Genomic DNA, 72,089 nt, shown 5'->3' with positions numbered 1-72,089 from the left:
AATGGGCTCTTTGATTTTTTCCTTTGATATGGTAATTTGGAGTTTCTTTTTGTCACAAAAAAAAAAATTATGTTATTGTGTGTATTCCGATTGTATAAATTCATGATGCTTATGTTACAAAATCTCCAAAAACAAAAGAAAAGAGGAACTAATAAAATTACAAATTTTTTTTTAAATCTTGGCCTATTGTCTAGAATTAATTAATGTGCAATAAAAAATCAACAACAAAAAAATAAAATATTTAATTGATGTATTGTTTGTTTATTTTTTTTTTTTAAATACGACTGATGAAAGACTTTTATTTTTATTGGAAATTTATGAGAAGTGAAAAGTTTCTCCATAGCTAATTTTAATAATATAGAAATTTATCACAATTCAAGGTCATTAAAGGGGTGATGTTATATAATATGGAAATTTGAGATAATATTGAATTAATTTATTTTTTTTAGATAGGCCTAAATAGATTTTTTAGAAATTTTTTGGGAGAAGGAAAATTCCCCCTATTTTTTTTTAATAATTTTGAAATTTATTTCAAAGTCGTTCTATTATAATGTCCACATTCAATTTTTTATATATAGGGATTATATATAAATCGGACGAAAATATATATAGGAGAGCTATATCTAAATCTGAACCGATTTTCAGGAAACTTTACACACATCATTCTAGACCTAATTTTTGGGAGACGGAAAATTCTCTCTAATTTATGTTTTTTAATAATTTTGAAATGTATTTCAAGGTCAATCTATAATATGGGCCACCTCCAACTTTATCCTCCTCCTTTGTCCATTAATTTTTTCCAAGAAAACCCTCTACCCCTCCCCCAGATTTTGTGACGTCTTGTCTTCCACTTGCCTTCCAATGAAAATCCTCCACATGTGCCGTTTAACTAATCCGGTCATTATTTAAAAACACACACCGACAAAAACCCCCAAACAAAATAGTAGTTTTCAAGGTGAAACCTAACTTGTTCTGTTGTGTTCATGTCTTTCTGGAAAATTAAATACATTTTAAATTTAACTACAGCTGTTTTTGTAATTGTTGCTGTCGTGTTGTTTTAATTCAACTATTATTCTCATGGGGAAAGTTGTCAAGAATTTAGAAAGGGAAATTTTTAAAGTCACCCATTTGACCTATGGTTTTGAAAAGTTCTTTGTGGAATTTAGGGTGAGTACTTTGGGACGGGGGTCATTAAGTTGGGTGGTCAAAACAAGGGAAAGTGGAAATAAAAATATTTTTTTTTTACTTCCACTTAAAGAAAATATTCTTAAAATATCCACACCTTGTGGTAGGCCCCTAAAAAATATTCTTAAGGGCCTTGTGGTAGGCCCTTAAAAATATTCTTAAGGGCCTTGTGGTAGGCCCTTAAAAACTAGTCTTAAAAAATCCACGCCTTGTGGTAGGCCCTTAAAAACTAGTCTTAGAAAATCCACGCCTTGTGGTAGGCCCTTAGGAAAAAATCTTTAAAAATCCACGCCTTGTGGTAGGCCCTTAGGAAAAAATCTTTAAAAATCCACGCCTTGTGGTAGGCCCTTAAAAACTAGTCTTAAAAATTCCACGCTTTGTGGTACTCCCTTAAAAAATATTCTTAAAAAATCCCCGCCTTGTGGTCGGCCTTAAACATTTTTTTCTTAAAAAATCTACGCTTTGTGGTAGGCCCTTAAAAAATATTCTTAAACCAGTAAGGAAAGTAGTATAGTCGGACGGGGCCAACTATATGGATGGAATCCCAACAGACGTCGCATTTTCGAAGGACCAATAAAATGAAATTGGATCCATAAACATGTCATTCTGCAACCTTAGATACAGTTGATCAGATATAGGGTTGCTTCTGACAATGGGAGAAAATTATGTAAAGCATTTTAAAGCAAATATCAAGCAGACACCCGATTAATATTTGATAAACATGAGGTGTGTTTGGTGCACCTATATCTAAATCTGAAGCGATTTCAATGATACTTGCCCGAGATTAATTTATATTAAATGCAGTTCATTGTAAAACATTGTGTGGTTCAAACAGAACAGATATATAGAGACTTTGGTGCACCATTTACCTTAAATCGGACGAAAATATATATGGGAGCTATATCTAAATCTTGGCCGATTTTCACGAAACTTGGCAGACAACACATTAGGCTCAATTCAGCACGTTATGCCAAATTTCGTGAAAATCGAAGGATATATAGGGACTTTGGTGCACCATTTACATTAAATTGCAGGAAAATATATATGGGAGCTATATCGAAATCTGAACCGATTTTCACGAAACTTCACACACCTTATTCTAGACCTAATTTAGTGCACTATACCAAATTTCGTGCAAATCGAAAGCGATAGAGGGACTTGGGTACACCATTAACATTAAATCGGACGAAACTATATATGAGAGCTATATGTAAATCTGAACCGATTTTCAGGAAACCTAACACAAATCGTTCTATACTCAATTCAGGACGCTATGTCAAATTTCGTGCAAATCGAAGGATATATAGGGACTTTGGTGCACCATTTATCTTAAATCGGACGAAAATATATATAGGAGCTATATCTAAATCTGAACCGATTTTCACGAAATTTAACACACATCGTTCTAGACTCAATTCAGTACGCTGTGCAAAATTTCGTGAAAATCGAATGATGTATGGGTACTTTGGTGCACCATTTACCTAAAATCGGCCGAAAATATATATGAAAGCTATATCTAAATCTGAACCGATTTTCACGAAACCTAACACACATCGTTCAATACTCAATTCAGGACGCTATGTCAAATTTCGTGCAAATCGAAAGATATATAGGAACTTTGGTGCACCATTTACCTAAAATCGGACAAAAATATATATAGGAGCTATATCTAAATCTGAACCGATTTTCACGAAACTCACCACTCATCATTCTATACTCAATTCAGGACGCTATGCCAAATTTCGTGAAAATCGAAAGATATATGGGACTTTGGTGCACTATTTACCTAAAATCGGACGAAAATATATATAGGAGCTATATCTTAATTTGAACCGATTTTCATGAAACTTAACACACATCGTTCTCGACTTAATTCAGGACGCTATGTCAAATTTCGTGCAAATCGAAGGATATAGAGGGACTTTGGTGCACTATTTACCTAAAATCGGACGAAAATATATATGGGAGCTGTATCTAAATCTGAACCGATTTTCACGAAACTTAACACACATCCATCTAGACTTAATTCAGTACGCTGTGCCAAATTTCGTGAAAATCGAAATATATATAGGTACTTTGCTGTACCATTTACCTTAAATCGGACGAAAATATATATAGGAGCTATATCTAAATTTGAACCGATTTTCACGAAACTTGCCAGACATCATTCTAGGCTTAATTCAGTACCTCATGCCAAACTTCGCGCATATCGAAAGATATATAGGGACTTTGGAGCCTCATTTACCTTAAATCGAACGAAAATATATATGGGAGCTATATCTAAATCTGAACCGATTTTTCCCAATATCAATAGGGTTCGTCCTTGGGCCAAATAAGGGACCTATGCCAAGTTTTATCCAATTCGAATAAAAAAATGGGACCTGTACTTTGTTTACAATTTAACATGGACAGACACACGGACATGCATAAATCGACTCAGAAGGTGATTCGATGCATATTCTCAAAAGGAACCATGTGCCTATCTCGTTTCCTTTTGCCTGTTACAAACATATACACAAAGACATAATACCCTGTACCACAGTGAAGGGTATAAAAATCCACGCCTTGTATAGGTCCTTTTAAACTGCCTTTTTTAAACTGCCCCTATTGAAAAATAGAAATCTTTAATCTATTTAAAGTCGTGAAATAATTTCCAATATTTTTTTTAATTGTTATCAGATAAATTTCCTGACATATCATTTCCCACCACTTAAGTGGTTACCACGAAAAACAATTCCGATAAGGGCCCTAAATAGCTGATACCTTATCAATGCCCAAGTAGTATTGTTTTTTATATTTGCAAATAATCTTTTAAATATAGATTTTTTTCGTCAGTAAATAATAATGGCCATGTTTATTTAATTTGTTATTAATTTAGATTCGACGTTATAATATTTGCGGTAATTGTTTAAGTAAATATTATTAAAAAAATAAGTGATAAAAATTATTATTTGCCTGATAATTTAATACCACAGTAAAGTAATTTATTATTATTATTAGACTGTAAAATGGTCTTAAAATGGCAAATATTTAAATGACAATCGAATTAAAAGACCGAAATTTAACTTCCTGCAAAAATTCGAAAATCGACCAATTCTACCAAAAAAGACCCAAAAATTTTAATGTGAAAATTTTCGATTTTTTTTAAATTTTCATAAATATTTATATAAAATAATATTTAATGAGGAAAAATTTATAAAAATTTTAATTTGTAACAAAAATTCATATTCGACCAATTTTAGAAAAAATCTCCAAAAAATTAATATGAAAATTTTTAATTTTTTTTTAATTTTTATTTCTAGATTTAAACGAAATTGAATTTAATTGTTAACATTTTACTTCGAAAATCGGCCAATTCTACTAAAAACAGACCCAAAAATTTTAATGAGAAAATTTTATATTTTTTCCATTTTTTATTAATATTTATATGAAATAATCGAATTAATGAAGAAAAAGAAATAAAAATTTGAATTTTCACAAAAAAATCATATTCGACCAATTCTACCAAAAAAATCCCCAAAAAATTATTATGAAAATTTTTAATTTTTTTTTAATTTTCTTTTCTAGATTTAAACGAAAATTGAATTTAATTAGGAACATTTTACTTCGAAAATCGACCAATTCTACCAAAAAAGACCCAAAAATTTAATGGGAAAATTTTAGAATTTTTTTATCCAATTTTTATTCATATTTACGTAAAATAATATAATTAGTGAACAAAAATTAATAAAATTTGAATTTCCACAAAAAATCAAATGCGACCAATTTTACCAAAAATGTCCAAAATTGTATTTTCATTTTTTTTTTCATTTTAATTCACTTTAATTTAAATTAAATCAATTAAATTAGATTTTTGAGCAAAAATTCATATTCGACCAAAATTCTAAAAAAAAAAATGCCCAAAAATTCTAATATGACCATTTTACACATTTTATAAAAAAAAATCATATTCGAAAAATTCTACCAAAAAATGTCCAAAATTGTATTTTGATAATTTTATTTTTTGTTCTTCATTTCAATTAACATTAAAATAAATTAAATTTGATTTTTGAGCAAAAATTCATATTCGACCAATTCTACCAAAAATGCCCAAAAATTCTAATATGACCATTTTACACATTTTATATATGTAAAATAAAAAAGTTTAAAAATGGATTTATTCTCAACGAAATATAAAAAAATATTCATATTTAGCAAAAAATCCTATTCGCCCATTTTTACCAAAAAATCTCCTAATTTTTCCCTATGTATCCCTACGTCTGTGCCTAGTGCACTACCATGCACCATGCACTGCTAATCGCCAAAAATGCTGATGAACTATTTCGTTATTGTTGTCCCCCTCATTTTGTTTTCATTCTGGGATTTTCTGGGGATTTTCGTTTCTATTTTTCCTATTCTTTAATTTAATTTTGTTACAAAGAAAAATCGGCATACATCGTTTTCCTGGTCGCTGACAAAGTCAGCAAAAGGCTTTAGGCAGACAAAAAAAAAAAACATTTTCCTATATTAAATTGTTGTTGTTTTTGTTGTAGTAATGCAATTTTGTTGCCTTTGTTTCAGGTTGTCCACCAAAAAGAACATGGTTTCACCTTCTCTCTCCCCCCCAGCCCATCAATTCTTTGTTAGTCAAGTTCTTTCAGTTTATTGATTTCTTGTGTCTGGCCGTCGTGTGTCACATCCAATGACGTGACTAACATGGCTAATGGCCTTACAACGTCAACACACACGCCACACATTCTCCACACATTGCAGGCCTATGGTAATGTTCTGTTCGGCCCAAAAAAAAAAAAACGCATAAGTTTTTGGCCCAACTGCAAAACTTTGATTTTTAGTTTATGTGTGCGTGAGTGCGTGTGTTTGTTTTTGTCAATTGGGGAAATGCGTCGTTCCATTTTCTTCATATATGGAAATATTCTAAAACAAACAAAAACAATCTGAAAATTGAAGGCGTTTAACGGAAATAGCGGCATATCGTAGTATAGCATAACATATGTTGTTATTTAGAAAGTTTTGACAGGTATGGGTTGGTTCGTTGTTTGTTTTTTTGGCCATTCATAAATTCTTGGTCTATTTAGTTTTCAATAATGAGCGGAACTTTTGCATGCTTGCTTTTGGGGTATTTATGTGTGTGTGTGTGTGGTAACATATGGTAAATTTGGGATTGAAAATATAAAAAATCACAAAATTTCGAAATTTTTTGAATGTGGGGAAAATGAGGAGATTTTTTTGACATTTTAGGGGGAAGTTAAAATTGCGATTTTTATGAACTTTTTGTGTTTATTTGAGCCTAATAACCATAATAATCTCAGAAATAACAAACAATTTAAATCCTTGTCGATTTCTGGGCATATTTGGGGGATTTTTTTTCTACTTTTTTGGGGGGAAATGTAAATTACAGTATTTTTGAGTATTGCTTGGGTAATTATGTGCGTGGCCATATATAGTTAATTGAGATTGTGTTTGAATTAAAAATACATTGGAAATAAAATAAAATTTGAAATTGAATGTGGGGAAAATGAGGGATTTTTTGACATTTTAGGGCAAAATTAAAATTTTATTTTTTATGCATCTTTAGATTATTTGCAACAAATCTCTTCAATTTTTTAGAAATTTAATAAAAACACTTACATTTTGTATTCATTTCTGGGGATATTGATGGGAGTTTTTATAGTTTTTAGGGTAAAATTGAAATGACATTTTTTTGGGAATAGCTTGGCTATTTATGTGAGAAGCTACACGTAGTAAATTGGGATTGTGTTTGAATTAAAACTACTTTGAAAAAAAAAAATAAAGCACAACATTTTGAATTTCTTTTTCCATGTGGGGAAAATGAGGGATTTTTTTTTTTTTTAATTTTGGGTAAAATTTAAATTTCCGTTTTATAAATGTTTTTGGTTATTTGCAATAAATCTTTAAAATTGCGATTTTTATGACATTTTTAGAATATATAAATCAAATCATTTCAGTATTAAAGAAAACAATTTTTTTGGACAATTTCTGGGGATTTTGAGAGGATTTTTTTTAATTTCGGGGAAAAATCAAATTGTGGTTTTAATTTAATTGCGTGCTTATTTGGACCAAATCTACCCAAATATTTCCAGAAATAAAAAAATTACTGGAGTTTTATCGATTTCTATGGATTATGAGGAGATTTTTTTAATTTTTTGAAGATGATTTTTTTCTGTGAAATTTATTTTTTGTGATCATGAAAATTTTTACAATTTCCAAATAAAAAAATTGTTTATTTTTTGGTAGAATTTTTAGGTTTTGGTAGATTCTAATTTTTTGGTCAAATTTTAAATTTAATTTTAGTTATTTGAATTTTGCCTTGTAAGGGCAGTGATCATTTGAAAGTAATTTTAAGTGATTATTTATACTCTTTCGAGTCGAGCTTGATGATCAAAGTTTTGCAATAAAAAGGAAAGCCAGGAGAAGAACCTACGTACCCACCATTATGCGACGCGTTTCGCCGTTGGTTAAGCAAAACTTAGATCATCTAGCTCGACTCGAAAGAGTATAAATAATCACTTAAAAACTTAATTTTATTTAAATTGCATCTATTAGCTTTATAACATGCGCATATAAATTAAAAAAATATATATAAAGTGCATTAATCTCTTGCCCCAGGCATCACCCCTAAACGCCACACATTCATTCCCATTTATTTTGTTATTTGTTTTGGGGCGAAATGTTGTTTTTATTTTTTTTCTTCTTCTTCTGTTGACCATTAAAAATACATCTACCATTAGCTGTTGCAACATAAACATATTAAATGTAGAACAATGAACGAATCCGCCTAAATATAGAACATCTATTTCTGTTTGCCATTAGCTAGTCATGAGCATATAATACAAAAATTATAAAAAAAAACAACTACAACAACGCAAAAAGGGCAACCCACTAATATGAATATGAAAACAATTATTTATAAAAGTGGCGCAGTTTTGTTAACCCAATTACATCGAGAAAGAAAAACAATGCAGAATAAATAATATTAGAAATTATCAACTATTTCGAGTAGGAGGCCTTAAATGAGACGATCAGAAGGAAGATTTTATAGGCGAGGTAAATGAAGTCTTTATAGTCGAGCTGAAACACGAAACCTTTATAGGCGAGTTGAAGTAGGGATCCCCTATAAGCGAGCTGAAGCGGAGAGTTTTTTCAAGGCCTTCTAGCCAGCGGGAATTAGCCTTTATAAGCGTTCTGAGGGGAGCCTTTATAGGTGAGCTGAAGATAGTATGTATAGATCAGTTGCAGGTAACCTTATATATGCTTGCTGAAGACAGTCTCTATATGCAAGCTGAAGGTAACTTTACAGGTTAGCTTAAGAGATACTTTATAAACGAGCTAAATCAGGCATCCTTTAAAGGCTAACTGGTGCAGGGAATCTCTTCAGAAGCACTGAAACAGAGTTCTCTATAGGCAGTCATTACAAAAATGTGCTTACATTTGAAAAAACCTCTAGAAGTGATTAACAAAACATTATATTAAATTAACCAAAGTGCGTATAATTAACGTCACTATTTATACGCACCCATGTTCAAATTCCTTTATTTGACAAAATATCGGCTATTTTTTCACATGTATTTAATAAAAATAAATTTTGGAGGACTTATCATGACGTGCATTTAGTACAAATATATGTTTTCGAAGAGCATTTATAGGAGTGAGCTGAAGCAATTGGATTCAGATCGCATATAAAGACTCAATTCAGCTATTCTTTATAGGCGAGCTGAAGCAACTTTTATTGGATATTTGAGAGAAGCTTTAATGGGTACTTATAGACGAGATGAATGTAGCATTTATAGGAGGGCTCAAGAGAGAATTTATAGGTGTGCTGTATGGAGCTTTTATAGGCGAGCTGAAGGTAGAATAATATTTTTTCCTTTGAGAAATGCCCCCTAGAAGCAGAGAAAAATCACCAATTATGCAAATTAGCAAAAGTGCGTATAAGTAACGTCACTGCTTATACGCACCGAAGAACATACAAATTTATTCAATTAAAAGACGGATATTTATGTCGTGGATTTATCTAAAATAAAATTTTGCAGGACTTATTATGTCTTGTATTTAGTAAAAATATGTTTTCTATGAGTATTTATATAGGAGAGCTGGAGCAGGGAGTCATTATAGGCAAGCTGAATCAGCTGGTTTTTATAGAGAACTCTCACTTCGCCTATAAAACCTCAATTCAGCTAGCCTTTATGTTTGAGATGAAAGGAACCTTTATTTGATATTTGGAGCATTTGTAAGTGTGCTTCGAATCGCCATCCGAAAGGACATCCTTTATAGGCCAGATACTTTTCAAAGAGAGACTTCAATTCACCTATAAAGACGTAATTCAGCAAGCCTATAAAGGCTTCTTTCGGGAGTTTATGTTCCTCTCTATTGGTGCTCCATCTGTTATAGGCGAGCTGAAGGGATCAGCCTTTATAAGCGAAGCGAATTTTCATAAGTGGGTTGAAGGTAGCCTCTAGAGTCGACCTGGAAGTAGCCTTTATAAGTTAAGCATTATAATGCTGAAGCATTAATACAGAATACATATAAGCTGAAGAAGTGATCTTTTCTACACGAGCAGTAGGGTGCCCTTACCTAGGCGATTCCAATCAGGGAGTCTTCATAGACTACCTGAGGAATGCCTTTATAGGGTATTTAAAGCAGGGAACTTTTATATGCGAGCTGAAGGAAGGGTTTTAAGGCGAGCTAAATGGAGCCTTTAGAATAAATTGGATTCCCATTGAGAAATGCCCTCTAGAAAGCGAATTAGGCAAATTAAGCAAAGTGCGTATAAGTAACGTCACAACTTATACGCACCGAAGATCAAATGAATCTATCGGGTATTTCTAAGGTAGATTTAGTAAAAATAAACGTTGAATGACTTTTAAAGCATTTAGCAGAAATATTTCTTCCAAGAGCATTTATAGAGGTGAGCTGAAGGAGAGAGTCTTTATAGGCGAGCTGAAGTAGCAGACCTTTATATAGAGACTTCAGTTCACCTGAAGCAGGGAGGAATGAGCTGAAACAGGTAGCCTTTATTGGAGAGCTGAACGAAGTGAGCTGAATAGGCTAATATTTTTTCCATTTAGAAATGCTCTCTAGAAGAAAATTAGCTACATAAACCAAAGTGCGGATAAGTAACGCCACTACTTATACGCATCGAAAGAGCCTTCAGGTCACATATAAAGATTCAATTCTGCTTTCCCATCAATGGTTCTTTCATGGGTTCTTTTTCCTGTCTATAGAAGCTCCCTTTACCTGTCCTATATAGGCAATTAGCCTATAAATCCTCCTCTCTCTTCATCTATGGGGCTTTCTCTTCAGTTTGTTATTTCTATTTTAGCTTTTCACTTTCCCCCTCATCGAATTCATGACTTGGCATGACCTTGTAAAATTGTTATTATAGGAGGAGGGGGTAATTTGCAATTAAATATTCACACTTCAATTCCATCGCCGAACTCTTTCTGTTTCTTTTTTACTTCGCCATGCCGTTTCTTCACTCCACACTTATCTTGAATCGGTGATTTGGCGATTAGGGCAAACAAACATACACATGCTGTCAGGTTAAATTAGATTCATTTAACCTTAGCTGATAGTACTTTTTCCATCCACCATTAATTACCCCTTGAACGGACGCCACCAACCTCCGGACCCAACCATAAGAAATGCAATATTTATTTACAATACACAAACAAAAACAACGAAACGAAGTGCCTCAAGTTCCGTTTATTTATCATAATAATGACTGAAGACGACGAAGAAGTGTTCGTATCAGGGTATGAGTGTGTGTCATGTTGTTGTTGGAACTGTTTCACTTGAATAAACCAATTGTTGTTGTTATTATTGTTTTATTTCGTTTAATGAGTTATAACCAAATAAGGTAATGTTTTCATTTCTTTTCATTTTTTTCAATTGTTAATGAACGGCGGGACCAGGTTGTTCGACAGCCCTGACAGCCTGCCTACCACCCCTCATATCTTAAAATTGTTGTTATTGTTTCACACAATGTCTGTGAAATATTTGCGTGGGATTTTTTGTCGATTTTTTCACACAGCCAATGAAGTACCAGACCCCCTCCTCCTCCCCCTTCTTTCCTCTCATAACCCCCACCATTTCCCTTTAATAATTGGTTTTGGGTTTGCCTTTCTTTTCCGCGTATAATATATTTTGCAATTTTTCTCAGTACTCCCCCCTCTTCCCCAATCGAATTTCTTGTCTTTCATTTCTGCTGGTGTTGAAGTTTTGGTTTTAACACATTTTCTGATTACTTTCTTATCTGCTAAGTGGAGGTGGAGGAGTAGGAGGCAGAGGGCCCCATTAAGTAGTTCGTCGTCGCGGTGTCAGGTAATTTTGTGATTTTCTTATTGTAAATTTAAACAAATGACGTATTGTTTTCAATACTCGAGCACATTTTTTTCTTCGCTCATAAATGGGTTTCTTTCTTCTGCTTCTTTTTTTTGTCCCCCTTTTTGCAGATACCTATATAGAAATCGAATATTATGGCGATAAATTGAGGTCATTAGGCGGGAGACCGAAAAAAAAATCATGAACAAGAACAATGGGCAACCAAAGTAATCAAATTTTGTGTTGTTGTAGATATGGGTTCAACAGAACTTAAGGAAGATAGAATTTATTTTATTAGGCTGATAAATTGTGCAAACAACAAACATGGCTAAGGAAAGTGATAGGGGTTCGACGAATTTCAATATTATTTTGGAGAAAAAATTAGGCCTAGCGAAAATGAAATTTAAAGAAAGTGAAGATAGGCTCATTTGGCAAATTGGAATAGGTCTTATAGTTATATTCTAAAAACGTGCTAAAAGTAGGCCCTACGGGGTAGCTGGAGGTAGCCTTTAAAGGCAAACCTAAGTATCAAAAACAGAAAATCGGTAAATTGTCGTAATAGGCGAGCTGAAGGAAGCTCTTAGAATTAGTTTCCATTAAGAAATACCCCATAGAATTGAAGAAAAACATCATTAAGCCAAATTAACCATAGGGCGTATAAGTAACGTCACTACTTATACGTACCGATGAGCAAATTCATTTTTTGATAAAATGTCGGGTATTTTTAGACGTGGATTTAGTAAAAATAAATATTGCAGCGCTTATTAAAGTTTCATTTATTATAAGCTAGGCATTTATTATAGCTCAAGGTAGGAAGCATTTATATGTGAGCAATGGGAGCATTTTTAGGTAAACTGAAGTAGGGAGTTCTTATATGGGAAATTTGGAAGCCTTTTTCGTTTACCGGATAAAGTATTTATGGACAATTTGAAAGGTGATCTAAAATTTGTTTTGGCGAACTGAAAGAAGCCTTCATTTTATCCATTGTAACATATCATCTAGCTGTGAAGAAAACCATCAATAAGTTATATTTACCATAGTACGTATAAGTAACGTCACTACTTATACGCACCGAAAAGTAAATTCATTTATTTAATGAAATATCGGGAGTGGATTTAGCTAAAATAAATATTGCAGGACTTATTAAGGCATACATTTAGTACAAGCTAAAATATATCCTCTATTGGCCTGCTGGTCTATTGGAATTTTCTACAGCGTTGCTGAAGGTAGGGAACATATATATGTAGGCTGAAAGTAGTCTATAGGTAAGCTGAAGTAGGAAGTCTATTCGGTAGAAAACCTTTTGCGTCGAGATGAATTAAGTATCTATGAATGATTTAAAAGGTGCCTCAATTGAATATGAAGGGCATCTTTATTGCTGATGTAAATTAAGCTTTCATATGTGACTGCATGTTACGGAAATAGATAATCTGAAGGTAGTCATATAGGGCGAGCTAAAAGAGGAGACATTAGAATATTTTTTCCATTGTAAAATATCATCTAGATGTGAAGAAAAACACCAGTAAGTTATACTTACCATAATACGTATAAGTAACGTCACTACTTATACGCACCGAAGTGTGAATTCATTTATTTAATGAAATATCGGGTATTTTTTGGAGTGGATTTAGCGAAAATAAATATTGCAGGACTTATTAAGGCACGCAATTAGTAAAAGCTGAAGTAAAGGGTCTTCAAAGGCGATCTGGAGATGGATCGTCTGTATGCCTGCTAAAGGGATCCACTTTTTTTGTGAGCTTTTGGTAGGAAGCCGTTTGCGTCGGCCGGCAATAACTATTTATAGTCTTGAAAGGTATCGCAAATTACCAAAATACACAATTTGAAGGTAGTCGTAATTGGCAAGCTGACGTAGAAGTAGGTATTCTCTACAGGCAAGCTGAACGGACGTTTATAGGAGGAAAAATCCACGTCTTATGGGTTCTTGAAATAAAATTAATAAATCAAATAGTTAAAACACTTTTATATAAGTCCTTAACTTTACACCTTTACAGTAAATTAACTTTACGCCTTTACAAGTTCGGAACAAGTAATTTTTATTAAAATCTAGCCACAAATACTCGTCATTTTATCAAATAAGTAAATTTGATCTCCGTTGCGTATGAGTAGTGTCGTTACTTATACGCACAACTATTAATTTAACATATTGAAGCATTTCATCACTTCTATAGGGTATTTCTCAATGGAAAATTATAATTCGAAACCTGGGGCATATACACTTCAAAAGGAAATGTTTGTCTATGATAAATCACCGATAATAATTACAAATTTTTATCAAATTAATCCCACAGTGAATTATTAAAAAAATGTACACTATACGACCTTGAACTCGTTTTCCTTCATTTCACCATTTTATAAATCATTAAGAATTTTTGTATAGAGTTGTCATTTCTTTTTTCTCTACCTTCATTTATTTAGAATAAATATCATGTACACAACATGTAAATAATTTACACTTTCACTTTCCGACAAAAAGAACTCATTACAATCTCTCTCTCTCTCTCTCTCTCTCCTCAACTCCCTCAGTGAGTTTACAAAAAAAATTTAATGGCCCACAAAAACTGTTCATTCATTCCGAAAAAAGAGAAAATATTTATGCCAGTGGGTGATTTACATGTTCTTTTTGAATATTCAACGAAAACAAAACAAAAAAATCTCCATCAAAAGGTTGACAGTTTCGCAGCTATTACTACCACATTAAATATTCTGACACTTTTACATGGTAGTTGATGTTGTTGTTTTTTTTTTTGCAAGTTTTTTGTTTTGTCATCATAATACCCATATTGAGTTTCCATAATAATAACAATAATGACGAAGACAGCGACGACGACAACGTCGATGCCAACGTTAATGAATTTGTCTCTAGACTGGAAAATGATGTCAACATACAATTTAATTGATGTATGTGACTTCTGCTTGTAGGCGCTCATATGTGAGGGTTAGGTGGTGATGGGTGCCTCATTAAAAGAGGGCTATAACCTATTTATAATTTAATAATTTTGCTTATGAATAAGGAAATAAATTGCAAAGCACAGATAACCTAAAAAGGTTTTGCAGAAATAAAATGAGAATTTAGGTCGATATTAGATCTACGGTGTAACAAACGTGGTTTTATTAAAATATATTTTCCAGGCTTTGAACAACGTTTTTCTAGATGATTTTTTAGTAAACTTTTTCAATTGTGTTTTTCTCATAGAGAAAAATTGTCTTTTGAAGTGTAATAATAGTTTTCCATTGAGAAATGCCCTCTAGAAGTGAAGAAAAAACTTCAATAGGTAAGATTTACCAAAGTGCGTATAAGTAACGGCACTACTTATACGTCCCGAAGATCAAATTGATTTTTGTTGATGAAATATATGGTATATTTTTGCGAAGATTTGGTAAAAATAAATGCTGATGATCCTTATAAGGCTTACATTAAAAAAATCGTATGATCCTAGATTTGCTGTGATTTAGAAAAAAAAATTTTTCAGGCCTTACTAAGGCGTGGATTTAATAAACATACATTTACATGACCTACCGGGACGTGCTTTATATTAATAAATATTTTTTGACGAACCTATATAAGGCGAGGGGCTTTTAAAAATATTTTTGTATTTTGGTTTGTTATTTAAATTTGTACAAGGACCTCTATATGAGGCTTGCATTTTTAAAATATATTTTTTAAGGATTATTAAACAGCTGGAATTCTTCTTTTCATTTAAATTATTATTCATCCTGAAAGTATGCTTCGATTTTCGGAATTTTATTGATGTAAACATATTTATTTCAGTACTAGCATATACCCGCTACTTCGTTAGCGAATGTGGGATATATTTATACATGTATTAATATATTATTTTATTTTCACAGAAAACTGCATATGTCAGAAAACCTAAGCTATCCACACATTAATATCGAGAATAAATTAAATTTGAGTACCATTTAATACCAAATTTCATGACCCGAGCTCTACATGTTCACCGAAATTCAAATTTTACCAAATTTAGTTCCATTTAGCACTCATTATTTCCATAAGTACCCTCCTTAACCATCCAACAAAACTTCCTGCGTAGCCCAATCCTACACAATGATTCCAAATTAAAATTTCAGAAGTTCAACTCTATTGGTTCACCCAGAATTCAAATTGTACTAAATATAGTACACAGTATAACGAATTTCCAAAACTTCCTACTTAACCCAAACTTACACGCCCACAGTGATTCTAAATCCCTGTTTCAGGATTCCAACTCTATCGGTTCACTCACATTTCAAATTGTACCAAATTTAGTACACAGTAGTACGAATTTATAAATCCTCCTTCTTACCACAAACCTACACCCCCATAGTGATCCTAAATCAAAATTTCAGGATTCCAACTCTATCGCTTCACGCACAATTTAAATTGTACCAAATTTAGTACACTTAGTACAAATTTCTAAAACTTCCTACCCTACAACCCCACAGTGATCCCAAATCTTAGTTTTAGGATTCCAATTCTATCGGTTCACGCACAAATCAAATTGTACTAAATTTAGTACATAATAGTACCAATTTCCAAACCTTTGTACACACCCTAATCCTACACCTCCACAGTGTTTCAGGATTCCAACTCTATCGCTTCACCCTCAATTTAAATTGTACCAAATTTAGTACACTTAGTAAAAATTTCTAAAACTTCCTAAATATCTTACTCCCCAACATTCAAATTGTACAAAATTTTGTACAATTTAGTACCCATAAGTATTAATTTCTTAAACTGAATCCTGGCCCCAATCCTACACCCGTACAGTGATCCTGACTCCAAATTTCATTGTTCCCGCTCTATCGGTTCACCCAAATCTAAATTGTACCAATTGTAGTACGATTTAGTACTTTTCGTACACATAAGTAACAAATTTCCGACGATAATGTTAATTTCAAATTTCAGGATTCCAGCTCGTTTTGTATCTCCAAATTAAATTTGTACCAAATTTAGTACCATTTAGTACTTTTCGTACACATGAGTACACGCTTTCAAAACCATCTCCTTAAATAGACCCTACATCGTAACCCTAATTCGGTTTTCAAATTTCAACTTTTTAGCTCTATTCATTCACATGCTACGAAATTGTACCAAAATTAGTACATTTTAGTATTTTATAGTTCGAATGTTCAAAAAAGTCTTTGCTATATCAATTCTACACTCCATCAGTGACTCTCATTTAATATTTAAGAGTTCTAGCTCTACCGGTTCGCCAAATACAAATGGTGTCATATTTAGTACTTTTCGTACCGTTCTAGTACGAATTTCCAAAACCCAGCCTTATCTGACACATTTGGACCAAGTGTGACCCTTACCCAAAATTTCAAGATTCTAGCTTCAGCCGTTTCTTCTGGCCGTTGATGAATCGTTAAATCAGTCAGTCAATCACTTTACTCTTTTATTAGTATAGATTAACAACCTTTAGTGAAGCTCTTAAACTCCTAAAAGTATGCACCAGTTTTTAAAATCTTCATCAAAAAATCACGTTTAAACCCAGTACATAATTTAATATAGCAGAATGTGTCTCTTAAATATTTACAAAAATTAATGTATACCACCTAATCCACATAATAACCCACTCTATAGCTCGTTTGCTCACCGGAATTCCCCATTGACCTAACCTCCTACAGATGGATATTATACGTTAGCATTTAAATATATTTGCTTAATGTATTTCAAAATTCCGTGGCAAGCAAGCAAAAAAATTAAATAAAATAAAATGACGCTACTTAGTCCCCAGAGCGTGTGTTGACATCGTTTCGAAGCTTTTTTGTTCATTTCGTGTGTGTGTACAAACAGATGCATACTTTTAGGTGCCCGGTGGCACCTATATTTAATAGGAGCAAATGTTTGCCAGGGGCATGATGGTGTTGCTGTGTGCTAATATTTTTATACGACGACATCGTTGTGACAACACAAAAGGACATGAGATTAAGTTAATAATGACTATTTATTTGCCATGTGCCATGTCATATTAATATCCTGACAGGCGAACAAATTCATACACATATGAATGAGGATTTAAGGATATGTCAGTGTGTGTGCTTAAATTTCAATTTCATTAGAATGAAATTAATACTGCCATACTTGATATATGATATCAAGGATATATTTTACGCAGAGATCCTTTCGCAAAATATCAAGGAGTGGTTGCGTATAATTTCTTTTGTCTATAATCATTTGTTTGGCGGATATATGAAACTGAAGTGGTTTAGAGATGGGGTAAATAGTTGTTAGGAGTGTTCTGCACACAAATTATTTTTCTCATTTTCTTCTTCTTCTGAATGTAGTGGTTTTTGTGGTTAGCGTAACCTAATGGTATTCGACAGCTGACTTGTGGCATAAATTAATTTTCATTCCTTTGAGCGGAATGTAGGAGCTTCATTTTTTTTTTTTTTTGGTTTGGTTTAATGAGCTGACGGTGTTAATGTTGTAACTAATTTTTCCCTCCCATGTCTCACGTTTCATTCTAATTGCTGGAAATTAGAAAAAGATTTCCATGCTCAGTGAAGAACATCACATGTGTGATGCATACTTTTAGGCTACAAGTTGTACAGGGGGAATGTCGTATATTTCAGCATTAAATATTTAAAGCTCAACTTCTAAATAGAAACTTAAGGAATTAAAAAATTAAAAAAAAACATACATTGCGCTTTTTGAAAAAATATGTTTAAAACCAGTAAGCAAAGCAGTAAAGTCGGACTGGGCCGACTATATGATACCTTCACCACACTTAAAAAAATTTTCCATTTTTTTAATTTTCAAAATTTCCTTTAAAACAATGTTCAAATCTCCCTGTGATGAAATTATTTCGTTAATCATTTACGCCTGTCTCGAAGTGAAACAGAAAATAATGCCAAATTTTTCGCAATCTTTTTGGTCTTTTGTAGAACAACAAAAACGTCGACGATTTCATCCGTTACGTAATCTGAGGCGTATTTTTCGACGACGTACCATTACAACAACCACAGCAACCCCCACAACAGCGGCGGGATCATCATCCGCAGATACACCGCCGACCTCAGCGTCACCACCCGCCACCAGTAGTACCAGTGAGAAAAATCTACGCAGTGCCACCCTCTCGTCCGTTGCCTCGGTAGCTTCGGCTTCATCACCCTCCTCTCCATTGACCCATCAACAGTTGCATGACGCCTATTTGACCCAGTCGCTGCCGAAATCGAAATCTTCCTATATTTCATTGCTCGGAGGAGTTGGTGGTAAACACAAAAGTCATGATCCAAATTTAAATGCGGCCGAATCGAAAGGAAAATCGAAACATAAAAATAAGAAGCAGCATCTGCAGCAGCAGCAACAACAACAATCCAAAGATTTAGAACAACAACAACCCACAGACAGTGTTGAAGACGACGAAAATATGTTTGGTACCACAACAGCCCAAACAACGGCTTCATATCATCAACAGCAACATCATGTGTCGATGTCTTCGACCACCTCCTCAGGGGGGATGGTGGGTAAGCCCTCAAGGCAATCTATAGGCGTGGCTGTTTTTCCCGGTGCCATGCAAAGGAATTTCTTTGCCGAACGCCAAAAATTACGCAGTGTGGGAGATTCTTCACAGGATTTGGATAGCGGTAGTGGCAATGACAGTGGCACCGGTGGAGGTGGTGGCGGAGGCCATACCTCGTTGGCTGCCAAAAATAGCAGTGCCAGTGGTGGTGAAATGTCCGACAGTCAAAGGAGTTTAAGTGAAGGACGTTTGATTGATAGGTGGGTAGAAATTTTCAAAAATTTTTAGGGATTTGAAATCTATTAAAATTTGTAAAAAATATTTAAAATCCCATTTCGTTTTTTATCTTGCAGTGACTATTCCCGCGATGGTCTCTCTCAGTCCCATGACAGTGTATTCTCAGAATCCGCAACAGCCAGCAGTTTGTCCATTGTCTTGAAGGTGAGTTTTTCCTAATTATCTTATAGGAAGATGATAAGATCAATGTGGGCTCCATTTTTGGGATTTTTTTTTCAAATCCCACATTTAGTTTCACAAAATCCCAGAAACTGGGGAAGTTGAAAAAACCTTAAAAATACATTAAATCCTATAATTTTGTGTTGATAGTGGAGTAAAAACTTCGTTTTTGTAAAAATTTGAATTCCCAAACTTGTTTCTAAAAAATTCCCTCAGTGGGGATTTTCGAATAAAACGACGGGGAAAATTTTAAATTTGTCGAAATTACATGAAACACTTCAATTTTATAAAAAGTAAAGATAAACATTGATTTTTAACATCCCAAAGGTGGAAATTTTTGAAAAATTGCCAGAGAAAAGTTTCAAAAAATATTTATTCAAAATCCCAGAAACTTAAAATACCCTAAAAATACATTAAATCCTATAATTTTGTGTTGATAGTGGAGTAAAAACTTCGTTTTTGTCAAAATTTTAAATTCCCAAAGTTGTTTCCAAAAATTCCCTCAGTGGGGATTTTTGAAAAATTACCGGGGAAAATTTTAAATTTGTCAAAATTACTTAAAACTCTGCAGTTTTATAAAAAGTATAGAGAAATTTTGATTTTTAAAATCCCAACAGTGGGATTTTTTGAAAAATTGCCAAGGAAAAGTTTCAAAAAAAGTTTATTTAAAAAAAATCCCAGAAACTGGGGAAGTCTAAAATACCCTGAAAATACATTAAACACTATAATTTTGTGTTGATAGGAGAGTAGAAGTTCTGTTTTTGTCAAAATTTTAAATTTCCAAAATTGTTTCCAAAAATTCCCTCAGTGGGGATTTTTTGAAAAATTACCGGGGAAATTTTTCAATTTGTCAAAATTACTTAAAACACTTCACTAACATCAAATATACAGAGAAACATTGATTTTTAAAAAATTTACAAAAATCCCAAAAGTGGGGATCGCCCAATTACATTTATTTGCTGAAAATGTGTTAATATTACTCAGTTGTACTAAATTTCGAATTCCCAAAATTATAACCATAAAATCCCCTTAATGGGGATTTTTGAAAAAAATGCCTGGCAAAATTTTTAAATTGTCTAAATTACTTAAAAACATCGCAATTACATTTATTTTCGATTTAGAAATTTTAATTATAAAAAAATTTGTAAATCCTCAAAAGTGGAGATTTTTGAAAAAAAATCCGGGGAAAATTAAAAATTATCCAAAATAGTCAAATTATAAAAAAAATCCCAGAAAGTTGGAAAGTTTAAAATACCCGGAAATACATTAAATACCATAATATTGTTTATAATGGAGTAAAAACTTAATTTTCGGTAAATTTTTGAATCCCTAAATTTGTTTCCAAAAAAATCCCTCAGTGGGGATTTTTGAAAAATTAACAGGGGACATTTTAAAATACCCGAAAATATATTAAATATTATAATATTGTGTTAATAGTGGAGTAAAAACTTAATTTTCGGCAAATTTGAAAACCCAAATTTTATTTCCAAAAATTCCCTCAGTGGGGATTTTTGAAAAATTAACAGGGGACATTTTAAAATACCCGAAAATATATTAAATACTATAATATTGTATTAATGGTGGAATAAAATCTTCCTTTTCGGCAAATTTTGTATTCCCAATTTTTTTTCAAAAAATTCCCTCAGTAGGGATTTTTGAAAAATCAACAGGGGACATTTTTAAATACCCAAAAATACATTAAGTATTATGGAGTAAAAACTTCATTTTCGGCAAATTTTTGATCCCCAAATTTATTTCAAAAAATTCCCCCAGTGGGGATTTTTGAAAAATTAACAGGGGACATTTTAAAATGCCCGAAAATACATTAAATGTTATAATTTTATGCTATTAGTGGAGAAAAAGCTTAGTTTTTGTCAAAATTTTGAATTCTCAAAATTGTTTCCAAAAATTCCCTTATGGGGGTTTTTGAAAAATTATCGGGGAACATTTTAAATGTGCCAAAATTACCTAAAATACTTCTATTATATGATTAGTAAAGAGAGGCTTTGATTTTTAAAAATTTACAAAATCCCATGAAATGGGGATTTTTCAAACATTGCCGGGGACATGTTTCCAATGGCTTTAATTACTTTAAAACGCACTCATTTACATTTATTTGCTGGAAATGTGTTAATATTAAGGAAACAGTTCAGTTTGTGTTAAATTTGAAAGTTCCAAGATTATAACCATAAAATACCCTATGTGGGGATTTTTGAAAACAAATGCCGGGAACATTTTTTATGTCTTCTGAATTACTTACAAATATCTTAATTACATTTATTTGCAATTTAAATTTGAAATTTCGAAAAAATCCCAAAAATCCCCAAAAGTAGGGAATTTTGAATAAATACCGGGAAAAACGCCCCCAATTAAATTTATTTGCTGAAAATGTGTTAATATTAAGAAAAAAGTTTAGTTTGTACTAAATTTGGAATTCCCACGATTATATCAAAAAATCCCCTATTTGGGGATTTTTGAAAAAATGCCGGGGAATTTGTATATTTGTTTAAATTACTTGAAAAACATCTCAAATACATTTATATCCTATAAAATTTTTGATTTTTCGAAAAATTACCAAAATCCCCAAAAGTGGGGATTTTTGAAAAAAATGCCGGGGAAAATTAAAAATTATCCAAAATAGTCAAATTACTGAAAATAACCTAATTTTTGATTAGAAATTTCATATTTTTTATGTGTTGTGGAATTATTTCCACCTTGTGGGGTTACTTTCCCACTTTGTGTGGGGACATTTTGTTTGTGTGTGTGTTTCTTTTGCTTTGAATGACCACCTGTAATGTCATCATACCTCGCAGGTTCTAAGAATATTTTTTCTGTTGACTTTCGTTTTTACCTGCTGCCTTCCTTATACATTTATAAGCTTCTTATAGCTTGTCATAGGTTATTGGAAATTGAAAGAACAACATCGGCTTACTTATTTGTGGTGGGCGGTATCATCAAATTTCAATTTCAATTGACGGATTATAAAAAGAAAAAAACGATAAGGCGGATGAGGCAACAAGTTGCACATGTAGTCAAGATGCACACAAGACCCCTCTATACATATAGGCTTATAAAATGGGTAGATTATAGGCAGTATCGGGCGATCCACCGCACGCGTGCACTCTCGCGAGAGCAACTACCACTATTCTCATACACACATTCAACTGAACCAACTGAAAAACCATTGACTCACACACACATATACAAATGGGTGAGAACCGAATTTTTTATGCTCTGCCGTGCCTATTATAGAGGTCGTAAAAAAATCCATGCCTCCTGTGGATCTGTGAAAATATATTTTTAAAAGTCCAAAAATCCCCAACTTTTTTTATATTCTTCCCTATCATGGCGGATTCTCCTCCCTTTTGAAAAAAATGCATAATAGGCCTACTTATTACAATGTTCCATAATTGAATTGAACAGATTTCCAGTCAAGTGATGCGTGGTATACAAATCACGATAAACAGCAGGGCCCATATGTGAGTGTATGTGTGTGTTGGTCTGATATCACTGCGATTCAAAAACTTGATGTCATTGTAACTCCCCAGTCATGATGTGTGATGGTGTACCTCTCGTCAGCAGATGAATAATTGCGACTGTAAATTGATTTATACGCACTTGAATCACACACATACAGACACACTCACACACACTTACGGCATTATAACATAAAAGGCATGGTCTTGAGAGTGAGATGAATGAATGAATTGAAAAAAAAATTAATTAATTTTAATATAGATTTTAATAAAATTTATTGTTGTGTAAAAAATGGCAGACAGGCAGAGGGACAGACGGCGGACAGACGAACAAATACAATGACATTATTTGCAATTTATTTATACAAATAAACAAATCGTTACGATAGTCAGTCAGTCTGTGGGTCGGTCGCTTTATCCATCCATCCATATGGTAATCATTCAATCGCACTTTAGCTGATCGCCTGATGTTGGTGTTGTTGTTGTCGTTCGTGTTGTTAACATTATGCCTTACAATTGGCATTGTTGTAATGGAAATAAATTGATTTTAATTAAATTCAATTTATTACAATATATTGTGTGGTTGCTGCTGGTATGGGTGTGATGAGTAGGGGTGTCATTTATGATGCAGCCGACGAACACAACAATAATACCATAATAAGCGGTAGGTAGGTGGCGAACATTTTCATATATTTAATTACATGTCATTTGATTCGCTGCAAAGACCGAGCTGCTGGTAGCCGCTTTGGTTTTGGATGATTGAACACAACAAATTATGCAATTTGCTAAATGTGGATTTGTCTCGAAACATCGTTGCACACACACACCCATCTATATATTCACACTGTGATCTCAAATTTGGCTTCAATTAATTTGCCTGCCAGGCATCGACAGCACCACCACCCTCTCCGCTGCCACCACCTCCATCGCTACTTTGCTAGCCAATTTGCAACAGAAGTGTGTTTGTGGTATTTAGTTTTGTTTGTTGTTGTTGCATCATTTTGGCAGGGTGCTTGATTACATGACGCCCCAAAGTTGCAACATGCCAGTGGGTATTTGCCACGCTCTACCCCGCTCCCAACTATTCTATTTTTCCCCAATTGATTTGTTTTTTTCTATGGCCATTGGTATTATTTTTAAATTGATATTTGACTATAGATTGTCAGGCAGTACATTAGCCCCAAACGGATCCAATCAATTCAGTCAGTGGTTGATATTTTCAAAATAAACACACAATAGATAAAAATACATGTGGCTATATTTAAAAATGAAATTCTTGAAATATTTGATAGCGTGTATGACAATGAGTTTGCAAAATTAAAAAAAAAAATAAATAAATAAATTCTATAAGACCTTTAAAAAACTTACTTACTTTACTTGGCTGGCTTGTTACAGAACGGTTGTTCCATAAGCAGAGCTTAAACAATATTTCCAAGGGCGTCGGTCTTGTACGCATCTCCTCCAATTTGAAAGACGACGTTCCAAGATGTTGTAGTAAAGACCAAGTAGTCTTTCCATCTAATTCGTGGCCTTCCCCTTATGCGGGAACCAATAGTAAACTCGCTTTTAAATGCCTTTTGAGCTGGGGCATTTTCATTCATTCGCACAACATGGCCTAGCCACGGTAGTGGCTGCAGCTCAATACGACTGACTATGTCCATGTCCGCGTATAAATTGGGAAGCTCGTGGTTTATTCGACACCGATATTCACCGTTGACGCAAATCGGTCCGTACATCTTTCGGAGAATTTTTCTTTCAAACGCCCCAAGAGCTGTCTCATCTGCTTGCGCAAGCACCCATGCTTTAGATCCATATAACAGCACGGATAATATCAGCGTCTTGTAAAGTGTGAGTTTGGTCTGGCGGGAGGTGGCCTTGTTTCTAAACTGCTTACTTAGATTATAGTAGCTGACCTATGGCCGACTTTAACTGCTGACCTTGTGCCACTTAAAGTTATCCTGCATAGCCGTATTAATTTTGCAGGTATGCCGAATGTAGACATTGCTTTAAACACCTCTGAATGGATAGGGCTGTCGAATGCGGCTTTATAGTCGACGAATAGGTGGTATGTGTCGATATGTTTTTCGTGGGTCTTTTCCAGGATTTGGCGCAGAGTGAAAATCTGGTCAATGGTGGATTTGCCAGGTCTGAAGCCGCAGTGGTATGGTCCAATAATGTCATTGACCATTGGCTTCAATCGTTCACACAGCACACTGGATAGCACTTTATATGCGATGGGAAGAAGACTAATTCTCCTTTTGTCTCCGTTTTTGTGCACGTGGCGCACGATGCTGAGGTTCCAATCATTGGGCTGGCATTCCTTTAGCCAAATTGTACTAATCAGCTGGTGCATGCTCCTAACCAGCATCTGGCCACCAGTCTTGAATAGTTCGGCTGGTAACCCATTATTTTCTGTTGCTTTATTGTTCTTTAGCTAATTTTGACCTCATCTTGGCTAGGTGGTATACACTCTTTGCAATCATCTCTTATTGGTTCTGGGGTATCTTCTTTACCGCCACTATTTGATACCAGAAGCTTTTCAAAACGCTCCTTCCAGATCCTCAACACGATGTCTGTATCTGTCACCAGGTGTCCTTCTTTATCTCTACAGGAGGATGTGCCTGTACCAAAACCTTCGGTTTGGTGTTTTACTCGTTGGCAAAATTTCCGGACTTCATTCTGACCCCTGTCCATCTCTATTTGCTCACGTTTTTTTTGTTCTATCTTCTTTTTTCTGAAAACACGTTTCTCCTCTCTCCTTTTCTACCGATAATTTTCCATCACATTACGTGTTGCTACTGTCTGCAGGGTTGCCTATACGCTGCGTTTTTCACATCAGTAGCATTACGACACTCCTGATCGTGGTTTTTCTTGATGGTGGTTTTTGGTACCCAATTGTTGCTTTTGCTGCAGTGTGTAGGGAGTGGGCAATTCTTTGCCATTGTGCTTCTATACTATTATCGGGACAAGAAGTACTTTCGACAAGCAGGTGGGTAAGTTGAGCGGAGTAGGCCTGGGCTACCTGGGTGTGTGTGCAGCTTTTCGATGTCGAGTTTCCGTGTTACATTAGATCGCACCTTTGCTGCTACATTAAGACGGGTGCGAACCTTGGCTGTCACAAGGTCATGGTTCGAATCGATATTCGCACCTCGTATAGATTGAACGTCTAAAACACTGGACGAATGCCTTCTGTCCATCACAACATGGTCAATTTGATTTCTTGTTTCTTGATCGGGAGAAATGCAGGTGGCCTTTTGTATATCGAGAGGCTTGAATCTGGTGCTGCTAACTACCATGTTTTTTGCTGCCGCGAAGTCAATCAACCTCATGCCGTTGTCGGATGTTTCTTCATGAAGCCTGAATTTTCCGATGGTGGGGCCAAAGATATTTTCCCTTCCGATTTTTGCATTAAAATATCCTAGCAGAATTTTAATATCATGGCCAGGGCAGCGATCATATGCTGTTTCTAGGCGTTCGAAAAATATATCTTTGGTCTGCTCATCTTTGTCTTCGGTCGGAGTATGGGCGCAAATGAGACTGATGTAGAAGAACTTCGCTTTTATACGGTTATAGCAATTCGCTCATCTACTGGAGTGAATCTGGAGACGAGGTCTATTGTTCTCCTGTTCATCAAAAATCCACAGCCAAATTCATGTCTCGTTTCATGGCAGCTATAATACAGTGCGTAATCGTCTGATTTACTTACGCCTGTCCCTTTCCATAGCATTTCCTGTGAGGTTTTGTACTTCTTGAGTAAATCCGCCAAAGCGAGAACTGCGTGTGTTCTGTACAAAGTGCGCACATTCCAGATTCGCAGATCGTGGTCCATTATACGCCTGCGGGGGTCGTCAACATTAGGGGGGTTTGGTTTTCTTTTTCTTTGGTTTTTCATAGTAGGAGGAGTTTTTCCGAGTGTGGCAAAAAAGTAGTCTTAAAACCAGTGAGTGGAGCAGTATAGTCGGACGGGGCCGATCATACGATACCCTACACAACTACCACGGAACTCGAACTCTCTGCGAATGTTTATTCCGAGTCTGTAAATATTTGAGTGTAACTCCCAGATCTGAGTAGATACATAACTGTATTTGGTATTAATTTAAAGGCCAGCCACTCCTCTTGGATATGCTATCAACTCCTCGGGTCTATATCCTTCAGGCGTAAATATATAAACCTCAGAATAAAAATGTTGTAATTTTTCACACAAAAGTCAGGGTAATGAACCCGCTAATGAACCGCTAAATATTGACCGATCTTTATCAAAACAGCCATGCTAATTCTTTGGCCTGACCCCTTCTCCATGTAAAATTTTGCGATGTTCGGGCCATAATTACGGCCTCTAGAGCGGCCAGAAAAACCGACATAAATTAAGTATTTGGTCCATTTCATCCTCTAAATATTAACCGATCTTTATCATTGGGCAGAACCCATCCTACATGCAAAATTTCATGAAGATTGGTACATAACTGTGGCCTGTATCGTATTTACAAATTATAATGGACGGACGGACGAACGGACTGAAGGACACACATGTCTAGATCGACTCAGCTAGTCGAGATATGACGATCGGTATACTTAAAGGTGGGTCTAGGACCAATATTTTGCGGCGTTACAAACTCTTGGGGCTGCACAAAGCTATAATACCCTGACAACATAGTTGTGAAGGGTATAAAAATTACTTTTAATAAGCCCCATACCTTTAAAATAATTTCCTAAAAATCACTACATTCTATTAGACCTTTAATATATATTTTTAAATAACCCTACCATCTATTAGACCCCTAAAAAGATATTAAAAAAAATATTTAAAATAATTCAAAAATTCCTCTTCGACCACATATTTTGTAAAAGCTTAAATGGAATATCCCATATGTTTTAATGATTATCGTATCATTGCAACATCATCACAAGTGTATGAGTTACATACATATGTATGTATGTTGGAAGCATAATAACATTGGCTTATATCCAATTGCCATTATAGAGATTTGCAAGTACAGATATTAAGCGAAACTCAGAGAGAGACAGAGAAAAAAGACCATAACATCGGTCAACGATTTATTCAAAGCAATGTGCGGATGACCATCAACCACTTCAACAAATTTACGAAACACTTAACCGTCGTTGAGTTTAAATTAAATTAAATTTATTTTTTTAACAATGTTAAGTGCAACGTTTTGATGGACTTCCCAGTGAATTTCAATTAATTTGAAATGAAGAATGAACTTTGTTTTTTTAATAAAATTTAAATCTTGATAGTGATATTGGCAATTTTCCACATAATTTTAAAATTATGTGTTATACACATATACCACATAAATCTGTCATTCAGTTGAGGGCTTCAAAATTTATTTTTTTTCCAAAAAAAAAAAATAAATAAATAAGCATAAAATAAAAAAAATTATTTAAAAAAATGTTGATTCTCTTCTTCAGAATTTCAATTTGTCAAAAAACAGTTCTTACACCATTACAATTCTTTGAATATTCCCACACATTTGTCATATTTACCACCACCACCTCCGTTGTCATCTTTATTCTTTTTGAGTAATGATATGCGGGTCTCTTATACATCGCATACTCTCATACACACATATATAGATGTATGTATTTCTGTCTCCATAATTTGTATATATGGGCATTGTATTTCAAAATATGTTCACATTTGAACGCTCTGATTTGTGTTGCCTTCTTTGCGTGGAAAATTATGGGAAAGAAAATCAATATTTTTCCTACTTTTTTTTTGCTGAAGTGTGTGTGTGTGTATGTGTTACACATAATTCCATGTTCACATTTCCTAATTGGGAGGGAGCGGAATGTATATGTGGCAAAATAAATAGGACAATGGTGTTACATTGTTGTAATTCTAATTCATTCTTTCTTTTTTTGTTGTTTCGCAATTCTCTCATGGTGTCTCTTTATGATGGTGGCTACTTTGTAATAGGGGCGGGATAGAGTGTTTAAATGGGTAGGTGATTTAAGTTCTTTGGAAGAGTTTGGGATTTTCTAAAAAATCCACGCCTGTTTGGAAGTTCTTGAAAAATATTTTTAAAAAAGTCCATATTTTAAAAAAAGTCCTTAAATCGGACGAAAATATATATTGGAGCTATATCTAAATCTGAACCGATTTTCTCATAACTAAGCACACATCGTTCTAGACTCAATTCAGTACACTATGCAAAATTTCTTGCAAATCGAAAGAAATATAAGGACTTTGGTGCACCGTTTACATTAAATCGGACAAAAATATATACGGGATCTATATCTAAATCTGAACAGATTTTTACGAAACTTTGCACACTTCATTCTAGGCTTAATTCAGTACGCTGTGCCAAATTTCGTGCAAATCGAAAGATATTTAGGGACTTTGGTCCACCATTTACCTTAAATCGGACGAAAATATATGGGAGCTATATCTCATTCTGAACAGATTTTCACGAAACCTAGCACAATTCGTTCTAGACTTAATTCGGTACTCTATGCCAAATTTCGTACAAATCGAAAGATATATAGGAACTTTGGTGCACCATTTACCTTAAATCGGACAAAAATATATATGGGAGCTATATCTAAATCTGAGCCGATTTTTATGAAACTTGGCACACTTTATTCTAGACTCAATAAAGTGCGCTGTGCTGAATTTCAGCAAATCGAAAGATATTTTGGAACTTTGGTGCACCATTTACCTTAAATCGGACAAAAATATATATGGGAGCTATATCTAAATCTGAACCGATTTTCACGAAACTTAGCACAAATCCTTTTAGAGTTAATTTAGTACGCTCTGCCAAATTTCGTGCAAATCGAAAGATACATAGGGACTTTGGTGTACCATTTGTCTTAAATCGGACGAAAATATATACGGGAGCTATATGTAAATCTGAATCGATTTTCACGAAACTTGGCACACGTCATTCTAGACTCAATTCAGTACACCATGCAAAATTTCGTGCAAATCGAAAGATATATAGGGACTTTGCTGTACCATTTACCTTAAATCGGACAAAAATATATATGGGTGCTATATCTAAATTTGAACCGATTTTCACGAAACTTAGCACACTTCATTGTAGGTTTAATTCAGTACGTTGTGCCAAATTTCGTGCAAATCGAAAGATATATAGGGACATTGGTGTACCATTTGTCTTAAATCGGACGAAAATGTATATGGGAGCTATATCTAATTCTGAACCGATTTTCTCGAAACTTGGTACACATCATTCTGGACCTAAATCACTGCCCTATGCTAAATTTCGTGCAAATCGAAAGATATATAGGGATTTTGGTGCCCCATTTACCTTAGATCGGACGAAAATATATATGGGAGCCAGCAACGTACACAGGATTTCATTTCGGGGGGGGGCCGGTAGTACAAAATGAAAAAATTCGCTGTTGGAGACATAAATTTACTGTGGAAAAATTTCATTTCGGGGGGGCCCGGGCCCCCCGGGCCGCCCCCCTGCGTACGTCCCTGATGGGAGCTATAGATAAATCTGACCCGATGTTCACAAAACTTAGCACACATCATTCTGGACCTAATTCAGTACTCTATACCAAATTTCGTGCAAATCGAAAGATATTTAGGGACTTTGGTGGCAACATTTACCTAAAATCGGTTGAATTTTCCGATTTTTCCCAATTTTAATAGGCCAAACAAATGATCTGTGCCAAATATCATCCAAATCGGATTATAATTGCAACTTGTACATTGTTTACATTTTAACACAGACAGACGGACGGACATGTAAAATCGACTCAGAAAGTTATTCTATGCATATTCTCAAAAGGAACCATGGGTCTATCTCGATTATTTTTGCCTGTTACATGCATATGCAAAAAGACATAATACCCTGTACCACAGTGCGGTGAAGGGTATAAAAAATACACGACTGTTTTCAAAGAAAAGATTTTTCGAACAGAAAAATATACTTTTCCTATCGTCGGAAATGTATTTTCCTATAAGACAAGTTCATTCCTGATATATTTTCCTATAGTTTTCATTCAAGCATGATTTTTCCTATAAGTAACATTTATCGAAGATGTATTTTTCTTATTAGAAAATTTAATTGGAATGTCTCATAGCAGAAATTTTCATCGCTAATTATTTTCTTTTTACAGAAAAGCCTATCGCAGCCGTATTTTTTTTAATTAGTGTAGGGTACCCCAGAGTCGTTTCGATTTTCTTCTCCTGTACCTGCCCCCACCCTTGCCATAATTGCCTCTCCATAATGTTCATTCTTTAGCAAACTTTCTTTTCCAATAGTTCATTGTCTCTTGTTTTGCTATTTCCGTCTGCTTCTTTCTTTGCCAATTCTATACAAGAAACAAGTCTTTCTTCTTATTATGTTCTTGTTCATATTGTTGTCGATGTTGTTGTTGTTGCTATTGTTGTATTGTTTTTTTTCTATTGCCATGGTAAAGTGTTATAGTTTTATGTTTTATTGTTGTGGTGTTGTTTGCTTCTTCTTCTTCTCCAACTACAACTTGTTTCCACAAATGTTCTATGAATTTTATTGGTTTGGTTGTTGTTGTTCGACGGGGTACTTACTTGGAGTAGCATGTGGTCACATGAACATTATTGAAGTTATGGGTAAAAGTTTGTAGCATTTGAGTTGCTAGAGATAAAAAATGCTGGAGTGCTATAGACCCATACATGACTGGTTCTTTAAGACAGTCTCATAAAATGGAATATAATTGACGATAGGTGCATGAGTGTTTGTTAGTGGCAGTCTAATGTCATTTTAAATTTGCTAAATAGGGAACTTACAGGTGTGGAAATTTAGGATGGGAAGATACTTAAGATCCCTTTATTCATTCCGAAAGTCCTCATATTTGCCATAGGAAAAATAACATCCGACTGTTTTTATTAATGCCTAGCTGACACCTCATGTATATGTGTGATTTCTTTTTTTCAAACATTTTTTTTGGACCTACCACGACGTTTTTTCTTAATATTATGTACGTGTACGTCGTAGTCCCTCATAGATGTCCTGGATCTATTATAAATTTGTTTAGACTGCCTGAAGATCTATTAGTACTGAAGTCATATTACAAAATTTCTCTGAAATGACATTCTGAAGACCCCAATAGTAGTCGTGGATTTTTATACCCTTCACCACACTGTGGTACAGGGTAGTATGTCTTTGCGCATATGTTTGTAACAGGCAAAAGGAATCGAGGTAGACCCATGGTTCCTTTTGAGAATATTCATAGAATCACTTTCTGAGTCGATTTACGCATGTCCGTTTGTACGTCCGTTCGTCCACGTATATTTGTGAAAAATGTACAGGTCGGATTTATGATCCGATTTGGATGAAATTTGGCACAGTTCACTTTTTTGGCCCTTGGACGAACCCTTTGGAAATTGCAAAAATCGGTTCAGATTTAAATACAGCTCCCATATATATTTTCGTCCTATTTAAGGTAAGTGGTGTACCAAAGTCCCTATATATCTTTCGATTTGCACGAAATTTGACATAGCGTACTGAATTGAGTCTAGAATGATGTGTGCAAAGTTTCGAGAAAATCGTATCTGATTTAGATATAGCTCCCATATATATTTTCGTTCGATTTAAAGTAAATGGTGTACCAAAGTCCCTATATATCTTTCGATTTGCACGAAATGTGGCATAGCCTACTGAATTAAGCCTAGAATGATGTGTGCTAAGTTTCGTGAAAATCGGTTCAGATTTATATATATCTCCCATATATATTTTCGTCCGAGTTTGCGCAAATGGTGCACCAAAGTCCCTATATATCTTTCGATTTGCACGAAATGTTGCACAGTGCATTGTATTGAGTCTTGAATGACGCGTGTCAAGTTTCGAGAAAATCGGGTCTGATTTAGATATAGCCCCCATATATATTTTCGTTCGATTTAAGGTAAATGGGACACCAAAGTCCTTATATATCTTCCGATTTGCACGAAATTGGGCAAGGGGTACTGAATAAGGTCCAAAATGATGTGTGCTAAGTTTTGTAAAAATCAGTTGAGATTTAGATATAGCTCACATATATAGTTTTGTCCGATCAAAGTTAAGTTAAGATTTCGATATAGCTCATGTCAATGTTCTTTCGAAAAGGCGGAGTCTCTTAGAAGACATGTAAAATATACCCGAAGTGGTGAAGGGTATCATATATTCGGCCCAGTCCGACTTTAATACTTTCCTTACTGGTTTTAATTGAAATAGGTTCAGATTTCGATATAGTTCCAATATATATTTTCGACCGATTTCATGTAAGTAAAGAACCAAAGATCCAGCCTGTATGGGTTTGACCTGAAATTTTGCACAGTGTACTGAAATGAGTCTAGAATGAGGTTTGTGGTGTTTTGTCAAAATCTTTTCAGATTTATATATAGATTCTATATATATTTTGCACGATTTCACGTGAAATTTTGCGTAGATTGCGGAATGGCTTTTGTTAGAATTTATTGAAGTGGGTTCATATATGGAGCTATATATTTAATTTCCAGAGATCTTATACCTGTCAGATCAGCAGGATACTGTACCCATACAACCAAAATCATTAGAAACCAACATATTTTAAGCTTAGGTTCAATTGGCATAGATGTATTATTGTGGGTTACAATAACAAGCTTAGGACCTCTTCTTGTATATATATGCTGCTATTTTATTGATCACTGCTGTTTCTAGACTGCCTATCCTCTTCTATGCTCAATTTGTGCGTTTGTGTTCTAGTCCCTGCCACAGTTTTGTAAAACTCTTCTAATAACTTTTTCTTGTGTGGTGGTGTCAAAGAAAAGACAATCACTGCTGCTGCTTCTTCGGCTTCTAATGTTGTTGTGGTATAATCGAACTCACTTAAGTGTTTATTAGGATGTAACGAACGAAAAACTAAAATAAAAGCAAAATTTGTTGAACTGGAAAAATAAATATTTACCTTGGATGCCATTTTCCTCAGGATAAATATTTTCTTCATTAAGAAAAATATCAATTTCCCCATGCTACTCCCTCTCTATCTCTTGGCCCCCACCTACCAAACCGCCAACATTGCTCTTTGGTCCATGACTTATTTGTTATGATTTTTTTTTCTATTTTGAAAAAAAATGAAAGAAAAATAACAACAACAGAGCTAGGCACCAGCTCTAACCATGGTGTATGTATGAATGGATCTGGTGCTCCGTTCTATTACTGATGCTTTTGCTTCTTCTGATGATGATGACGTTACCAAGCCGCTTGACGATGTTGCCTGCCATTTCTTTTTTCATTACTCAGTCCAAAGAAAATAGTGTAGGAAGAAGAAGAAGAGGAAGGCAAAGAAATAATTTCTTGTTAGATCTTCCAACAAGTCAATAATAAATTGTAAGCAGCGCGGGAAAAAGAATGGGTGGTGGGGGTAAGGGGGGTTTGGATGGTGGATGGATGGATGGTTATTCTGCCTGCCTATGGCCACTGGCCGTTTACTTTTTTGCTTTTTGCAAAACTTGGTTAATTTGCACAACCTGAATAGTTGCAACAGGAGGAGGAACAGCAAAACAACAACAACCGACATAAGAAAAAAATAAACCAGCAAAAGCGGCAACTGTGAAGAGCGCCAATAGGCAGGCAGCTAGCCTGCCTATCTCAGCCACAACACCAGATAGCAGCAGTAAAAAAATGAAAAAAAAAAACTAAAACAGTAAAGAATAACAAATAAATTGCATTTGGATTTTTATGCTATTGAACTCTTTAGCAAGTTTCTCGAACTTAAAATTCAGTTTGTAACGAGTCTTTTGCGATTGAAGAACGAACTACCAACTAAAAATTGTTTATTTGAAAGACAACACAAATATTGGCTTTGTGTTGTGGTTCTTAGATTTTCATTCATTTCGGGGAAATTGGATTTTGTTTTTCGTTATTAGAAGAAATGTGAAATTTCGGAAAAAAATAATAATTCGAAGAAATAAAAAAAAAATAAGAGAATTAATAAGAAAAAATTGAAAAATTTAAAAATATAAGAAAATTATAAAAAATAAGAAATAATTAGAATATAAAAAATTAGAAAATAAATAAAAAAATAGAAAAAAAATAGAAAATTAATATAATACGGAAATATAAATTAAAAAAAAATATATTAACAAAAATTAAAAAAAAAATCCTACGAAAAAAAGTTTTATCTTTGGAAAGAAGTGCTAAAAGTTGGTATAGTAATGCGAAGTTGCTACTAATCCTAGTCTGGGATATTCTAAGAAGTCGTTCATTATATGATGCCTAAAAATTGTGTATAATATTTTAAAACAATTAGAAATATTCAAAATAAAATACATTATAAAAAATACAAAAAAAAAAAAAAAAAAAAAATTAAAAAAAAAATAAAAAAGGAAATAAATTCAAAATAATGTGTGTCAATATTTCCTAATCATGTGCCTAAACTTTATACCGATAAATATAAAATATCCTTTATTTGGGTACTTGAAAAATATTTTTTAAAAATCTACGCCTTATGGTAGTCTACAAAAAATATTTTCTTAAACCAGTAAGGAAAGTAGTAAAGTCGGACGGGGTCGACTATATGATAACCTTCACCACTTTGGGTATATTCTACATATATATCCTAACAGACGTCGTTTTGACCATTGGCATGAAATTGGATCCATAAACACGTCATTCTGCAATCTATACTAAATTTTTCATTTGGTCAGATATAGAGTTGCTTCTTACAATGGAACAAGTTATTTAAATCAATTTAAAACAAATATCAATCGGACAGATAAACAGGGACTTTAGTAAACCATTTACATTAAATCGGCCGAAATTATATACGGGAGCTATATCTAAATCTGACCCGATTTTCTCGAAACTTAACACACATCATTCTGGACCTAATTCAGTACCCTATGCCAAATTTCGTGCAATTTGAAAGATACTTTGACTTTGGTGGTCCATGTTCCTTAAATCGGACGAAAATATATATGGGAGCTATATCTAAATCTGAACCGATTTTCATGAAATTGAACACACATCGTTCTAGACTTGATTCATTACGCTATGCCAAATTTCGCTGAAATCGAAACATATATAGGGACTTTGGTGCACCATTTACATTAAATCGGACGAAAATATATATGGGAGCTATATGTAAATCTGAACCGATTTTCACGAAACTTAGCACACATCATTCTAGACATAAACCAGTACGCTATGCCAAATTTCGTGCAAATCGAAAGATATATAGGGACTTTGGTGCTTATATCGGACGAAAATATATATGAGAGCTATATCTAAATCTGAACCGATTTTCACGAAACTTAGCACATATCATTCTAGACCTAATTCAGTACACTATGCTAAATTTCGTCCAAATCGAGAGATATACAGGGACTTTGGCGCACCATACACCTTAAATCGGACGAAAATATATATGGGAGCTACATCTAAATCTGAACCGATTTTCTCGAAACTTGACACACATCATTCTAGACTCAATTTATTACACTATGCCAAAAATCGTGCAAATCGAAAGGTATATGGGACCTTGGAGCTCCATTTACCTTAAATCGGACAAAAATATATATGGGAACTATATCTAAATCTGAACCGATTTTTTTCCCCAATTTCAATTTAAAATAAAATAAAACAAGTGAAAAAGCGTTAAGTTCGACCGGGTCGAACTTTGGATACCCTCCACCATAGATATACTGACAGGTACTGGAAACGAAAATATAGGGAACATACCAAAAAGTGGAACTATACCGACATTTCTAAAAACGGATTATGTAAACCATAATACAAATTTTCAGAAATTTTTTAATGGACAATTATACCCTCTGCCTTATTGCTAATGAGGGTGTATAGACTTTAGACTGTGCCTCATCGAAATATTGGTTCTAGACCCCATGTTTCTTTGGACCAAATCCGTTTCAGAAAATTTAGTTTTCATCCAAACTTTGCCCATCTTATTATTTCTTCCAAAATTAGTTCAAGTTCGAACATGGGGGAATATTGGTCTAAATGCGGGTATAGTTCATTATCGAACCTTACGTTCTAATTTTTTATTTCGCTAACCTCCGCGGGTGAAATGATTACAACAGAGACTTAAAGCCAAACTATAAAAATCAAACCAAAAATATAAAAAAGCGGATTATATGGGGACTACCCCTAAAAGGGGCCGAATATTAATAATTTTTGGTAGGAAGATTTGTTACCATATACGACTACAAAATACCAAATTGCAGCAAATTCGGTTGAAAAACGCGCTCAAGAACCGCAAAATACCGAAAATTGGGGGTACCCTTACATGGGGACCGAAAAAAATTGAACTATATTCATAATTTTTTGTGGAGAGATTTTCTACCTAATAAGAACTCAAATTACTAAATTACAGCCAATTTGGTGAAAAAAATCCGGTCAAAACGCCCCAAAATACTGAAAATTAGGAGGTAACGTTATATGGGGGCTACCAGAAAAAGTGGACCTGTATTTATAATTTTTTGGGGAAACATTTAGTACCCAATAAGAACCCAATGTAGGAAATTTCAGCGAATACGATTGAAAAAACGCGCTCAAGAACACCAAAGTGGACTGATAAAGCCCATCTTCGAACTTGACCTGCCTGTAGTCAAAAGACGACTCTATGCCAAATTTGGCGAACTATCTCAATTCGTTTAGACGTTAGAGTGATTATTGACAGACAGACGGATATGGCTATATCGTCATACACTTTACGCTGATCAAGAATATATATACTTTATGTAGTCGGAAATGATTATTTCGATGAGTTACAAACGGAATGACAAAATTAATATACCCTCCATACTATGGTGGAGGGTATAAAACTTTCAAAAAGCCAGAAAAAATATTTTCTCCGATTTCGAATAATCTTCTTTAAAATTTTAAATTGTCCTAACACATTTCAGGTACTTAGGATAATAAAATCCAATATCCTTCTGACATCAATGAGAATTGACCAAGTGACAATAAGTGAGATGGTCATAAAATCCTCGCACATGTGTTCAGGATGTCTGTCTGTCCATGGCATGGCAGGATGTTAGGGGGATTTTCCAAGCAGATGTGTTTTACATGTTTTGGATATTTGCAGCACATGTAAAACCATGTCGTGTTGGATTTTCAAAAAAAAATACGTTCGTACGATTATGATGGTATTTAACAATGTCATCATCATCGTCGTGATGAACGTCATTATCATGATGACTACGATGAGCTGTTAGTTAGCTACTAAATATGACTATAACATGTCATGTTATGACTCTTGTTATGACAGTGTACCCATGAAAGTAAGAGGGGGAAATATTAAAATGTGTTGTCATAAAACTTGGCAACAATGACACATGTGGAAATTTGAAAAAACAAAAAAGTGTCCTCATGTTGGAGAGACAATAAAGTGGTTTGGGTGACCAAAACCGAGGGTCTCACTTTTTCGTGTGCGTGCGTTTTTAATTTCCATAATATAATTTAAATCTTATTATACGATATTAAAAATGGATTATCCCATAATATGGTTATAAAAACAAAACAAATAATAATAAAGCAAAATTAAATTAAATATATTACATGTCACACATTTTGGGTGAACGGTGGTCTTGGTTGAGCATTTCCCAGTTTTAAAATACTGAACAGGTAGCCGCATTATTATTATTTCTTTTGAAAGTGAAAGGGTGTTGTTTATGATTGGTTTATGTTTTGTTTTGCGTATACCTGACACCAATAATTTCAAATGGGATTTTTCACAAATTACAGCAGGTGTTAAATAGTAATCTGAGAGTGAATGTATGTGTGTCCATAGTTTCGGTTTAATCAATGATTAAAAATAGTTCATTGGAATCGTAGGACAACGTATCGATTCTTCTTTGGAAAAATTAGGTCACTTAAATTCGGCGAGATTAAATTAATCCCCACTACAGGTGATAAAATACCTGTAAGAGGATACACATCGAATTTTATAGTCAATAGGGGATTAAACGCCTTAGTGGATTTTTAGAAAATATATTTTGAAGTTACCATAAGGCGTGGATTTTGTAAAAAAAACCAGTAAAGAAAGTAGTAAAGTCGGACTGGTTCGACTATATGATGCCCTTCACCACTCTGGGTATATTCAACAAATGAATTCTAATAGACGTCGCAGTAAAATGAAATTGGATCCATAAAAATATCAATCTGAAACCTACAATGGGACAAAATTATGTACCTAAAATTTTAAGCAAATATCAATCGGACACCCGTTGATTATTGGGATAAATATCTGATAAACATGAGGAGTTTGGAGCACCTATATCTAAATCTGAACCGATTTCAACGACACTTGCCAGTGATAATTTATATATCACTGTACAACATTGTGTGACAATCGGATAAACTTTGGGTCTTTAGTGCACAATTTACATAAAATCGGAAGAATAATTATATATAGAAGCTATATCTAAATTTGAACCGATTTCCACGTAACTTAACACACATCATTCTAGACTTTATTCTGTACGCTATGCCAAATTTCGGGCAAATCGAAAGATATTTAGGGACTTTGGTACACCATTTCGCCTAAATCGGACGTAAATATATATGGGAGCAATATCTGAATTTGAACCGATGTGTAACTTAGCACACATCATTCTAGACTTTATTCTGTACGATATGCCAAATTTCGTGCAAATCGAAAGATATTTAGGGGCTTTGGTGCAACATTTACCTAAAATCGGACGATCATATATATATGGGAGCTATATCTAAATCTCGACCGATTTTCAGGAAACTTAACACACATCATTCTAGACCTAATTTATTACGCTGTGCCAAATTTTGTACAAATCGAAAGACTTAACTTTGGAACTCTGGTGTACCATTTACATTAAATCGGACGAAACTATATATGGGAGCTATATCTAAATCTGAACCGATTTTCAGGAAACTTGGCACACACCATTCTGGACCCAATTCATTACACTGTGCCAAATTTCGTGCAAATCGAAAGATATTTAGGGGCTTTGGTGCAACATTTACCTAAAATCGGACGATCATATATATGGGAGCTATATCTAAATCTCGACCGATTTTCAGGAAACTTAACACACATCATTCTACACCTAATTCATTACGCTGTGCCAAATTTCGTGCAAATCGAAATATATATGGGGACTTTGGTACACCATTTACATTAAATCGGACGAAAATATATATGGGAGCTATATCTAAATCTGAACCGATTTTCAGGAAACTTAACATACATCATTCTAGGCTTAATTCAGTATGCTGTGCCAATTTTCGTGAAAATCGAAGCATATTTAGGAACTTTGGTGCACCATTTACATAAAATCGGTCGAAACTATATATGGGAGCTATATCTAAATTTGAACCGATTTTCACGAAACTCAGCACACATCATTCTGCACTTAATACAGAACGCTCTGCCAAATTTCGTGCAAATCGAAAAATACTTAGGGACTTTGGTGCACCATTTACATTAAATCGGACGAAAATATATATGGGAGCTATATTTAAATCTGAAGCGATTTTCACAAAACTTAGCACACATAATTCTAGACTCAATTCAGTATGCTGTGCAAAATTTCGTGCGAATCGAAAGATATATAGGGACTTTGGTGCACCATTTACATTAAATCGGATGAAAATATATATGGGAGCTATATCTAAATCTGAATCGATTTTTACGAAACTTAGCACACATCATTCCAGGCCTAATTCATTACGCTGTGCCAAATTTCATCCAATTCGAATCATAAATGCGACCTGTGTTTTGGTTACAATTTAATATCTACAGACGGACGGACCGACGGACATGCCTAAATCGATTCAGAAAGTGATTCTATGCATATTCTCAAAAGGTACCATTGGTCTATCTCGTTTCTTTGGTTCCCATGCTCTGAAAAGGGAAACATTATTCCCGTCACATAATCAATTTTTTTTTGTATGTCAACAACATCCCGGATGATTATTGTACTTTTAACACATAATATTATTCCAATAGGGGGGCCAGCCACAATGTGCTGCTGTTCAATTAATAATGCAATGCCATGCAACGTAACTCCCAATGCATTTGGAACATAATACCACTAACATGCTAACACTATTTCCTTCTTCGTCCAATGGCGGCCACTCAATGTGGTCGTCTGTATGGTAGTTAGTTAGCAACCAAGTCAAAATCTCATTAAAAATACATGGTCAACTTGTAATAGCCACTCACTTCACAGGCCGACAGACGCGGACAGACAAACATAGACGGCGGCAGCGACATCGCCTCCACAACACCGCCACCATCACAGCCAACCAACATCATCGTCAATACAACAATAAAGTATTGATAGTGGACCCGGTAGACATGGTTAATCCTATCGGAACACAAAGAAAAAATAAACACCACTACTACAAGTCCATAGTCTCTGTCCGTCCAGTCCAGAGAGCTTTGACATGCAACAATGACGGCTGACTATAACTAAGTTAGTTAACGGTATTGCCATTAGAAAGATATGGATGGTGGTAGTGGTGTGGAGTATGGTGTTGGCCAAGATGAACGAAGTGAGGAGTCGAATAGAAGAAAAAATCAGGTTTATTGCGGCTTTGGCAGGCAGTTGAAGTAATACATCTTTGCCGCAACTAGTTGCATGCAACATGTGGCCAATAAAAAACCAAAAACTTACAACCAACTAGCAATGTCTTATGTTTTAAATCTTTGCAAAAAATCCGTAGACTAACTTTAAAATGCAGAGGGAGTCAAGTCAACCATTTGAACCATTGTTCCACTTTTTAGCTGGCTCGTCGGCTGGCTAGTTAACCAACCTCATACCGTCAGACCACCTAGAGGGGGCCAACATTCAAACTTATCCATATTCAGACAATATTTCACAATAACGACACATTTGAACTTTATCGCAAAAATATAACAAATCTGTAACGCTCGCGGTTCCATGATAAATCTTCGCCAGCAACATCATCATCATCGTCGTCCGAACCACCATCATGATGATCGTCATTAGTATTCACATCAACAGCACATTCAATTCAATTTATTGTTGACATATCTCTTACAACAACAACTATGAAATCCGTGTGGCAGCACAAACATGCATTGTGTGCCATCATGCGTCTGTGTTTGTCCGTCTGTGCATCTGGTGCATTCTTGACACCACTGCAAATGGATTTCTCTGCCTCATTTGTTGGCAAAAAATTGGGTCACTACTTATTTCTTTACTCGATGTGGAGATTTTATAAAAAAAATTAAATTTTTTTTAAATATTAATTTTTTTGCTGACTACCTGGATTTTTTAAAAATTATTTTTTATAGATTACCATAGGGCGTGGATTTTTATACCCTTCACCACACTGTGGTACAGGTTATTATGCCTTTATGCATATGTTTATAACAGGCAAAGGAAAGGAGATAGACCCATGGTTCCTTTAGAGAATATGCAGAGAATCACTTTCTGAGTCGATTTATGCATGTCCGTCTGTCTGTCTGTCCATGTTAAATTGTAAACAAAGTACAGGTCGCATTTATGATCCGATTTGTATTAAATTTGGCATAGGTCACTTATTTAGCCCAAGGACGAACCCTATCGAAATTGGAGAAAATCGGTTCAGATTTGGATATAGCTCCCATATATATTTTCGTCCGATTAAAGGTTAATGGTGCACTAAGATGCACGAAATTTGGCACAGCGTAATGAATTAGAACTAGAATGATGTGTTTTAAGCTTCCTGAAAATCGGTTCAGATTTAGATATAGCTCCCATATATATTTTCATCCGATTTATGGTAAATGGGGCATCAAAGTGCCTATATATCTTTCGATATACACGAAATTTGGCATAGGGTACTGAATTGAGTCTAGAAAGATGTTTGTTAAATTTCGTGAAAATCGGTTTAGATTTAGATATAGCTCCCATATATATTTTCGTCCGATTTAAGGTAAATGGTGCGTCGAAGTGCCTAAATATCTTTCGATATGCACGAAATTTGGCATAGTGTTCTGAATTAATAACTAGAATGATGTGTGCTAAGTTTCGTGAAAATCGGTTCATATTTAGATATAGATCCCATATATATTTTCGTCCGATTTAAGGTAAATAGTGCACCAAAGTCCCTAAATATCTTTGGATTTGCACGAAATTTGGCACAGCGTTCTGAATTAGGCCTATAATGATGTGTGATAAGTTTCGTAAAAATCGGTTCAGTTTTAGATATAGCCCCCGTACATATGTTCGTCCGATTTAAGGTAAATGGTGCACTAAATACCCTTTATATCTTTCGATATGCACGAAATTTGGTATAGCGTACTAAATCGAGTCTATAATGATGTGTGCTAAGTTTCGAGAAAATCGGTTCAGATTTAGATATAGCTCCCATATATAGTTTCGTCCGATTTAAGGTAAATTGTGTGCCAAAGTCCCTATATATCATTCGATTTGCACGAAATTTGGCTCAACCTACTGAATTAAGCCTAGAATGATGTGTGTTAAGTTTCCTGAAAAACGGTTCAGATTTAGATGTAGCCCCCATATATATTTTCGTCCGATTTAAGGTAAATGGTGCACCAAAGTCCCTAAATGTCTTTCGATTTTCACGAAATTTGGCATAGCGTACTAAGTTGAGTCTATAATGATGTGTGCTAAGTTTCGTGAAAATCGGTTCATATTTAGATATAGCTTCCATACATATATTTTATGGTAAATGGGGCACCAAAGTCCTTATATATGTTTCGATTTGCACGAAATTTGGCACAACGTACTAAATAGAGTCTACAATAAAGTGCTCTAAGATTCGTAAAAATCGGTTCATATTTAGATATAGCTCACATATATATTTTCGTCCGATTTAATGTAAATGGTGTACCAAAGTCCCTATATCTTTCGATTTGCACGAAATTTGACACAGGTCTAGAATGATGTGTGTTAGGTTTCGTGAAAATCGGTTCAGATTTAGATATAGTTCCCATATATATTTTCGTCCGATTTAAGGTAAATGGTGCACCAAAGACCCTATATATCTTTCGATTTGCACGAAATTTGGCATAGCGTACTAAATTGAGTCTAGAATGATGTGTGCTTTCTTCCTGCGGAAGCGCTGCAGGTATCCTTCTTCCTGTGGAAGAGCTGCGGGTATTCTTCCTCCTATGGAAGAGCTGCAGGAGTCTTCTCCCTGAGAAGAGCTGCAGGTGTCCTTTTTCCTGTGGAAGAGCTGCATACGTTCCTATGGAAGAGCTGCAGGTATTATTATTCCTTTGAAAAAGCTACAGGCGTTCTTCTTCCTATGGAAGAGCTGCAGGAGTCCTCTTCCAGTGGAAGAGCTGCAGGTATTTCTTCTTCCTATGGAAGAGCTGCAGGTATTCTTCTTCCGTTGAAAGAGCTGCATATATTCTGTTTCCTTTGAAAAAGCTGGAGGTATTATTCTTCCTGTAGGAAAGCTGGAGGTATTCTTCCTATAGCAGAGTTGCAGGTATTCTTCTTCCTGTGGAAGCGTTGCAGGTATTCTTCTTCCTATAGGAGAGCTGCCTGCAATTTTCTTCCTAAAGGAAAGCTGGAGGTATTTCCCTTCATATAGGAGAGCTGTATGTATTCTTCTTCCTGTACAAGAGTTGCAGGTATTCTTCTTCCTGTGAAAGAGCTGCAGCTATTCTTCTTCCTGTGGAAGAGGGGCACCAAAGTTCAGTTCTTTCGAAAAGTCTGTTAGGTGACTTTGTAGAATATACCCAAAGTGGTGAAGGGGTATCATATAGTCGGCCCAGACCGACTTTACTACTTTCCTTACTGGTTTAAAAATTATTTTTTCTGACTACCATAAGGCGTGGATTTTTTTAAAAATTATTTTTTTTTGTGTGGATTTTTAAATTTTTGTTTGTCCCCTATATGTTCTATGATTTTATCCACACTCCCCAAGCTAAGAATGATTGATCATAAACATTACAGATCACACATAAACATATCTCCCCCCATAACACCTATTTATCTACCTTTATTCCCCACCCCTTCATTTACAACTCCCCAGCAAACCACTGCTGTAGACAAAACAAGTTTTTATTGAAATTGTCCGGCTTTTTTTGTATTGACTTTAGAAAAAAATGGCACAATTATTTTATAACAAAAAAAACCGACAACCAGCTAAACAGCCAGCAAACCAGCTAGCAAAAGCAGTCAGTCTGACTGTCTGTCTGTCGCTCCGTTAAATTCACTACCACCAATCAAGTCAGCAATGAAATGTGGGTAACATGAAAATAATTGACGGTCTGTAAATGACACCAAAAAAACAAGTTGAATGGTTGGACGGTTGGATGGCTGGTTCGATAAATGGATGGACGTATAAATGGCTGATTCGACTTTAAAGCGGACTTACATAGTACCGGCATAGTTGTTGGAAAAGGGGGGAGGAGAGGGTGTTATGTTTGACCATTACTGCCACTATTATTATTGTTGTTGTTATTATCAAATCATAGAGGCGAGCAGAAGAAGAAGAAAAAATAATGGAAATTTTATATTAATATTATTAGCTATGCCGGAGGAGGGGTACGACATATCCAGCATGTGGCTATATGGAGGCATTACAAAACATTTTTTTGTTGTAAGCGGATAGCCCATAAAAACCATTTTAAAATATAAAAATAAATTTAAATTGTATTCAAATGCATTTTCGAGGTTTGGACTTTGCATACGAAGAGGGGAAGAAATTGGTGTAATAAAATTTAGATTATATAATTTTTAAATTATTACTATTATTATTATTTTAATTCCAATTATCCAATCAAATAAAAAAAAACTGAGGGTATTCAATTTCATGACTTTATTTCCATTTAAGGTCCAGGCACTTCTTCACAGACAACAACGGGGGTCTTGGTGTAATGGACTCCTTAGGAAACGATCATAAAGTATGGGGTTTTAAATTATCATTTCTTTATTAGTCACCCCTTCCCCGTCCCTTTTCCACACATGCTAGAACATATTTTATGTGGGTGTCATAAAAGTGTCATGCTGTGTTTTCTAAGGGGTTGGGGGAGGCGAAGAAGAGGTTTACTGCATTTCTTCTTCGGCGATAATATCTGTTTAGTGTTTTTCCTCTCCTTTTTTTGTGGTTCGAAGATCGTGTTTAATTTCAGTTTTTTCGGAATAAGAATTTTTCCGTTTTATTTATGATAAGGCAAAGATAAATGATTTTTCATCTTGATGGGAAGCGGAGGGGGAGATGGAGACAGGAAGTTGTTAGAATGTAAAATTAATCTCAACACACACACAAATTTGTTTGATGATATATGAAATGGGATACTATATTTAGAAGATATTTTATCACACTCAATTGAGATCGTATAGATTTTAAGTAAAGTTAGGAATGGGGCTGAAGAGGGGGAGGTTTTAAGGGGAAATGTAAAATCCATCAAAAGGGAGGTGTTACAAAAAATTAAAATCAAAAAACCCAAAATTAATAAAATTCTATATAAAAAATGCGATCAAACATGTTTGATGTTGGTTTAAAACGAATTCAAGTTTGATCAAACATGTTTGAAGTTTGAAATAATTTATTTATATTTTTTCTTAATTTTAAACAGCGACACTGTAGGGTTTACATTATATCGGTCCACTTTTTGTTATAGCCCCCATATAAAGGTACCCCCCCAACCCCAAACAAATTTCGGTATTATCGAAACCTATCCAATTTTGACATTTTGGGGAGTTTGGTTACGTTTTTCAACCGAATTGTCTGTAATTAGGTGTTTTGAGTTTTCTTTGGTTGGGGCGGTAAATCGTCATACTAAAAATTATAAACATCGGTCAATCGTTGGGTGTAGCCTCCACATAAAGGTTCAACCCATTTTACAGGCCCCAGGAGCATTTTCTAAATGAAGTACATTTTATACCCTTCACTGCACTGTGGTACAGGGTATTATGTCTCTGTGCATACGTTTGTAACAGGCAAAAGGAAACGAGATAGACACATGGTTCCTTTTGAGAATATGCATAGAATCGCTTTCTAAGTCGATGTATGCATGTCCGTCCGTCTGTCCATGTTAAATTGTAAACAAAGTACAAGTCGCAATTATGATCCGAATTGGATAAAATTTGGCATAGGTCACTTATTTGGCGCAAGGACGAAATTCGGAAAAATCGGTTCAGATTTAGATAAAGCTCTCATATATATTTTCGTCCGATTTGATGTAAACGGTCCCTATATATCTTTCGATTTGCACGAAATTGGGCACAACCTAATGATTTAGAACTACAATGATGTGTTTTAAATTTCGTGAAAATCGGTTCAGATTTAGATATAGCTCTGATATATATTTTCGTCCGATTTTAGGTAAATGGTGCACCAAAGTCCCTATATATCTTTCGATTTGCACGAAATTTTGCACAACCTAATGATTTAGAATTACAATGATGTGGGTTAAGTTTCCTGAAAATCGATTCAGATTTATATATAGCTCACATATATATTTTCGTCCGATTTTAGGTAAATGGTGCACCAAAGGCCCTATATATCTTTCGATTTGTACGAAATTTGGCACAGCGTACTGAATGGAGTCTAGAATGATGTGTGTTAAGTTTCGTGAAAATCGCTTCAGATTTAGATATAGCTGCCATATATATTTTCGTCCGATTTGGTGTAAACGGTCCCCATATATCTTTCGATTTGCACGAAATTTGGCACAGCGTAATGAATTAAGTCTAGAATGATGTGTGTTAAGTTTCCTGAAAATCGGTTCAGATTTACATATAGCTCTCATATATATTTTCGTCCGATTTTAGGTAAATGGTGCACCAAAGTCCCTATATATCTTTCGATTTGCACGAAATTTGACACAGCGTAATGAATTAGGTCTAGAATGATGTGTGTTAAGTTTCCTGAAAATCGGTTCAGATTTATATATAGCTCTCATATATATTTTCGTCCGATTTTAGGTAAAGGGCGTACCAAAGTCCCTATATATCTTTCGATTTGCACGAAATTTGGTACAGCGTACTGAATGGAGTCTAGAATGATGTGTGTTAAGTTTCCTGAAAATCGCTTCAGATTTAGATATAGCTCCCATATATATTTTCGTCCGATTTAATGTAAATGGTATACCAAAGTCCCTATATATCCTTCGATTTGCACAAAATTTGGCACAGCGTAAGGAATTAGGTCTAGAATGATGTGTGTTAAGTTTCCTGAAAGTCGGTTCAGGTTTAGATATAGCTCCAATATATATTTTCGTCCGATTTTAGGTAAATGGTGTACCAAAGTCCTTATATATCTTTCGATTTGCACGAAATCGGGCACAGCCTAATGATTTAGGTCTAGAATGATGTGTGTTAAGTTTCCTAAAAATCGATTCAGATTTATATATAGCTCCCATATATATTTTCGTCCGATTTGATGTAAACGGTCCCTATATATCTTTCGATTTGCACGAAATTTGGCACAGCGCAAGGAATTAGGTCTAGAATGATGTGTGTTAATTTTCGGGAAAATCGCTTCAGATTTAGATATAGCTCCCATATATATTTGCGTCCGATTTGGTACACCAAAGTCCCTATATATCTTTCGATTTGCACGAAATTTGGCACAGCGTACCAAATTAGGTCTAGAATGATGTGTGTTAAATTCCGTGAAAATCGGTTCAGATTTCGATATAGCTCCCTTATATAGTTTTAATCTAAGGTGTTCTAATCTATTCACATCCCAGGGAAAACAATTTCTAAGCAAATAGAAAACCCCAAGAAGTCATGAAAAATTATCAAAAAGAAAATATTAGAACAATTTTCTATTTTCCTACCTCAAAATTGTCTCCTCTCTCCGCCAAATTTACACTTTCCTTATCTTAACTTTTTATGACCTAATGTGATTGACACAAGATTGTGTTGCTATGTTGTGTCATAAAAAAGGAAAACAAAATCTGATATTGTATCTTCAAAAATTCAATACAAACACATTCACATACATACAAACACACACGAAAGAAAGAAAATTCATTCGATATCTTATTCTTACAGATCAAATTGATTGAATAAAATGAATGACTGACTGACTGAGTGACAGCCGGTTTGGCTGGCTGACATCAACGAAGACATGAAAATGTCTATATACATCGATGTGTGTGTGCGATCAAAACGTATGCCATATGTTTGTCTTTGGTTCGAGAATTTATTATGCCAGACATTTCCGACCATTAAGAAGTCTACAGGAATATTTCGATTTTCGTTTTTCATTTGTGGACTGCATTTTCTCCAGCCACCGGGGCAAAATAGAAGATCCTACCCTTCGTCTCCTCTTCCCGCCACTCTTAAAGTTTTTTTGATTGTCATTTTCTTGGGTGTATATTTTTGGATGCATCCACACCACCACCCCAAAATAATACGAATTTTGTTGTTGTTGATTTTTTGTTTTATTTTTGTAATGGCACAAGCCCTATTCGCCTGTCCGTCCGTATTTTTTGTTTATTTGTCGTTTACCTTTCTCATTCATTATTTCCGTTAAGGAAGTATTTTGTCTGTTTTATATTTATTTACGAGCGCACCTCCACCTTTTTCCTTGAGTATTTCAAGTATCTCATTAAATAGATGTTCGATGTGGAGGATTTGTTGGTGTTGTTGCTGTGTTTGGAGGCTTTCAGACATGACATGTCGAACACTCGATTGCAATTAATAATGTGTGATGTTTTGTGTTTAATGACACGGAGAGATTTAATGGCGGGATTATTTTGGAATAGATCGACATGATGGCGTTGAGAATGAAATGAGTACGTAAACTAAATTTTTAAAATATGCAAGCCTTAGGTTGGATCCCAAAACCCACTCCTTATGTAGGACCTCTCACAACAATATTTAAAAAAGTCCACCTAATGTACGAGCTTTCAAAATAATATTCAATCTAGTAAGGGAAGTAGTGAAGTCGTACGGGGCCGACTACATGATACCCTTCACCACTGTGGGTATATCTACATATGTCTCCTGACAGACTCCGATTTTCGAAAGAACATTGACCGATTTTCAGGAAACTTAACACACGTCGTTCAAGACTCAATTGAGTACACTATACAAAATTTCGTGCAAATCGAAAGTTATATAGGGACTTCGCGGCACTATTTACATAAAATCGGACGAAACTATATACAAGAGCTATATCTAAATCTGAACCGATTTTCACGAAATTTAGCACACATCATTCTGAACCTAATTCATGACGCTGTGCCAAATTTCGTGCAAATCGAAATTTATATAGGGACATCGCGCCACTATTTACATAATATCGGACGAAACTATATACGGAAACTATATATTTATCTGGACCGATTTTCACGAAACTTTGCACACACCATTCTAAACTCAATTCAGTACAATATGCCAAATTTCGTGCAAATCGAAAGATATGTAGGGAAATTGGTGCACCACTAACAATAAATCGGACGAAATTATATATGAGAGCTATATCTAAATCTGAAACGATTTTCTAGAAACTTCACACATATTATTCTAGACCTAATTAATTACGCTGTGCCAAATTTCGTGCACATCGAAAGATATATAGGGACTTTGGTGCCCCATTTACCTTTAATCGGACGAAACTATATATGGGAGCTATATCTAAATCTGAACCGATTTCCACGAAACTTAACATACGTCGTTCAATACTCAATTGAGTACACTATACAAAATTCCGTGCAAATCGAAAGTTATATAGGGACTTCGCGGCACTATTTACATAAAATCGGACGAATGTATATATAGGAGCTATATGTAAATCTGAACCGATTTTCTCGAAACTTGACACACGTCATTTTAGACTCAATTCAGTACACTATACAAAATTTCCGTGCAAATCGAAAGATATATAGGGACTTCGCGCCACTATTTATATAGAATCGGTCGAAATTATATACCGGAGCTATATCAAAATTTGAACCGATTTTCACGAAATTTAATACACATCATTCAGGACCTAATTCAGTACTCTATGCCAAATTTCGTGCAAATCGAAAGATATATAGGGACTTTGCGCCACTATTTACATAAAATCGGATGAAAATATATATGGGAGCTATATCTAAATCTGAACAGATTTTTACGAAATTTAATACACATAATTCGGGACCTAATTCAGTACTCTATGCAAAATTTCGTGCAAATCGAGAGATATATAGGGACTTTGGAGACCCATTTACCTTAAATCGGACGAAAATATATATGGGAGCTATATGGAAATCTGAACCGTTTTTCGAGAAACTTAGCACACATTTTTCTAGACCCAATTCAGTACCCTATGCCAAATTTCGTGCAAATCGAGAGATAAATAGGGTCTTTCTTGACCCATTTCTTGACCCGATTTTCTTCAGTTTCAATAGGGTTCGTCCTTGGGCCAAATAAGTGACTTGTGCCAAATTTCATCCAAATCGGATCATAAATGCGACCTGTACTTTTTGTTTACAATTTAACATGGACAGACGGGCAGACGGACGGACATGCATAAATCGACTCAAAAGGGCATACGTAACTCCTTGTGATAGACCCCAAAAATAATTTTTAAACCAGTGAGCGGAGCAGTATAGTCTGGCGAGGCCGACCATACGATACCCTACAAAACTACCACGGAGTTCTAACATCCTGCGGATGTATATTCCGAGCCTGGACAATATTTCGTGATATTTGCACCCTCTTATCCGATTAGAGGAAATTTAAGCGTTGTTCTTGGCCATAACTGGAACCTCACGGAACATTTCAAAGCGATCAGCGCTATATTTCCGCTCTCTAGTGTGGTAATGGGTTACTAAATAAAAAGTTAGGGTCCATTTGACCCGCTAAATATTGAATGATCTTTATCAAAATTGGCATGCTTAATCTTTGGTCCAATACCCTTCTCCATGTAAAAATTCGCGAAGTTTGGGCCATAATTGCGGCCTCTGGAGCGACCAGAAAACCCGACAAAAATTAAGTATTTGGTCCATTTCATCCCCTAAATATTAACCGATCTTTACCAAAAACATTGGGTCAAACTCATCCTACATGCAAAATTTCGTGAAGATAGGTCCACAACTGTGGCATGTATCGTGTTTATATATATAAACACGATGCACGATAATGGACAGACGGACGGACGGACACACACATGTCTAGATCGACTTAGCTAGTCGAGATATGACGATCGGTATACTTAAAGGTGGGTCTATGACCAATATTTCGCGGCGTTACAAACTCTTGGGGCTGCACAAAGCTATAATACCCTGATAACATAGTTGTGTAGGGTATAAAAATCCACGCCTTGTGGTAGGCCCTTAAAAATATTTTTTTTATAAAATTCATGCCTTATGTAGGGCTCTTAAGAATAATTTTTAAAAAATCACAAGGCGTGGACCCTTAAAAATAAGTAGACCCTTAAAAATAATTTTCATAAAATCAATGCCTTATGGCAGTCTACAAAAAAATAACTTTTCAAAAAAATCAACGCCTTAAAATATTTGTATTTATTTCCCAAAATCATTTTCCTCTTGGCGCATATTTCGTATTTGCTTGTTAAGACCTCTTCTTATTTTTGTGTTCGCCATTGGATATTTATGTAAGATTGTTCCCATTCATTCTATTATGAACTATTTATCTTTTAGTTCATATGTTCAGGGCAGCAGCAGCTATCTAGGACTGTTCGGATGGGCTGCCTATTTGTCCGGCCGTCCCATCTGTTTGTTCCATATAGAATTTCGTTTCTCGATTTTTTCATATCTTTATTTTATTTTTTCGGGGTGCTTGCACTCTGTTGATTTTCAAAAAAACAACAACAACAAGAATATCAACAACCCAAAAAATGTTGTTGTTGTTGTTGTTATTATTCTTGTTGCTGTTGTTGCAATATTTACACTATAATCTGGCTCATGTTGTGACCGCTTTTTTGTTGTTGTTGCTCGGTTGTTGTACATTTCTATGGCCCATAGAAAAAATGTCTGGTAGCACTAATATGTGTTGACTTGCAGGCAAACATATGTACATGTAGACACGCACACACACATACGTATTTACAACTACATATGTACGGACATATATTAGAGTAGGATGTTTTTATTATTATTTCAGTTGAGATTAGTTTCAGAGCTAATAATGTTTGCCTACACAGCGTGCTGGCTGGTTGGTTGGCAGGCAGTCAGGCTGACGGACTGACGTGCCTATCTCTGCCAAATTCAATATTTACCCAAAGTGTCGTTGTTATTGTTGTTCGTTTTCCTTCGTTTAGTTTTTGGTTTCCTTTTCATAAATTCAATACCCTTGAAAATTTTTTGCTTCTTCATGGTTGTTATGATTTCTCAATACCACCCTACATGGTAGCCGCAACAGCAGGATATATTGAGCGCCAGCGCCAAAACGCTGCGTGAACAATCATGATTTTTGAAATTGAAGGATAACAAAAATAATATTTTTTCTTGGAAAATGATTTTTTTCTTAAATATGAGATAGACTTCATAAATTTCCGAGACTTTTGTAGGACCTTTAAAAATAATTTTCAAAAAATCCACGCCTTGTAGTAGACCCCTACAATTTTTTTTAAACCCACACCTAGTGGAAGACCAGAGAAAACATATTTTGAAAAATCAACGTCTTGTGGAAGACCAGAGAAAATATTTTTTTTAAATCCAATCCCGTCTTTGAAGTGGAAATTTTCAATTCCCATATCAATCAATCTTCATCAGAACAAAATCTAATCAAATATTTATTTTAGTTTTTTTTTCTTAAAAAATAAATTCAGTTTTTAACACGTTCTTTGTTTTTTAGTTCTTTATTTTGGTTTCCAAAATTCTTTCATCATTTATGACTTTAAATCAATTTTCGTTTCGTTCACCTTATCAGCATTCCGTGATAAGTTCTCTTCTACGTCTCTATAATTTGATTATTCGCGCCTCAATGATTTTGTAATAAAACCAAAGTGTTAATCTTTTTTATTTATTTATTTATTTTTTTTTTTTGAAAACAATTGATTGTGGAGCAATAAAAGAAAATGAAATAAAATTATAAACGTGAGGGCGATAAGCCACAACAGTTTATGGCAACAACAATAACAACAAAAATAAATATTTACTTTGTAAAAGGAGGGTTATGCCTGGGTTTGATAATTGATTATTGTGATTGTAATACTGATGGATTTCGTCATAGGTTTCAAAATAATAATAATAATCTCAAAATCGATATAAATATTACTAATATTGTAAATCAAAAATTAGTAAGGAAAGTAGTAAAGTCGGACGGGGCCCGACTATGTGATACCCTTCACCTGAACCGATTTTCACGAAACTTAGTACACATCATTCTAGCCTTAATATAGTACGCTGTGCCAAATTTCGTGCACATCGAAACATATTTAGGGACTTTGGTCCACCATTTACCTTAAATCGGACGAAAATATATATGGGAGCTATATCTAAATCTGAACCGATTTTCACGAAACTTGGCAGACATCACTCTAGGCTCAATTCAATACGTTATGCCAAATTTCGTGCACATCGAAGCATATTTAGGGACTTTGGTCCACCATTTACCTTAAATCGGACGAAAATATATATGGGAGCTATATCTAAATCTGAACCGATTTTCACGAAACTTGGCAGACATCATTCTAGGCTCAGTTCAGTACGTTATGCCAAATTTCGTGCGAATCGAAAGATATAAAGGGACTTTGGTCCACCATTTACCTTAAATCGAACGAAAATATATATGGGAGCTATATCAAAATCTGAACCGATTTTCACGAAACTTGGCAGACATCATTCTAGGCTCAGTTCAGTACGTTATGCCAAATTTCGTGCGAATCGAAAGATATATAGGGACTTTGGTCCACCATTTACCTTAAATCGGACGAAAATATATGGGAGCTATATCTAAATCTGGACCGATTTTCATGAAACTTGGCAGACATCATTCTAGGCTCAGTTCAGTACGTTATGCCAAATTTCGTGCGAATCGAAAGATATAAAGGGACTTTGGTCCACCATTTACCTTAAATCGGACGAAAATATATATGGGAGCTATAACTAAATATGGACAGATTTTCACGAAACTTGGCAGACATCATTCTAGGCTCAATTCAGTACACTGTGTCAAATTTCGTGCAAATCGAAAGATATAAAGGGACTTTAGTGCACCATTTACTTTAAATCGGACGAAAATATATATGGGAGCTATATCTTAATCTGGACCGATTTTCAGGAAACTTGGCACTCATTATTCTAGGCATAATTCAGTACACTATGCCAAATTTCGTGCAAATCGAAAGATATAAAGGGACTTTGGTGCACCATTTACCTTAAATCGGAGGGAACTATATATGGGAGATATATCTAAATCTGAACCGATTTTCACGAAACTTGCCACTCATCATTCTAGGCTTAATTCAGTGCTGTACTAAATTTCATTCAAATCGAAATATACATATTGACTTTGGTGCACCATTTACTTACATTAAATCGGACGAAAATATATATGGGAGCTATATCTAAATCTGGACCGATTTTCAGGAAACTTAATACACGTCATTCTAGGCCTTAATCATTAGGCAGTGCCAAATTTTGTGAAAATCGAAGGATATATAGGGACTTTGGTGCACCATTCACATTAAATCGGACGGAAATATATATGGGAGCTATATTTAAATCTGAACCGATTTTCTCCAATTTCAACAGGGTTCGTCCTTGGGCCAAACAAATGGGCTGTGTCAAATTTCATCCAATTCGGATCATAAATGCGGCCTGTACTTTGCTCACAAAAATACATGGACGGAAAGACGGACACGCATAAATCGACTCCGAAAGTGATTCTATACATATTCTCAAAAGGAACCATGGGTCTATATCGATTCTTTTTGCCTGTTACAAACACATGCACATAGAAGACATAATACCCTGTACCACAGTGTGGTGAAGGGTATAAAAATTGGGGTCCAATATGAGGCCTGAATTTAAAAAAAATATTTTTGAGGTCCAAAAAAATTCGACTTTTTTTAATTTTTTTCAAGTAGAAAATTAAAAAAAATCAGTAAGCAAATATTTTTTCAATTTTTTTTAAAAAATATATATTTAAGGAAAAAAAAATATATATTTTGAAAAAGAAAAAAAATTTGGATTTTTGTTATAAAAAAAAACATTTTTCAGGATGAAAATAGTTTTCGAAATTTGCAAAGAAATGGAAGAAAACATTTTTTATAAAAATTATTTCATTTTGTATTTCATCCTGTTGCGAAATTTTGAAAATCGATAGTTGCAACTATCCTGCCGTATCCTGAAAGGTGTTTTAATTTTCAAATTCCATTTGTCCTCTCGTCCTTTTTTTGTTTTGCCTTCTTATCACCTGCCCATTTACAATTCCGGCCATGTGTTGATTATCCATCCATCGACAGCCACTTTGGTGCGCCATAGCACCATCATCAGGTCGACTTTTGCCGCGTGTGCTATAAGGAAGGGAAAGAAAAATTTCCTTATGGCTGAGTTTGACATAGAACAGATCATCATTTTGGTGTCTTCGTTATTGTTGTTTTTGTTTTGGCTGCAGTTTTTCTTTTGAATTTTCTTCCGTCGTTTTATTTGATTTGTTACAACAACAACAGCAACCACATCAACAAGGAGCAGGAAAATAAGAAGACGTCGAAGAACACCAACATTTATTGACAATACGTAAATGTTTGGAATGAAATTTTGTTGTTTGCCTGTCGGCTCGTCGATTATTTGCCTGCCAGGCTGGCACACACACACACTGCATATCTTCGTCGGATACTTCTTCTTGTTGTTTTTGTTATTTTAGATGCAGGCCACTCTATTCTAGACAAGATATGATTATTTGTTGGTGTTGTTGTTGCTCTTGTTTGCCTTTACAGCTGATGTGAATGGTAGAACTGCTGCTGCTTGATGATGATATTGAATGGTTGGTGCATGTGTGTGTGTTTGGTGTAACTTATCAGGCATGTATGGACGACCGACCGGCCGATCGGTCTGCCTGCCTGCCTGAGCCAGCCGGCAGGCTATCTTTTCTTGCCTCTCGGTTTTTACCTAGGCCCTTTTACAGCCTAAATGAGAGGGTGCCCGTTTACAATTCAGTTGCACGTTGTCGCTCCAAGAGTGTGCACGCACACACACCGTATCGAGGGTGACGTCTCTGTTAATGCTTTTTGAGTCACTAAGAATTAAGAACGCGAGCTAAGAAGTACTACGGATACGATAATACAAAATAAAATTTATTTAAAAAAAAATAAAATTTTTATAAAGACATTGTTACCCTGTAAACCATAAAAAATGGTTGCGGGCAATGTTGCAACGGCCCTATCCAATAATCCTTTGAAAATCTCATTTTCGGTAAGATTTCGTTAACGGAAGTGCAGTGTCCAATTTCATTGTGGAAATTAGATATATATATGTATGAGTGTGTGTGTATTTGTGAATGGTGTTATTTTCTATGGAAAAGTGTTTTTTGATTTATGCATGACACATGTTGCATATGGAAGTACCTGGGCCCCTTGAAAATTATGAACACATGGAATAAATTAATTTTTTTGAAAGAAAAACTAATTTTGAAAAAAAATATTGAAATTTAAAAAAATGAACTGAAGAAAAATTAAAATTTAGATGTCAAAAAAATAATACAAAAATGGAAAAATTATTTTTTTTTTATTTTTTTTTCTTTTTGGAAAAAAATGGAAAATGGAATGTTGAAAATTTGAATAAAATAATGTGCGATCTGAAAAAAATAAAATTAAAATTTTATGAAAATTTAACAATTTTTATGGGAAATATTGAAAGTTTGTTGTGTAAAAGTTATAAAGAATTTGGAAAATTAAAAAAATATTTTATAAAAAATATGAAAATTAAAAAAAATATGAAAATTAAAAAAAAAATAAGGAAAATTTTGAGAAATTAAAAAAAAACTTTTTGAAAATATTGAAAAAAATTGTGAATAATTTGAATAAATTTGTATTGAACTAGAAAATAAAATAAAATTTTAAATTGGATAAAAAATTTGAAATATAACTTAAACTTAAAAAAATAATGTTTGAAATGAAAAAAACGTAATAAAATATAAACTGAAATCTCGAAAAATGGATTTGTATAAAAAAGTTGAAGATATACCGCACATTTCATAAAAAGGCTATACATTTAATTATAAATATTGAATTCTGATATTATTTCAATTAAAAAAAATTATTAAAAAAAATTAATTTTTTTGAAAAAAAATTGTTTCATAATAAAAATTAATTAAAAAATCTATTTGTATCTATATCGAAAACGTTCTGGAATGAAGTTTTTCTACAACAAGAATCTATTACGTCAAATTAAGGGCACTTATATGTGAAAATTCGATTAAAACTTCAAGAATAACATAATTGGGAAGGAAAACGCCCCAAAGGTGCTATGTCAGAACATAAACTGAAGTCGATTTTTTTTTTTTTTTTGAAATATTTTTTCCGCTCTCCAAGAACCAGAAGTACCAAATTACAACCACTTCAGTAAAAAATACGGCTAAAGCATTCAAAATGGCTTAATCGTTATTTGGAGGTTCCTGTCAACACTGGAACGTATTTCAAAAATTCTTTGGGGAAATTTCCGCAAAAATTTTAAAATTTTTAAATTTTAAATCTTCCGCTAAAATGTGTTCTAACCCACAAGAAGTCGGAATGCCAAATTACAACTCCTTCGGTCAGAAAATGTGACGAAAACCCTGAAAATACCGAAATTAGATCGTGACCTTCTTATGGGGCCAAATCAAAATATCGTGGTTTCGGTCAACACAATAACTTACTTCGAAAAATCTGTAGAAACGATTACGCAAAAATTGTAAAAATTCGAAAAATGCCGAGGAACCTTTATGTGGTGGATATATCAAAAACATGGACCTCTGCTGTAAATCTTCCGTTTAAATGTATTCTAACCCACAAGAAGCCGGGAAGACAAATTTCAGCTCCTTCGGTTAGAAAATGTGACGGAAACCCCTCAAAATACTGAAATTAGATCGGGACCTTCTCATGGTGCTAAATCAAAATATCGACCCATGTTGATAATATTATGTATAGGTGTATGTCAGCCTTCAAGAAACCTTTACACCAAATTACAGCTACATCGGTGGGAGAATGTGACTAAATTCTTCAAAATACGAAAAATTGATGGAGCTATACCAAAGGGGAGTTATACCAAAAGGATGACCGATATTAATAATTTTTGCTGGGAGGATTTATCATCCCATGATAACCTGAAAAATCTAATTTTAATTAAATCGATTGAAAACCCGTATTAAAAATTTCAAAAATACTAAAATTTTGGAGGTACCGTTATATGGAGGCTAGCCGGAAACTTGGGCCAATATTGCAAATTTTTGATAGGAAGATAAAATAGGAAGATAAATACAAAATACCAAATTACAGCCAATTCGGTTGAAAATCGTACTAAAAATTCGTAAAATATCCAAGTTTTGGAGGTTATGTTATATGAGGGCTACCCTATAATGCATTAATGATAATTTTTGTTAGGGAGATTTTCTATTTAATGATTATTCAAAATATGAAATTACAGTCAATTTGGTTGCGACACATGTCCAAGCTCCCCAAATTACAGAAATTTTCGAGGTACCCTAATATGGGAGCTAACCTAAAAAGTTGATCAATATTAATAATTGTTGGTAGGAAAACTTTCTATACAACGAGAACCCAAAATATAAATTTATAATCAATTAGATTGTAAATTGAACCCAAGCTCCCCAAATTACCGAAGTTTGTAAGGTACCCTAATATCGGAGCTACTCTAAAAACTTGACCAAAATTAATAATTTTTGTTAGAAAGATTTTCTACCCAACGAAAACCCAAAATGCCAAATTATAGACAATTTGAATGTAAAGTGAACCCAAGCTCCCCAGAACCCCGAAATTTAGGTGATACCCTTATATGGGAGCTGCCATAAAAAATTGACCAATATTAATAAATTTTGATAGGGACATTTTTGTAATGTGTGAGTAAAATTCTAAAGCTCTATCTTTAATATTGCGAGCTCTATAGTGGTTTCGACAGAGAATCAGACGGACACTGATAAATCGACAAAGAATTTTATTACGATCAAGAATATATGCATTCCTTATGGGGTTTTCCGGTAATTATTTGCAAATGGAATACCACATTGAATATACGTTCCACCACCTTCACCTGGAGGTTATTAAAAATATTCATATACGTGGTGATGACGTCACTCCAAATAATTAAATCATCAGCCCATTCTGAACCCATTTTCTTGGCATATTCCAGACCATATGTTTGTTGATCGATCCATTATGATTCCTTTGAAAGATATTTCCCCAGTAAAATAATGAATGTTTGCATGGTCTCAAAGAAGATTATTCAGAAGTGGCAATCATTTACCGATAATTTTAATAAACCCTTTGAATCTGAGCAAAAATCTGGCAAGGGAGTTGATGACCTCCGCATAACAAATCACTATCGAAAAAGCAAACATTTTTTTGATGGAAAATGTTCTCCAAATCCACATGTAAAAAATCGAATAAAAATAAATTGTGAGGCCAAAGGGGCTGTATTTTGACTTTTCCGAATTTCTGAATAGAAGTCTCGAAAAACATGTTCCATGTAGGTTCATTTTTGCGATAACGTTCGATTTAAGGTGTATTGAAAGTCCCATCTCTATTTTCTAAACGAAGTCGCTGTTGTTTGGAACATTGGGGTCTCAGAGCATACTGTCGTCTTCTAGAGGAACATTTTAAATGTCCTAGTCAGATTTCAGATGCGTTGACAGTTATTTAAAATTTCAGACTCTCGTAGAATACAAAAAAATATCCACGAAGAAAATCTCCATGAAACTATGGGTCCTCAGAGGGATAAAAACCTTATCAAAAAGCTGGTCATTTTACGAAGTGCAGAAAATTCAGGAAATTCTATCCTGAAGGAAGTAAAGTCTGGGTCTTCAAAGGTATAAGAAAATCTTCTAAAGGTTAAAAATTAATTTTTAAGGTATATTTTTTAGAGCGAAGAATCTGTGGTTTGGTCACCACTCACTATCCCGTTTATATGAGAATTTACAAGAAAGTGGTATACATTCTCCTGTAAAGGGGAGAAAGTGAGAGGTCACCAAACCTCAGACACTTCGATCTAAAAAAATATAACTAGAACCTTCAAAATTAAAATTTTACATTTAGAAGTTTTTCATATCCCTTCGAGGACCCAGAATTTATCTATTCAGGATAAAATGTCCTGAATTTCCTGCACTTTGTAAAATGTCCGGCTTTTTGACGACTCTTCTCACCAGTTACCTGGGATTTGAATGGGAAATTCCTGCAGGTTGTTGATAATGTTGATTCTCTTGAAATTGGAAAGACCTTATCATAGCGATTAATTTCCCATTTAAACTAGTTCCACCTGCAAGGAATTACCCGCATATTAACACATCCCTATAAAAATTGGCGTATTCACGTGGTTTTTGTTGTTGTCCATTATTCGATTCGGAATCCCCCTCTACCCATTATCTGTTTAATATATATTCGAACATGTTCTTCCTGACACAAACAAAAAATATTTTCATTCTTATTTAATTTAGTAAAAAGACTAGTGCAGTGACTAATTTCCCTAAAAAATCAGTGATTCATCACGGTGTCTGCTGTCTTTGCAAATTACACGAGGTGTCTGCTAAAGGCAAAAAGCATGCCACTGAAGAAAAACCAGCGCCATTTCTGGGTGACGTCGTCTAATTCCCTTTGAAAAATGCCTTTAGAAATTGAATCTTTAGTTTTTTTTTCGATTTGTTTTTGTCTTCGTCAAATTGGAACAATTTTTGTAAGAGATAATCCAACAACAACAACAATGTAAACAATTTTGAACTTTTGCTCTTTTCATTGGCCAACACAAAAAAAAGAAAGGTCAAAAGGATTTTGGGAATATGGCCAATTGATGGGCCATCAAACACACAAATATACTCATAGGTGTTATGGTTGTTTCAGAATATGATGAATCAGAATCTTAGGAGATGGAAATAAATATATCGGAAAAATGGGTAATGGATTTTTAAAAAAAAAATATTTTTTAAGGTCTAAGGTCCTAACGCGGGAATTTTTTAAAAAATAATTTTTAAAAGTCTATCCTAAGGCGTAGATTTTGTAAAAATTATTTTTAAGGTCTATCCAAAGCCGCGGATTTGTTAAAAATTATTTTTAGGGTCTATCTTAAGGCGTGGACTTGTTAAAAATTATTTTTTAAGGTCTATCCTAAGGCTTGGATTCTTAAGGCGTGGATTTTTTAAAACTTATTTTTAAGGTCTATCCTAAGGCGTGGACTTGTTAAAAATTAATTTTTAAGGTCTATCCTAAGGCGTGGGCTTGTTAAAAATTATTTTTTGAGGCCTATCCTAAGGCGTGGACTTGTTAAAAATTATTTTTTAAGGTCTATCCTAAGGCGTGGATTTGTTAAAAATTATTTTTAAGGTCTATCCTAAGGTGCAGATTTGTTAAAAATCATTTTTTAAGGTCTATCCTAAGGCGTGGACTTGTTAAAAATTATTTTTTAAGGTCTATCCTAAGGCGCGGATATGTTAAAAATTATTTTTTAAGGTCTATCCTAAGGCGCGAATTTGTTAAAAATTATTTTTTAGGGTCTATCCTAAGGCTTGGATTTTTAAGGTCTATCTTAAGGCGCGGATTTGTTAAAAAATATTTTTAAAGGTCTATTCTTTTTAAAGCCTATCCTAAGGCGTGGATTTTAAAAAATATTTTTAAAGACTTTCCTAAGGCGCGGATTTTTTTTTAAATATTATATAAAAATTGGCAACACATTGAACGACTTCTTAAATTTTCCTATAAGGATTCGACTTCAATGCTTCTTTTTCCTTCTGACCCTGATTAGAAAAAAAAAAAAAACAAACCGGCAACATGAAAATTCTCGATTTTAAACAAAATCCATTTAAAATGAAAATAAATCCCATGACGGAAGATACCAGGACCGGAGCAAGTGCAGCCGCTGCCACAGCAGCCGCCAATGGTGTTGCTGGCGGCGCTGGTGGTGGCAGAAGTTGTTTTCGGGCACGCTTTGTGTTTCGATGGAAGACTTGGGTAGTAAAAATAAAACACTTCCTGTACCCTAAAATAAAAAAAATCCCATATAAAATTTAACCCCTCATAAAATCTACCGATTTTTTTTATAAACTTTACTAATTCCTCTCTTTTTATTTACAGGCCGAACTTGCTGATGTCTTACGCAAACGACGCAATCGTCCCGATGCCTCCGATGAAGATTTGGGCTTGCCACGCAGTCCAGCCTCGCCACAGCGACGTGTTGTGGCCAAAACTGGCGGCAGCAACAACAATGGAATTGGTGGCGGTATTGGAGGTGGCATGGCCTCATCATCATCGCTGCGTACCCACCATAAACAGTCATCAATGGAGAAACAAAGTGAAAATTCTTCCTTGAGCCTGTTGAGCATGAACAGCAGTGTTGAGGGTGAAGAAATGATGGTCACCTCCACCGCCAATAATTCAACATCATCAACAACAGAAATTGTACAAGAACGTTCAAGATATTCACGATCATCGACAATGTCGAGTATTTCAATGTCATCGGATATTTTGCGGCATCGTGAAAGTTCCTCACTACTAAGTGGTGGAGATGAAGTGGATTTATTTTCTTCGGACTGGCAACGTTTGTCACATTCGGCTGCCAAGCATAAAATGGCAATTCGACCGGCTAAGAAGAAGGGTGGCCCCAGCCGACAGCATAGAAGGACATTGGAGGTGAGTGGAGAAGAGTATAAAAATGTATTTTTAAAAATAAAAATATTTTCTAGAGCCTACACTAAGGCTTGGGTTTTTAGACAATATTTTCCAGAGCTCACTCTAAGGCGTAGATTTTTAATTAATATTTTCCAGAGCCTACTGTAAGGCGTGGATTTTTAATTAATATTTCCCAGAGCCTACTCTAAGGCGTGGATTTTTAATTAATATTTTCCAGAGCCTACTCTAAGGCGTAGATTTTTAATTATTATTTTCCAGAGCCTACACTAAGGCTTGGGTTTTTAGACAATATTTTCCAGAGCCTACTCTAAGGCGAGGATTTTTAAAAAATATTTTCCAGAGCCTACTCTAAGGCGTGGATTTTTAAGCAATATTTTCCAGAGCCTACACTAAGGCGTGGATTTTTAAACAAAACATTTTCCAGAGCCTATCCTAGGTGTTAAAAAATCCACGCCTTCTGGTAGACCTTAGAAAATAAATTTTAAATAGTCCTGCAGACATTTTTTCGTATTTTTATTAATTTTCTCTTTTTTTCCAGACTTCCATACCGGAGGCCAATGAGGAGCTATCGAAATTGACCAACAAAAAGTTATTGGATATTAAAGGTAAGTCAAATCCGATTCGCCATTTGGAATCCAATTTTAATACTTCTCTCTCTCCTTCAGATTTGGATAACAAAGCCAAGACACGTTCTCTCCCACCGGGTGTTAATCCTGCCAAAATTATGGAAGAACAACAACTACACACTGCCTATAAGGAATCAACAACAACAACCAAATCCTCAGCTATGGCAACAACAAAAACTAAAACTGCAACAACATCAAATCAACAACAACAAACTACGACCACGAGTTCGAGCTCAACGAATAATCTATTCGGTTTTCGTTCATTGTCTTCGAAGGCCTCGTCATTGTTTGAAGCCAAAGAAACTGCTTCCACGACCACCTCCACCTCTTCCACCTCTGCTGTGGCTTCTTCGGTGGTAATGGAGGAAAAGAAATTGGTGAAATCGGAGGAACCTGTTGTCGAGGAATCTGGCTTCTTGAGACGTTTAATGCATCGCAATTCGAAACGTTCCATTGCCAAGGCAAATGCTGGAGATGATGTGGAGCAGGTGGATGCGGCCAGCAAACCCAATGAACCAAAGAAATTACAAATTGGAAATTCCAATCATACGGAATCTAAGGCCTCATCGGCATATACATCCTCCTCCTCGTCATCGTCCTCCTTTGTCCAGGACGTAACCCAAAGTGAATTCTCCTATATCAGTTCACCGGTCAAGATCAGCAAAATGGAAGAGCATAGCCGCGAGCTGAAAAAATTGGAGACAATAAGTGACAGCAGGACTGCAAACTTTAGTCCCATCTCAAGTAGTCAGCATCATGAAACCATTAAGGAAGAGAAAATAGTGGAAGAGGTGGTGAATGTCAAACCCAAAACTGGACCTGCCTCTCGGCAACGTTACATGCCCCAAAATATTAGCAATGAAAATCTAAAGGCCTCAGAACAAATGGGTTCACGGGAATCGATACTAAGTAAATCTTCCGCCAATGAGGTGTTCCAATCCACCTCCATTATACGGGAGATTACCAAACAACAGCAGCAACAACAGTCGAGTCCCATGGTGATTTCTCCCTCTAAGGCCGATCATCATTTCGAAAAGAAACCGAAAATTGTGGGCCTTTCGGCTTTCCAACAGAAAATATCCAAATCGAATGAGTCCTTTGGCCGTAATTCGAATGTTTCCAGTACCACCTCGTTAAATCAACAAAATAGTGGTTCCATGGAAACCCAGGAGATCGGGGATGGGGAGGAATTGGAGTTATGTGCCCCCGTGCGGGCCCAAATCTATGAGCAGAAATCACGCAAGTCGGTAGAAAAATCCAAAAGTTTCCGGGCCTATGGTGAGGAAAAGCCTAGCATTACCCCAGTCCATAATAATATGCCCAGTCTACCGGATTTGAGTTTGAATTTGAGGGTACCCTATTACAAGGAATTTGAGACCCGCGAAAGCAAACAAGAGGAGTCGTATTTTGAAAAGGTCTCCAAAGTTTCCGTGACCTCACCCTCCACAACCTCTACGACCTCAAGTCGCCACATCCAAGAGGCGGAGAATAACATCGACATGATGGTCACCTCCCCATTCATAAGTGTTATACGCAAATCCGCCAATTTCTGTGAGCAGTCGGAAAAAATGGAAATCGTCAAACCGGTCCGACCCTCCGTTTTGGCCTTGAAAAAGGAGAAATCCCTGAGTGAGGATAATGTCCTAAATTCCCCCAGTACGGCCAATGTTACGCTAAGGGAAAAGGTTCTGCCAAAACAAAATCTGAATTTCACCACAAGTTCCAGCAGTGGTCAATTGGATCAGGAAAGGAAATCGGCTCCAAATCCTTCGGTTAGCAAACCAGCCAATGGTTTTAGAAGTAACTCTACTAGGCGTTCCTCAAGTGTGGTGGCGGATTCCACAGAAAATCAAAAATCCTCTGTACCGGAATTTATGAAAATCCAATTGAATCGTGTGGATCCTATGCGTACCTCCAAGACCCATGTGGTGTTGGCGAAAAATGTCAAGGAGACTACAAGCCAAGGGGGCGTGTCACGTGAATCTACACCCGATAAGGAAGATGATTTCCGCCGTTTGAGTTCGGAAAGTGTGGATATCAATGAACGTTCCTCCCCGGAAATGGAGAAACGTTTTCCCTTGGTCTATCATGAGGCCATTAATAAACAAGCCAAATTGCAGTTGGGTCTGCCACCCAAGAGTCCCATCAAGAAGACCACCTCGACCACCCCCTGCGGCATGGCCATATCAAATGTTCTCATCACGAATTCACCAAGTATAAATTTCCCCAACACACCCACCACACCACCCACTCCTACCATTAATGAAAAGGATAGCAAGGCGGACTTGGAGTCGCAATTCAAAATGCCTGAGATCAAATCCCCTGAAACCAATACAAATTCCCTTTCGCTGCAGGAACGTCGACGTCTCTTTATGTCCGAGGAGAAAACAAAGTTGGAAAAGAAAGTCGAAGAATTGAAATATGAAAGGAAGCGTTCCATCAATGAAGAGTTGGCCCGCAAAACTGTGATTAAATCCGAATCCATGGAAGAACGAGAGACCACCACCTCCTGCTCTCCCACCTCCATGGAAAATGGGGTAATTTTGCGTAAGAAATCCTTTGCCTCTTCCGCATCACATCTTTCGCTGAATGGTGGCAGTTCGCTGAGTAGCAGCAACAACAATAGCTGTTCAAATTTGAGCCATAAGTCCACAGATCCCACACCGGAGTTGATGAAGGTCTTCGCTAGGAGGTCGCTGAAAATCAAGGATGAGGATTTGGATAAAATGTTGAATAATGGCAGTAATACACCTCCCACCTCCCTTTCCAATAAGAAATTTTCATTGGGTAGCAATAACACCTCGACCTGTTCCACCTCCTCCAGCAGCAACAACAACAACAATCCCAGTGTGGACAGTGATAAGGAAAATCAATCTGCCAGTGAAGAGAAATTGGATAAGCTGAGTAAATTGGAACCCGAATCGAAAATCTCCTCCAATAGCACCTCCACAGTGATTAACAATCAAAGGAATTCCTTGGCGGATTTCAGGCAAAACTCACACAAAATATCGTCTTCAGGTTTGAGCCTGAACAACAATCATCAGCACCATCAGCCACAGCAGCAAATCACCTCACCCAGTATTGTAAATCAAAATCAACAGAACAACAACAACAGCAAGAACTTTTTACCACCCATTAAAATTGCCGGATTTAGGCATGTCTCCATGCCCAATAGCAATAACAACAATAGCATCTCCTCCCCCGGCAAATCCACAACCCTGGAAAGGCCCAGCACGAAACTCAATGAAACGAAAACCGAATCGACGATGACGACGAATGGTAGCAGCAACAGCAGCACCACAACTTATCCTCTCATCAGTAAGACCATTGAACGATCAGCCACAGTGGGAGAATTTAAGGGCATACATCAGCGTCGGGCCGAGTGGGAGCAAAGAGCCAAGGAGGCTTTAAAATAGATTTCAAAAAATGAGAAACTGAATTTTTAAAAATTTAAATACTCATTAAAAAAAATTTTAAAATTAGCACCCCCTCCCCCGTAACAACACCCTCTAAGTAGCTCTTATAGTTTAAAGCTCTCTGAGAATTTTTAGCAATCCAACCAACTAACCCCAAACAAAGCTTAGAAAGTTTTACCTGCAAACCGAAGCTTGATTTGTAATATAGAGAAAAAATTGCAAGATTTTGAAAAAAAAAATATAAATATATGAAAATCAGTAAATGGCCAAAAAACTATTATAAACTAATACTTAATATTAAGTTTTAAATAATTAACAAAAAAATTAAAAAATTAAGGAAAACAAAATATTTTATTTAATAAAACAAAGAAATGATTACAAAAGAAAAATTAATAACGAACCCTCCTCCTCTATTCAATTTTTTATTAAATGTGTTTTAATTGGAAATTTAATTCATGGCAAAAGAAGAAAAAAATTAAGGAATTTTTTTTAATTAAAGGAAAAAAATTAATATAAAAAAATAATTTTTAAATAATAAAAATAATTAAATATTTTAATTATACTTTTTGAAAAAAAATATTAGTTAAATTTTAATTATGATAATTAATTATTTTTTATAAATAATTAATTACTTAAAAAATAATTAATTAATTGTTTCTTTAATAATTATTTTTTAATAAACAATTATTTGTTTTAATTATTTTTTAATAATTAATTTATTTAATAATTAATTATTTTTTAATAATTAATTATTTGTATGAATAATTAATTTAAATATTATTTTAACAATGTATTATTTCTTATTAAAAAAATATTAATTAATAAAAAAGTAACTAATATTTTTTTTATAAAATCAATTCAACATGTTTAATTATTTTTATTAATTCAAAATAAAATTTTAAAATACAAAATTATTTTCTTTATTAATTAAAAAAATAATTAATTTAATTAAAATAATTTCTTAATTTTTTTTCTTGTTGTTGTTAAGAAATTTTTCTTTGAGAACAATTTAACAAAAATCCTTTTTGGTGTTTAATTTTTTATTACCATGATTTTGAATAATTTACTTAACAAATTATTATAAAAAAAACACGAAATTCATTAACGAAACCATCATTAACATTTTATGTTTATAAATATATATATTTTTTTATTAAAATTATTATTATTATTATTAAAAATTAATAAATAAGTTTTGTTACTCTAAGTACATTATTATTATTTTTATTTTTGTTTGTTTTAATAATTTTTAGTTTTTTTTTTTAAATAAATTAAGAAATTATTACAGACATGTGTATTGATATATATAATAAAAAAACTTAACATGAATGTCTTATAAATAAATAAAAAAAAAACAAATTAAAAAATTAAATGTATTTTGAAAATTATTATTTTATACCCTACACAACTATATCATCAGGATATTATTTATACACTACACAACTTTGTTGTCAGGATATTATAGCTTTGTGCAGCCCCAAAGTTTGTAACGCCGCGAAATATTGGTCCTAGACCCACCTTTAAGTATACCGATCGTCATATCTCGACTAGCTGAGTCGATCTAGACATGTGTGTCCGTCCGTCCGTCTGTCCATTATAATTTGTAAGCACGATACTGGCCACAGTTATGGACCAATCTTCAAGAAATTTTGCTGGGTTCTGGCCAATGAAGACCTCTATTGTTTTTGGTAAAGATCGGTTAATATTTAGGGTATGAAATGGACCAAATACTTAATTTTTGTTGGTTTTTCTGGTCGCTCTAGAGGCCGCAATTATGGTCCGAACATCGCGAAGGAGAAGGGAATCGGGCCAAAGAATAAGCATGCCTGTTTTCATAAAGATCAGTCAATATTTAGCGGGTCAAATGGGCCCTGACTTTTTTTTGAAAAATGTCAAAATTTGTATACTATGGCATGCATATATATTTACTACTGAAGGACATAGACCCGAGAATTTAATAGTACATCCTAGAGGATTGGTTGACCTTTAAATTGGTACCAATTATATTGTAGTATGTACTCGGATGTGGGAGTTATACGTAAATGTTTACAGGTATTTTCGTATTCAGATATTATTTAGTAATTCATTACCACACTAGAGTGCAGATATATATCGCCGATCGCTTTGAAATTTTCCATGAGGTTCCAGTTCCAGGTCAAGGACAACGCATATAACTTTCGGTAATGATTAGATTATAATTATGGGATGAAGTGGGCCGAATACTAATTTTTTTGTTTTTTTTTTCGGTCAATGCCGATAATAAACCAAACATCACAACACAACCCACGGTGAAGGGAATATGGACAAGTAATTAGAAGGACTGTACTGAATATTAGTTATATTCGAAAAATATGTTAGTGTAAGGAAGTGATGCTGTTGACCTCTAATCGGGTAAGAGGGTGAAACTATCACGAAATATTGTCCAGGCTCGTAATAAAAATCCGCAGAAAATTAGAGTTCCGTGGTAGTAGTGTAGGGTATCGCATGGTCAGCACCGTCCGACTATACTGCTCCGCTCACTGGTTTAAGGATATATTTTTGTAGTCTTTAGCCATGCCCGTCTGTATGTTATAATCACTCTAGCATCTGAACTAATTGAGATAGATCGCCAAAATTTTACATAAAGTCGTATTTTGTCTGCAGGTAGTTAAGTAAGTTCGTAGATTGGCTATAACGGTCCTCAATTTTTCTCGTTCGTTTTTCAACTGAATTCGCTGAAATTTGGTACATTGGGTTCTTATTGGGTACCAAATTTCCCCCACCAACAATTATGAATATAGATCCTCTTTTTCTGGTAGCCCCCATATAACGGTACCTCCCAATTTTCAGTTTTTGGGGGTTTCCACCGCATTTTTCGTCCGAATTGGCTGTTATTTAGTACTTTGAGTTCTTATTAGGTAATAAATCTCTCCGCGTTTTTCAACCGAATTCTATGTACATTGGGTTTTTGTAGTCCTATATGGTAACAAATGTACTTTGGTACTTTGAGTTTTTATTGAGTAACAAATCTCTCCACTAATAATTATAAATATAGCTCCATTTTTTCGTGTAACCACTATGTAAGGATACCCCCAATTTTCAGTATTTTGAGGTTCTTGAGTGTGGTTTTCAACCGAATTCTATGTACATTGGTTTTTGTAGTCCTATATGGTAACAAATGTCCTGCCCGTTTTAGGGGTTTTGGTGTTGGTTCTAAGACACTGCTGTAATCATTCTACCTGCGGAGTATATTTAGATAAAAAACTAGAACGTAAGGTGAAATATATCGGTTTACATTTAGGCCTAGCCCCCATATAATGATACCTACCGATTTTCGGTATTTTTAATATTTAGCGTAAAGGAAGGTATTGTGATGCAAAAATGCTAGTTTCGAAATTGAGTTTTATCAGTACTCTATTAGGCATGGTACCTTATATAATGATAACTACTAATGTTCGGTGATTCCTACGCGATGTAATCAATATTGGCCCCGTTTTAGGTATGGACTTCAGGGACGAACTCTTACATTTTATCTGCAATGACAATTAAACCAGCCAACCCCTCGAAATAAAATCTGAGTACGTTGGTGATGGCCTCATACAATTGTGCCCTCTAAATTGCAGTATTTTGGGGATGTTCCACCCTACCCTGTGTCGCCAATAAAAGGTCGACGGTTTGTTGTTATTAGGAAAAATCTCAATTAAATCGGTTAGTAGAAATGTATTGGTCCACTTTTTGGTATGTTCCCTATATTTTCATTTCAAGTACCTGTCAGTATACGTATGATGGAGGGTATTCAAAGTTCGGCTTCATTTATAAAAAACTTTTATAAAAATTTCAAATATTGGCAATTTGTGAGAGAGCTGGTGACCGAAGGAGTGGACCAAGAGGTCGCAGCTTCGGACTTCACCTAGGATTGGTAATAATATAACGATATGTAAAGTTTGGTTTTGAATTGCATATTTCATTTGCTTAATATGGGATTCATAAAAATTGAAATTTTTGACACTTTTTGGGGAGGTACTAGAAGAAGTGGTCCGATAAGTCCCATCTTCTGCCAGTATACAGGCATGGTAAAAATATTACGATGTGCAATATTTGATTTTAAACGGATAGTCCGTTTGGATGATATTATAAAATTAATTTTCAGCAAACTGCTGACCATTTTGTGTGGGAGGTACAGGAACGGTCCACCCCGTTGGGTTCCATTTTCGAACATGATTTAAATTTGAAAGAAATATAACGATGCGCAATGTTTTGATGAAATTGGTTGCTCCATTCGAGAGTTATTGTGGCTGCCCAACATACAGACTATGTTCAGCCTAAAAGTATGCTTTAGTTTTCGTTACAAACAACCAAAAGCCATTATGATGAGAGACGAAGAAAAATTGACGTTTAAAAACATGATTTTTTGTGCGATTTTTTCCTTTTTAGGTAACAGGTGTCCATCATCGAATAGTAGGGT

At 34.7% G+C, this 72,089-nt stretch overlaps 1 protein-coding gene across 1 annotated transcript; it reads left to right on the top strand.

Annotated features, from left to right (window-relative positions):
- Nucleotides 1-18,329: 18,329 nt before the first annotated feature.
- On the top strand, nucleotides 18,330-67,651 carry LOC133335871 (serine-rich adhesin for platelets-like). The gene is made up of 7 exons (XM_061544163.1): nucleotides 18,330-19,276; nucleotides 19,370-19,441; nucleotides 46,921-46,937; nucleotides 63,047-63,603; nucleotides 64,142-64,208; nucleotides 64,269-64,408; nucleotides 64,451-67,651. Exons 1-7 carry the CDS (start codon nucleotides 18,330-18,332, stop codon nucleotides 67,643-67,645), a joined length of 4,995 nt encoding a protein of 1,664 aa, XP_061400147.1. The 3' UTR covers nucleotides 67,646-67,651.
- Nucleotides 67,652-72,089: the final 4,438 nt, after the last annotated feature.

Source organism: Musca vetustissima, unplaced genomic scaffold (genome assembly GCF_032173495.1).
Source record: "Musca vetustissima isolate MV318-11 ecotype Yass unplaced genomic scaffold, APGP_CSIRO_Mvet_v1 utg35359, whole genome shotgun sequence".
Lineage (NCBI taxonomy): Eukaryota > Metazoa > Arthropoda > Insecta > Diptera > Muscidae > Musca > Musca vetustissima.
This window is presented reverse-complemented; position numbering and strand designations above follow the sequence as displayed.

Excerpts from the sequence above, each read along its gene's own strand:
- LOC133335871 (XM_061544163.1), top strand. The coding sequence starts at position 18,330 with ATGTTCAAATCTCCCTGTGATGAAATTATTTCGTTAATCATTTACGCC. Across the intron at positions 19,277-19,369 it reads GAAGGACGTTTGATTGATAG|TGACTATTCCCGCGATGGTC; the intron begins GTGGGTAGAAAT and ends TTTATCTTGCAG. Across the intron at positions 63,604-64,141 it reads AGCATAGAAGGACATTGGAG|ACTTCCATACCGGAGGCCAA; the intron begins GTGAGTGGAGAA and ends CTTTTTTTCCAG.